Source organism: Malania oleifera, chromosome 7 (assembly GCF_029873635.1).
Source record: "Malania oleifera isolate guangnan ecotype guangnan chromosome 7, ASM2987363v1, whole genome shotgun sequence".
NCBI classification, from domain to species: domain Eukaryota; kingdom Viridiplantae; phylum Streptophyta; class Magnoliopsida; order Santalales; family Ximeniaceae; genus Malania; species Malania oleifera.
This window is the reverse complement of record NC_080423.1, coordinates 36,872,003-36,944,091: the sequence shown is the minus strand read 5'-3', so window position 1 is coordinate 36,944,091 and position 72,089 is coordinate 36,872,003. Positions and strand designations below refer to the sequence as shown.

Genomic DNA, 72,089 nt, shown 5'->3' with positions numbered 1-72,089 from the left:
ACATGATTTCTCATTTATAGTTTAATTAAAAGATTATGTTTTGTATTCATACTCATATGCCACACACTAGTAATAACATGTTTCTCCTTACTAAGAGGTATCTCACCGCAGCATTATGAACATTTCAGGTAACCTAGAGAGATGTGCAGGGCTGGCTCAGAGATAGAGGAGGTGGCTGAGTCGACATAGCTTTGGGGTAAGTCTTGGATTAAGTAGTAAAGCCCTTAGTATTTTGGGATTTTTAGGAAATGATTTACATGTGTATATAGTTATAGGTGGATCAGTAGTACTCTGGTATTGTGCATTTTGGGATATGGTTTGGATATTTATGTCTTCCGCTGCATAGGTAATATACATGGTATGCACATGTTACCACTGCATCCACTCTAGGCCGTGATGATGACAGATATTTTTATATACTGGGTATCAGAGTTATGATTTATAACTAGAAAAAAAAATGGTTAGAAAATTTGGGTCGTTACAATTTTGGTATCGAAGCCTAGGTTGCTAGGTTCTGTAGACTATAGAGTACAGCAGAAAACAATACCAAAGTATAGGAATAGATCAGGAGTTTAGTAAGTCAATGTTAAGGGAAATATGATGAGTATTTAAGGTTTTGTTCTGTGTTCGGGAAGCAGGATTTCCGTAGTGGTTTCTATGTCTTTCCTAGGGTGATGATTTCTGGAAAGTTATAGTAAACTACTGTCAGGTTGTGTTTCTCAATTACTGGACTGAATCTTAAGTTAAGAATAAGGACGATAGGTTGGTTGAGTATTTGATATATTTGTTAGATAAAGATGTTAGTTATATTATGCAGACAAGGTCCTTAGACTATGTTTAACTTCTTTTAAGGATGGACCCTTGGGGTAGCATTGCCCATGCCAGTGGTGATGATGGTCCAAGCCCCTTTGGTGCTGGTGGTGGTGATTTAGACGCTGTTTTACGTAGTGTGGCTTAGCAGGTTATGGTTGAGATTCTGCCGAGCTCTAGAGAGTAGGGAGGCCTATCAATATACCAGGGTTGTACCATTGAGAAGATTACCAAAATGAATCCTCTGGCGTTCTCAAGAGGAGCCGATCCTACAGTGGCCGAAAACTGGATGCAGGAGATTGAGAAAATACTAATGGTGCTCCACTATAAGAATGAACAAAGGGTTCTCTATGCTACCTACAAATTGATAGGTGAGGCTAAGAGATGGTGGACGGCTACAAGGTTAATGGAGGAACAGGGACGTGTACCAGTGGCTATGACTTGGTGTCAATTTAAAGAAATTTTCTTTGATCGTTATTTTCTTGCCACCATTAGAGAGGCTAAGGTAGCAAAATTTTTGAAATTGACTCATGGAAATCTCATGATCCAACAGTATGCAGCAAAGTTCATTGAGTTGTCACGCTTTGCCCCCTACATCGTCCCAGATGAGGTGAAAAAGGTGAGGATGTTTGAGAGGGGCTTGAGGCAAGATACCAACAAACAACTGGCAGTCCCAAAAATACAGGAAATTCACCAAATTGGTTGATAGGGCCACAGTGGCATAGGAGAGTAGTCAGAAGGATGCAAAGACCCCAAGTCAGTGAAAGAGGCCCACGCCTCTGGGTTTCTAGGCAGGGTCTAACCGAGGCCCATGGAGAGGAGATAGATATGGCAGAGCTCAGAGAAAGGAGAAAGGAGATCATGGGTACTAGGGCGGGCAAACATACCCTATTTGCCCTATATACGGTAGAAGACATACGGGAGCATGCCGGTCAGGAAACAATGTTTGCTACAGATGTGGTAGACCCGGACATATAGCACGGGAGTGTCATTGGCCACCAAACAGTGCATCAGTCCCTAGACAGATCCAAAGATATAATCAAGAACCCAAGGGTGGCAACTAGTAGAGGAATACAGCACCAGCGAGGGTTATGCATTGATGCCGGGAGACGCTGAGACTGTCGGAGATGTCGTGACAAGTATCCTTACTATTTTACCATATAAAGTTGTTGTTTTGTTTTACACAGGTGCCACCCATTCTTTTTTGTTGTCGGGGTATGCTAAATTATCTAAGGTCGAGGCACAGATGTTAGATGTTGAGTTGTCAGTAGCCACGCCTACCGGATCCATAGAGAAGTGTAGAAGGGTACTTAAAAACTATCCAATGGGTATTCAGGAAAAAGTATTACCAGCTGACCTCATAGTATTGGATATGCAGGGATTTGAGGTAATATTGGGTATGGACTGGTTGGCAGCAAATTATGCTAGCATTGATTGCCATTAAAAAGAAGTTATCTTCATACCCCCAAGTGAACAACAATTCAGATTCATGGGATCATATGTGCGCGCCTCACCACAGCTGGTATCGACTATTCAAGCGAGGAGGCTGCTTCAGGGTGGTTGCTAGGGGTATGCTACCCATATAAAGGAAATGCCAAAGGAAGAATTGAAACAAGTTGATATTCTGGTAGTTAGAGAATTTCCATATGTTTTTTTGGAAGAATTACCTGGGATACCACCAGATCGAGAGATAGAATTTTTCCATGGATTTACTACCAGGATCGGCACCGATATCTAAAGCACCCTACAGAATGGCTCTAGCTAAACTAAAAGAATTAAAATACTAGTTGCAGGAGTTGTTGGATAAAGGGTTTATTAGACCTAGTATGTCACCTTGGGGAGCACCAGTCCTATTTGTAAAGAAGAAAAACGGGATTATGAGGATGTGTATTTATTATAGAGAGATAAATAAAGTGAAAGTCAAGAATAAATATCCTCTTCCCAGAATCAATGATTTATTTGACAAGCTCCAAGCGACCCAGGTCTACTCCAAGATTGATCTTCGATCGAGATATCACCAGGTAAAAGTTAAAGCAAAGGACGTTTCAAAGACAGTTTTTCGAATCAGATATGGGCACTACGAGTTTTTGGTAATGCTGTTTGGATTGACTAATGCACCAGCAGTGTTTGTGGACCTAGAGAATTGGGTGTTTCATCAGTACTTAGGCCAGTTTGTTGTGGTATTCATTAATGATATACTGGTATATTTGAAGAGTATTAAGGAACACAAGAATCATCTGAGGTTGATATTACAGGTATTGATGGAAAAGAAGCTCTACACTAAATTCAAGCAATGTGAATTCTGGCTAAGGCAAGTTACTTTTCTCGGGCATGTAATCTCTAGGGATGGCATATTAGTAGACCCGAGCAAGATAGAAGCAGTGGTAAATTGGGTGAGACTGGGGAACGTACAGGAGATCAGGAGTTTTCTAGGTCTAACAAGGTACTACAGGCATTTTGTGGATGGTTTCTCCACTTATCGGGTCCACTAACCTGACTCAAGAGAAAAAATACAAAATTTGAATGGACCGACAAGTGTGAGCAGAGCTTCCAAGAGTTAAAGCAGCGGCTTGACTCTACACCGGTGTTATCTATTATATCATGAGAGGATGGATTTGTTATATACAGTGACGCATCATTGAGAGGACTTGGATGTGTGTTGATGCAGCACGAAAGGGTTATTGCTTATGCTTCCCGACAGCTTAAGGAGTATGAAAATAATTATCTAGTGTATGACTTAGAATTAGCTGCACTGGTGTATGCTTTAAAGATCTGGAGGCACTATCTTTATGGTGGAAGATATGGGATCTTCACTGACCATAAAAGTTTTAAGTATTTCTTCACCTAGAAAGAACTGAATATGAGGTAGAGAAGATGGCTAGAGCTCATTAAAGATTATGATTGTACTATCAGCTACCACCTAAGGAAAGCAAATGTGGTGGCTGATGCGCTGAGCCAAAAATCAGTAGGAGCTACATTGGCAGTAGTGGAGCTCTAGCATCCGATTCAGATGGACCTAAAGAGGCTCGGTGTGGAGCTAGTAAAGAATGACCACCAAGAATTTATTGCTAACTTAGTGTTATAGCCTACTTTGCAAAAGAAGATTAAAGCTGCTCAGAGGAATGATACAGAATTGGTATAGTTAATGGATAAAGTGTAGGATGGACAAGGAGAGGAGTTTACTATTTCAGATGATGGAGCCCTGAGGTTCCATACTAGACTGTGCATACCTACAGATGCTGAGATTAAAAAGGCTATTCTAGAGGAGGCTCAAATATCCCTTTACACAGTTCATCTTGGCAACACTAAGATGTATCGGGACCTCTGAGAATCTTTCTGGTGGAGTGGCATGAAGAGGGAAATAGCAAAATTTATGGAGCAATGTTTGACGTGCCAGTAGGTAAAAGTTGAGCACCAAAGACCGGCAAGATAGTTGCAGCCACTCTATATTCCTGAGTGGAAATGGGATCATATATCCATGGACTTCATCATAGGTTTACCGCTAGCACTACATGGACAAAATACTATTTGGGTGGTCATTGATTGATTGACTAAGACCGCTCATTTTCTCCCTATTAAAGTAAGCTATTCTATGAACATAATGGCAGAGTTATACATTTAGGAGATAGTTTGACCACATGGTGTAACGGTATCTATAGTTTCAGACCAAGACCCACATTTTACATCACGATTTTGAAGGAGTTTGCAGGAAGCTTTGGGGTCTCAGTTAGCATTCAACACGGCATTTTATCCACAAACTGATGGGAAGACAGAGAGAATGATCAAGATACGTGAGGATATGTTATGAGCATGTGTGTTGGATTTTGGGGGTAGTTGGATCCAGTATATGCCGCTGGTAGAATTCGCATATAATAACAGCTATCAGGCCAACATCGAGATGGCATCTTATGAGACGTTATATGGTAGGAGGTGACGTTCCCCACTATACTAGGATAAAATGGGTGAAAGGTGAGTTTTGGGACCAGAGTTAGTGCAGCAAGCGTACGATAAAGTCTGACTTATTAAAGACAGTTGCATTGTAGCTCAGAGTCGGCAGAAAAACTACACAGATACTCACCACCGGGAATTGTAATTTGAGGTAGGAAACCATGTGTTTCTAAAAGTAGCACCGCTAAAAGGAGCTATGAGGTTTGGGAAGAGAGGTAAGCTGATCGCTAGGTTTATTGGCCCATTTGAGATACTTGAGAGAGTGGGGTCAGTCGCCTACAGACTAGTTTTATCACCAGCTCTATATGGGATTCATGACGTATTTCATGTTTCCATGCTAAGGAAATATGTCCCAGATCCCTCCCATGTGATCAGCTATGAAGAGATAGAGCTTAGAGATACTTTAGTCTATGAGGAAACACTAGTGCAGATTCTAGATAGAAAAGAACAAGAATTGCGCATTAAGAAAATTCCACTAGTAAAAGTCCTATAGAGGAATCACGCAATGGAGGAGGCCTCATGGGAGTTAGAGGAGGAGATACGGCAGAAATACCCACATCTCTTCAGTGAGGATCAATATTAGACAAAGAAGGAACAACAATAGTTCAGATAAAGTAAGTTTTGTTTTGATATCGTTTATATAGTACAAGCAGTTGATGTATAAGTTGTATTTTAAGGATAGATAGTGTTTTTTTTTATAGGAGAATTTTATTTTATGTATGTGTATTTGTAATCTCTCATAATCCTAATTGTAACCACAATATTCCTCCGCCATAAGTGAGGGTAGTTAACAAAATAAGTAGTGAATTTTTCTTCAGAAGATGGTGTATAGCATAGATAGAAAATTTTGAGGATGAAATTTTATAAGAAGGAGAGAATGTAGAGACCCATAAATTATTTTATTAAATAATAGAGAGAATGGAAAAGTAAAAGGGGAGGAAGCAAAGTTAGTTGATGAATGCCCTGGTTTCGTCGATGAGCTCTCATGTAGTGTCCGTCGATGAGTTTTGGTGTTTCATCAACAAAGAGATACCAAGAGGGGAGTATTTCAGACCCATTGGTTCGTCAACAAGCTTTTCATCTTCGTCGACGAACTCCCTTCTTTAGTTTGTTGATGAGTCCACATGTCTCGTCAATGAAGCCACATGGTCAGCTGCCTATAAATATGGAAAAATCAGATTTTGGGTGAGAATTTTAGCTGGTTTCTCTTTCTCTCCCTAGACTTTCGGTTCTCCCACCTTCTCTCCAAGTTTTTGGCTCCGTTTTTCCTCAATTTGACGATCAAAAGCTACCATGATGATCCCAAGGTGATTCTCTACAACTTAACCGGAGCATAATTTTAGTTTGGGAAGTTTAGGCACCATCCCAAATCAAGGTAAATAAATTATTTTAGGGTTTCTATAGTTATCAAGTTTTCCTGAACTCAAATTTTGTATAAGATGGAAATATACTGGTATTGAGTTCATTAAACTAAGGTGTTATGATTTTAGAGTTTGGGTTTCCTAGCACCTTAAGCATGGGTCGAGGATCCTAGCGGGTGTTTCCTCAAGAACTCAGGTAATGTTGATAAATAATTAGTATTTTAGAATTTTATAGATAAAGATATATGTAAGTCCGGGGAAGGTGAGTATAGTGGTCATTCCGAGTGAGGTTGATTGATTTGGGGAAAATATAATTTCATGGATTTGAACTCCAAAAGTTGTAGGGGTGTAGATCTAGAATTTAGCAGGCTTCACAGGAGTCAGGTAAGGGAAATATATTATGCCTGTTAAATTAGGAATTTTATCAGTAAAGCATAGTATTTGATTATGAGTTACGGAGTATGATTTTGAACAGATCAAAGCATGAAAAATAATACAGTAATACAAATTATATTTAATATGTTTTAATTAACTATGTGGCATGAGTAGTACTGGTATATTACAGAATTTTATACAGATTTATAGAATTATGATTATATAGTTTTCACCGAATACGATATATAGATTATACAATTTTATTTACAAAGTTATGGCTATACAATATTTTATAGAATTATAACTTACACATTTATATAGAATTATGACATACAGTTTGTACAGTATCATGAAATTTAGATTACAAAACCATGATTATACATTATTTTACAGAATCATGCTTATATAGCATTATATAGAACCATGTTTATACAACATTTTATAGAACCATGATTATACGGTATTTTACAGAACCATGAGTATACAGATTTTTACATAACCATGATATATGTTGACTTTTTGAGTCCTATCTCATTTTTGATAATGACAAATACAAAGTATTTAATGTTTGTCGAGTTTGTGTACATGATCAAATTGGCAATATCATATGGTGCACGTAGACATTAAGTGATTTGAAGACAAAGTATTTAAATTGTTGTAATCTTTATTTTAAGTCTCTTGGGTCTGTAATATTTATTTATTCAGACAAGGTCTATAATAATATGCATATCATGCATGTAGTACCTACAAGCTTAAAGGCCTTAGAAAAGACCCTAGGTCCTTGCACTTACACTTAGGATAGTCCCCAAAATCACATATACTATCAGGGGAAACAATTGAATTGAAATAGGACTTAAAGGATTAAAGTAGTAAGGTTTTAGGCGACCGAACCTTGGTGTTCAAAACACCTCGGTCGACCGAACCGTTGAATGGTCAGCAAGTTGACCTGACTTCGGGCGGCCGAACCAAAAAAGGACTTCACCGTCCTCGGTCAACCGAACCTTGAGCGATCACTTTTCACCTTCCCCGGGCGCCTGAACTTTAACATTCAAATCACCCTCGGGCGACCAAAAGTGCAAGTTTGGTAAATCGAACTTGAGACCAGGGGACCGAACCTCAAGTGTTTGGAAAATCGCCTTAGTCCAACAAACCAACCCTTTCCACGGGCACTCGAATATGGAAAACAACTTTTTCACCTGTGTCTGTTTCGGCGACCAGAACTCTTGGGTTGCTCAATTTTTACCAAGGGTAATTGTGATTAATTAAGGGTAAATTGATTTTAAAATTCATTAAACAAATTTAAGAATACCCTTTGTGTCCTAACAGTCATATTTTTAGTGAAGGCTATATACATGCCTTCATTTGCAAAATTTAGTATGTGATTAAAGACTAGATTAAATTTGTTTTTCTCTCTAAAATTCCTTGAGCATTCAAGCCTATATACTCCAACCTTTTTATTCCTTTGAAAAATAAACCTTGGTGAGAGTATCTTGAGTTATTCCATATAGATCCTACGTGCTTATACTCTCATATAAGTGTATATATTTTTTATTAGTAAGAGTAAGCCTAGAGGTCTTCCCCAGTGATTTAATTCATAAATTCATTTTGGGGGAACCTTCTTAAGCTTGTGAGTCTTTGCACTCTCATTGTAAGACTCAAAAGCTTGTCTTGTATTGTGAAGAAAACTATTTTTGACAAGTTTGTTTTTACAAATATCTCTTATGCTTAATATTTTCGAAAATCATTTTTTAAATATTTGATCATTCTATTGGAAATCTTTGAAACCCGATTTTGTGATTGATATATTGTTTCAAAGATAGTTTGAGAATACACTCTTGGTCTTGATACATTAGATTGAGTGTTATCACACATATTGCACTGAACTTATAATTCTTATCTGTTTAATGTGCATTATTTATACTGTGTGTATCGGTACAAATCTGCCCGATCTTAGAAGCATTAAAATTGTAAGAAAATTTAAATTTTCGGTTGTATTCCATGCGTGGCCTGAGGGGGTTTGATCTAGTCCGTAAGGATCAGGTTGGGGTCAGCCCTGTGAACTTGACCTATGGCCTTCTCCGCCCCGCAAGGAGAGTTTGTAAAGGTTGAGGTCAGCCCTGGTGTAATTTGACCTGGTTGTAACCGGCACCGCTCCACCTGTTAAGTGAGCATTAGTGGAATCCTCAGGCTTGCAAGCTGAGGCAGGGAGATAGGCAGTATTGGCCGAACCCCAATAACATATCGCGCTTGTACTTTATATTTCTAGCACTTTATATTCCTGCACATGTATGTTATATACGATATATTGTGAATGCTATATATGATTTAATTTCTACATATTATCTACACAATTGGTATATGCTTAGAAAGACCCTAGGTTGTGAAATACTACTGTTCGATTAGCTAAACTTAGGAAGAATTTTTAAATACCCAATTCCCCCCCCCCCCTTCCCCTCTTGGGAATACACCAATTCCAATAATTGGTATCAGAGCCTCATTGCATTTGGCTTAACAGCTTATGTAAAATATCGTAATGGCTCTCATTGGTGTATCCCCATTTGGCGAGGGACAATCACCTTCCAGTCCTCCATTATTTTGTGGTGTAAATTACTCCCACTAGAAAATTAGAATAAGCGTTTTCATAATATCTATAAATTGGAGGTCCTGGCAGGTGATTGATAAGGGAATTTGTATGCCTGTTAATGAAAATGATACTAATATGCATGCAAATTCACATGTCATGGATTTACTGTACTGTGCTTTAGATACTAATATTCTTCATGAGATTATGGCATGTAGTAGTGCACAAGAGATTTGGGTTGAGTTTGAAAAGAAGTATGGAGAGACCCAGGAAAAGGAGACCACCACTTCGAAAGTGTTAAGCTTAAATGATCTGGAAGTGATAAATCATGGGGTTAGTGCATTAACAGAACAGGAGGTATTTGATTCTTACTCTAGCTCGATTGATGATTCTTATGTAGAATACGGGAATCTATTATGCATTGAATCATCTAGTGAATATTTTGATAGTCCTATTAATAATGCATGCGATGATTCTTATAAAATATTTTGTGATATATCTTATGATGAATCATCGATTGTTTCTGATGATGATATTGTATGCATTGATTCATATGATAGTTACAGGGATAAATCTTGTATTGAATCATGTAATGAGTTTTATGATGAAAGCATGTCATTGAATAGACAACTAGAAAAGGATTCATTTAAAATTCATAAGTCTCTAGTTAGAATGTATTATCATAAAACTTTTTTTGAAAAATCAAGACAAAAGGTTGGCTAAACAATCAAACAAATTAAAAAAGTATCATGTCATCCTTGAAAAGAAAAAGATTGAAAAGATATTGAAAATAATCTGCCAGGAGGGAGAAGTGGGAGATGATAAATCCTTAGGAATTAAAAGAAAATTTTTTTGTGAAAAGGATTCAAAGTCATCATATAAATCCCATAATCATGCCTTATCATGGAAACATAAGAATTGTAAGCATAATCTTTCATGTATTTACAAAACTTGCTTACATTGTAAAAGAAAAAGGTTACAAAACTTGCTTACATTAGATTTACTTGCTCTTCCAGAAGTGTCAAGGGCTTAGACAAAGAAATAATATGGGTTATCATGAATGCAAACCCCATAGGACCTAAGGAAAATGGATTTAAATTAATGTTACTTAATTATTTTAATCTTCCCTTAGTTCCTAGGTTTAGGGATTGTGATGACTATAGACTCAGGGAGTGGTTCGAGGTCAAAATATATAAACCTAGTATCTGCATCTACTTCTAATTGGACATGGCATCTTTGCCATGTAACTAATTTCAAATGCTTAACTCATGATTAAATATAATACCTTAAGTTAAGCCACTGTTGTCCACTATACAAGATTGAGTGTTAGGGATCCATCTTATATCATATATCACCATACCCTAAACTCATTTTTGAATATGAAAAGCCTTAATCAAAATCAAGTCATCACTCTAGGCTTGAAGCACTATTGATCATAAATGACTAATATATATTGACTGCTCATCATAAGATATCCCTTCTACTCACTAGTTGTATCCTTGCTTCATAATTATAATTATATCTAAAGGATACATACCACTATCCAAAGAGTTGTATTCAAAAAATCATACTCTCCTAGACGCTCTTTCCTCATACCTGAACATGATTACTAAGCACGAAAATATTTTGGAGAATTTCCATTCATTCTAAATACTCTTCTGAACTAAATGATAATTAATTGTTAAGAGTATTAGTTGACCCTATGGGTTATTCCCAGTTTTGATAATGACAAATACTCTTGGTATTTAATGTTTTCCAAGTTTGTGTGCAGGTTCATATTGGCAAAATTAGTGGATGACACATGAAGACTTGAAGAAAACAAAGACCCTGAAGTTTTCTCACTATTGTACTTTATATTATTGCCTTATTCGGGTCTGTAATAGTAACATAGGGCAAAGGTCTGTAATAATCTGCATTGCATGCATGTAGGAACTTATTAGCTCAAGACCTTAGAGAGACCTTAGGGAACATCCTTCAGTCGACCGATGCTGAATTTTTCCGGTAGGATAGAAAGACCTTAGGTCCCTAATCAAATGCACAAACAGTCCCCAATATTACTTATAATATTAGGGAAATTAATTGAAGCAAAAATTGGACTTAATTGAAAATCTTGAGAGAGTTTGGGCGACCGAACCTGTGGCATTCAAAATGCCTTAGGCGCCCGAACCGTGTACAAGTCAACATGTTGACTTGGATTCGGGCGGCCGAACATCTTTGACTGCATCATCCACGGGTGACCAAATCCCTGACCTAACACCTTTTCACCAACCCGGGCGCCTGAATGTTACGTTCAAATATGCCTCGGGCAACCGAATTGGCAAGTTCGGGCTACCAAACTTAGCTTCGGGCACCCAAACCGCGGACAAAAACATTTTGTCTTTTGGTCAGCCAACCAATCCCAAACTTAGGCACCCAAACTTCGAAAAATCATTTTTTTGGTTGAGTCTGTTTGGGCAATCAAACCTTGGGTCGAGCACTCGAATCTCTCGGGTTAAATTAATTTTTACCGGGGTTAAAATTAAGTAAACAGGGTTAATTTTCTTAATGATTTTTAAAACAAATTTAATAATACCCTTGGTGTCCCCAATGGTTATAAGTTTGCCTATGCCTATATATATATATATATATATATATATATATATATATATATATATATATATCTTCATTTGCAAAATTAAGGTAAGATTAGCAAATAGGATTAAGCCAAAATTCTCTAAAAAATTCTAAATCCTATTTTCTCCTACTAAGTCCATAACACTCAAATACCTTCATTCCTCTGAGAAATCTTACCTTGTGAGTGTTTATTGCTTGTTATATTGTGCTAGAAACCCTCACTTGTATATTACACATTTGATTTTCATATTAAGGGTTGAGCTAGATTTTTCCCCCGATTTCCTTTGATAAATCTTTGGTTGGGAAAAATCATATAGCTAAGTGAGTTTGCATTATCATTGCAATACTCATTTGGGCTTATTCTTTTGTGAGCAAAAATATTTCACAAAGCTAGATTTCAAACAACTCTTGTGCTAGATATATTTGAGAAAATATTTTTGAGGTTGTTTGAATACTTTGATTGGCATCTTTGAAACCCTAAACTTGCCTTGAGATATTTTATATTGTGTTTCAAAGAAAACCTTGTTTATACACTCTTGTGCATAATTGAGATTATCCATAATATTGAGTGTTGATTGCACACGTAGAGCACCGAGCTTATAGTTCATACATCATTGAGGTGCATTGGTTATATTGTGCGTAGTGGTACATATCAGCTTATGTAAGAAGCATTTGTTTGTACATAAAATTTTAAATCTGTTGTATTCCAAGCGCAGGCCTGAAGAGGGAGACTAGTCCTGTTGAATAGTCCCAAACTAGCTTAGACCTGGTTAGGAAAGCTAGGTGCGCCATCCTGGTAAGGCGTGTTGGTTGAAGTCAGCCCCATTAATTGACCTAGTTGTAAACGGTGTTATTCCACTCGTTAAATGGGCACTAGTGGAATCCTTGGGCTTGCGAGCTAGAGGCGGGGACATATGCACAGTTGGCCGAACCCCAATAACATTTCTTGTGCATGTTTTTAATTTTCGCATTTTAAATTCCAGCACATGAATGTTTATATTTTACTATTGTGAATGATTGGGTTTATAATTGCATAGACAGACCCTAGGTTGACTAATACTATTGTTAAACCGATTGACCTAGGCGATAATTTTTAAATACCCAATTCACCCCCCTCTTGGGAATACACCAAAGCTAATAGTATTTACTCTTTTTTGCTTCATAAGCTCTCAAACTTTAAATCAAATCCATTTGAGCTTCATTTCCTTCGTGATAAGTTGGATGGCTAAATTGATTGCCTAGGTCTCAATCTATATGAATGCATAAAATTCAAGTAGACCTATGCACATACAGTTTAAATTAAAAGTCGTTCCATCTTGTGTCTTTCACGCATTGAAATTCATAAAAGAAAAGAGGCACGTGTTGTGATAAGTATTCTTTGTGACTTTTTGGTCCTATAAGCCTAAGAACTCAAAGCCAAGCTAAAATCACTAAAAATATTTTAACTCTTGGTTATTGAACTTGAAGATGAAAGAAAGGCATAAAATGAGTCGAGTGCATAACTCAAGGGGAGCATATATTCTTTCATGGTTATATAAATTAAAATGCTCTCATATTTTTTTATTTTTTTTTTTGGCCTAAATGTTCATGTGAATACTGCAATGAATTTATAACTATCCTCTATTATCTACTATTTATATTCTTTGTTGGATAGATTATATATTTTGATTTGTTGATTACTACCTGATTGCATGCTTGCATTGAAAGTCTCCTGCATGGCGGATGCAGTGATGTGTATTGCATGCTGGTAGTGAATATAGGTTCTTATGTGCCTTAAACTGAATTATAAATTGCTTATTTGAACCTATCAGACACGGGTTTTATGGAAAAATGTCTTATTTACAAACGGCATATTGCCGAAATTTCGACAGGAGTTTTTCCAAAGTAAAACCTTGTCCAAATATGATTATAATAAAATGAAAGTTAAAATATTTTTTAAAGGATGAGTGAAAATCAATTGAATATATTAAACTTCATCCTACCATAATCATCAAACGTTTAGAGAGGCTCAAATCCATCCCTATAGGAAGTGCATAAATGACCCATATGCATCACTTTCGTCTACTGAAATATTGAGGCTCTTTTGAAATCTCTAAACATTATATCCTATGCTTAAAGCTTTATGTTTTGATATGGAATATTCTTAGGTCATGAACTCTATAGCATGTCTTAATATACACTTTTTCTGATGCATCTATGGTCTATAGGGACAACTATACTAATAGGGATAAATATAGTCTATTAATATTCAATATAGTTAATTTTAAAGATTTAAATTGATGGCTTATACTACTTAACATAATGATATTAGTCTTTAATTGGTATAAGCAATTTATTGCATCTAAGCTAGAATTCAAATCTATAGGGGTAGCATCCAAAAATTAAAATGCCTATCATATTGTGCTCACAAATGTTTGCTTAGATCAGTTCTTGAATTCATTGTAGTTTATGTGTAAAAGTGATGTTTTTATTGAAAAATGAAATTAGATACATATTGCTTAGCCACAATAGTTCTTCTTTGCCATATGATCTTGCATGTGATTGTTAAATATTTAGGATCATTATGGTTGTGGTTTTCTGGTTATATTTTAAGTATGTACTTAAGTGATAAATCAGAATATTGTTGCTTGCTTGTTTTAAATTAAAGTTTCTCTTTCAGCAAGCACCCCCAGTATCTCTTGACAAACATCCTAAGGGGGATATCAATTTATTATTATTATTATTATTTTAAATTACATAACTGGTTCAATAACTACACATGAAAACACATACGAACTAGTTAGACTGTTTTAAGCTCAAACCTTCTACCTATTATCATATGTCGTATGTTTTAAAATCAAAACTTTTACGGGTTTTATGATATGATTTAAATTGCTATGGTTTGTGAAAAACTCTTGTCTAATCATGTTTGTTATGTCTTTTTAAATTTGAATAACCAGTTATATTGTTTGTGTGCTCAATTGCTATATTTTTCAAAAACCAGTTATATTCTACATGCCCTTTTTGCTAATACCAAAAGGGGGAGAAATATACTTACAAAAACTGGTATGCATATTTTTAAGGGGAGCGTTATTTGGCTTTACCCATTTTTGCATTTGTATTTGTCATCATTAAAAAAAGGGAGATTGTTGACTTTTTGAGTCCTATCTCGTTTTTTATAATGACAAATACAAGGTATTTAATGTTTGCCGACTTTGTGTGCAAGATCAAATTAGAAATATCATATGGTGCACATGGACTTGAAGTGATTTGAGGACAAAGTATTTAAATTGTTGTAATCTTTATTTTAAGTCTTTTGGGTCTATAATATTTATTTATTCAGACAAGGTCTGTAATAATCTGCATATCATGCATATAGGAACTACAAGCTCAAAAGCCTTAGAAAAGACCCTAGGTCCTTACACTTACACTTAGGATAGTCCACAAAATCACATATACTATCACGGGAAATAATTGAATTGAAATAGGACTTAAAGGAGTAAAGTAGTAAGGTTTTGGGCGACCGAACCTTGGTGTTCAAAACACCTCGGTTGACTAAACCATTGAATGGTTAGCAAGTTGACCTGACTTCAGGCGACCGAATCAAAAAGGACTTCACCATCCTCGGTCAACCAAACCTTGAGCGGTCACTTTTCACCTTCCTCGGGCGCCCGAACTTTAACTTTCAAATCACCCTCGAGCGACCAAAAGTGCCAGTTTGGCATACCGAACTTGAGACCTGGGGACCAAACCTTGAGTGTTTGGAAAATCGCCTTGGTCCAGCAAACCGACCCTTTCTTCTAACACCCGAACGTGGAAAATAACTTTATCACCTATGTCTATTAGGGCAACCAAACCTAAGGTCCAAGAGACTGAAACTCTCAAGTTGCTTAATTTTTACCGCGGGTAATTGGGATTAATTAAGGGTAAATTGATTTTAAAATTCATTAAACAAATTTAAGAATGCCCTTTGTGTCCTAACAGTCATATTTTTAGTGAAGGCTTATAAATGTAGTGATCTCAAAAAATAATTAATTAATTAAAATTAAATAATCAATTAATTAAATTACTATTAATTAAATAATATAATATAATATAATATAATATAATTAATATATATATATATATATATACACACCTTCCTGAAGGATCTGAATCCTTCGAGGCTCAATTGTCGGTCGTAGTTGTTCCAAGTCAGGAAGGAAATTAATCTTTCCTTTGAAGGCTCACGCCTCCCCCCCCCCCCTAGTTGCCTCTCCCACTCCTTGTCTCTCCCTTCATCTCCCTCTCTCTCTCTCTTTCTTAATTTCTTAACGGATTTACGGCTGATTGGGAAACATAAGGTGTTATTGGATTTCTAACTCCGCCACCGACATTTCTACTGGAGCGGATTTGTTGTGGGAGGCATAGGCATCATTCCTGGGGTAAGGTGACTTTTCCCTAATTTCTCAATTTTTCTATAAATTTGCCGCTAAATCGACGATCGGGCCCCACCACGTGATCCTAGTCGCGATTGTCGTCATTTTGGCGTGAGTAAATTTTAAATTGGGGTTTTCTAGACCCCACTCCAAAGCAAGAGTGGGATTTGGAAAATTAAGTAAATTGGTTATATTTGAGGGTATAATTATTTATTATTTGAGGGAACAATTATTTATTTAGAATTTATGTACCTAGGAAATGTTAAAATAGTATTTTATTTAGGGTTGATTTAATGGAATTAGGATTTTTGATTCAACGTCCGGGTGAGCACTGCAAGTATTTTTCGGGGTTCCTGTTGGCGTAGTTCAAGGATTCAGGTAAGGGGGAATATATATATTAAACCAGATTTTTATAAATTAATTGGGAAATAAAATATGTTGTAAATATATGTGTATATGTTTTTGTATGGATTTAAAATGCCAACCGTTTAAATTATGTTTTCTAAGCCTAGGGTTGTTTTATTAGATACGTATATGTGAAATTGAACTGTTGAAAGTGAAATATTTTTCAGAATAATTATGTAAGAAATTAAAGGTATTTTTTTTTAGTATGTGAATGTAAAATGTGGGTTGGCTTATTTTATAGGAAATATATATATATATATATATATATATGAATTTTACTGCTAAATAGTGTGGCATGAGTAAATAGGAATGTTGTGTGGAAATATGTTATATGTATGAGATGCATGATATACAGGAAATGAACTGAGTATGAAAATGTTATATGAAATATGCTGCATGTAAGTGTTAATGCAACCATGTAAAACGGCTGAAAGATGTTGGGTAAAACAGTTGAAAGATGTTAGGTAAAATAGCTGAAAGATGTTGGGTAAAATAGCTGAAAAATGTTAGGTAAAACAGCTGAAAGATGCTGGGTAAAATAGCTGAAAGATGTTGGGCATAAAATGAAATGAAATAAAAATGGAAATGAATGAAATGGAAATGAAATGTGAAATGTGAACAATGTAAAATGGGAAAGAGCCACTTAAAGTGAAATGAAATGAAAAGTAAAAGATGAAAACATGAATAGCTGAGAAATGCAAAATAATGGCAAACAAAATAATGTATTATGGTATTATCAGTATTTATGCTAGTAGAACATGTTACATTTGGGCAAGGCAAACTCTTCGCCCCAGGGCTTGCTGAGAAAGGCGAATGCCCTGGTTATATCAGATGTAGCAGTAGGTTGTATAACCTGTTAGGGCAGAGGGAAACTACTTGTATGGGCGGGTAGATTTCCCTATTCTTAGGAGCCTTCGCCGATAAACTTTTGTTATGAACTGTGTGAGTACGAGATTAATCTATCACTTAAAGGCTTACTGAGTAAGGTGAGTGCCTTGGTATGCTTCTATTATGACCTTTGGGTTGTCTAATGTATCAGAGTAGAGAGGTGCTACTTGTATGGGTGGGTATCACCCCTATCCTTAGGTAATCTCATGGGTAAAATACCTTACATGTGTTTGAATAGGATCAGAAAATGATTTCATAAATTATATTAATGATTTGCAAATGATGAATAATTTGTTATATACAAACCTCATGTTGGCCACATACTGTTTTAATATATTGTTTCTTCCCTTACTAAGATGTGTCTCACCCAAATATGAACTTATATTTTTCAAGACCTCCACGAGATCGATCTTAGAAGGCTCAAGGTTGTTATATCATTTTGGAATATAGTCATAAAAAGGGTATAATTTCTAATGATTCTTTTGGGAATGTATAAATTTTATGTTTTAAGTCTTCTGAGATATGGATGGTTGTGAAATATACTGGTGTTTGTGAATACTGGAAGTGTAACTTATGTTTTGGAGATATATGTATATATGAGAATACCGGTGATGAATAGTTATTTTGGATTATAAATAGAAATAATAAACTCTGGTATTATATTTGTGGAGATTATATTTATGTTTTCCGCTGCATACATGATATTATAATTTGAATTATTAGGTAAATGAATGGATTAGTAGCACTCCGGATCCACTTAGGGGGTCGCAGCATTACAATATATATGTGATTAGAGATTAGGTTAAATTTGTTTTCTCTCTAAAATTCCTTGAGCATACAAGCCAACATACTCCAACCTTTTTATTCCTTTGAAAAACAAACCTTGGTAAGAGTATCTTGAGTAATTCCATACAGTTCCTACGTGCTTATACTCTCATTTATGTGATGACCCAAAAATATATATATATATATAATTAAAGTACAATAATAATAAAATAATAAAAATGGTCATTAAGTTAATATCAATACAGAAGTTTTTTTCTGTAGGATCCTTGATTCCATGTTTGATGCCTAAGAAAGATCTTGTCTTAGCGAGTGCTCAGAGACCATTGCGGCTCAGTCGCTCCCTAGAGGTCGGCCTGGTCAAAATGGAATTTCATAAGATAAACAGGATAGACACTGTTTGTACACATAAATAAGTATATATACATAAAATAGTGTTTTAACAGACATAATTTGTAAAAATACATAATAAGATGATAATAATATAGGTATCATATGTGGGGCCCACAAGACTATGTGGGGTCCACATGAGTCCCGGAGTCACAAGACACTGTTTATATACGTAAATAAGTACATAAAATAATATTTTGACTGATATAATTTGTAGAAATATATGATAAAATAATAATAATATAGGTATCTTATGCGGGGCCCACAAGACTGTGTGGGGCCCACATGAGTCCCGAAGCAGTATGGAGGTTTACACGAGTCTCAAAGTTATGTAGGATGCATAAAATCGTATAAGTGTTATTCAAGTTACGTAGGATCCATTCGGGTCTCGAAGTTGTGTGGGGCCCACAAGACCATGTGGGCCCACATGAGTTTTCAAAATTCAAATTTAATTTTAGTTCAAAAATAAATAATAAAATAAATAAATACTAAAAATAGTTTAAAAGTAAAAACAATGATAATAATAATGATAATAATAATTAAGAAAAATAATAAAATAATTAATTAACTAATTGACTAATTAATTAGGTAAGTGATTAATTAAAAATTTATTTAATGGGAATGGTGGCAAGCACTCCCACATGGCCTCCATCCCCATCCCATACTCAACCCATACCTTACCCATCCCTTGTCCATTCTTTAATTTTTAAAAAATTATAATTTCACCCATCTCCCTACACTTTTATAAATTTCATTTCTTCCCCAAAATGTTCTTATAAATAAGGAGCTCTCAACCTTCATTTTTCACAACAATTTTTCAAGGAAGAGAATGATTAGTGGGTGAAAGAATTTGTAGTGGAGAGAATTTTTGAATAAGTTCTCAATCACCCACTCTTTCCGATCTCATTTCTTAGAGATAGTTATAGTGTTCGTAAGGAAGAAGGTAAATAAATTTTGATTATGTTAGTTTTTTTTAAAAATTTATACCCGAATTTATTTTATAAGTAAATTTCAATTATGTTAATTAGTTCCACAAAATTTCCATGAGTTTATTTTTACACATATTTAATTATACTAGTTCTATTTTTAATATACTTGCATCTATTTTTGGGTTAAGAAATGTTCTAATCCCCTCGAGTAAATTTTCAGCATTTCTTTCTATTCAAAAATAAAATTATATATATTTTTAACACAAAAATTGTGTGGCATAAGTTTATTTCTACTTTGCATTTTTTATGAAAATATGAGTAAAGATGAGATTTTTATGATATTATTTTAAATTGCGTAAATTATAATAAGATGATTTTAAAACCTCTTATGGCAACGAAAGTTCAAAGTTACAGATGCTTGGTACCGCAGCTTAAAGTTTATACGGATCAGAGTGCACCCACATTGTTTATAGAGTGGTTATTTATGTTAGTGGATTTCTCCTGAGTACACACCTGGTTCCAGACCAAGACTTAATAAGGAAAATCTCACTTAAAGTTTACATACGTTGATTTAGTTTGGTCAGCCAGCCAACTAAGTCCAGTCTTTAGACCGCACAACCCAGTCATGGAGGTAAACATGACTTACGACAAACAAGCCTAAGGGTGGTTTTTATAATATATGTTTATACATATTTAATTACGTATACAAAGTTACTAATGATTTGAAGGAAAAGTGTAAGTTTACGTGAAAAGGATCATTTTGGTGCTTAAATGACGATCTAAGGAAAACGTATAAGGAAAAGTATATGTATGTTTATCATTAAATGTTTATACAGTTTTAAAGTTAAAAGTTTAATTTAACAGTTATAGTATATAATTATAAAATTTTACTGTTGTAATTGATGACAAAAGTTTTATGCAGAAATTTTTAAATTTATATTTATTCTAAAAGAAATTTTGAAGTTATAGTATTAAATATTGTTTTACGAAATTTTTAAAATGCTTATTTTGGCCACACACTAATAATAATCTTATTTACTTACTGAGCGTCGTCTCACTCCAATCATATTTTTATTTTAGATAACTCTGAAGAACATGTTGGAAATCAGGCTTAACAAGCATGCGAGTGGGGATAGAAAAATAAAGATTTGTTTAGAAATATTAGTATGATGTCAGATATTTACCCTTGTGTAATTTTTCTTCTTTTGAAATAAATGATTGTAATATGGATAATTAGCGCTCTAGTATAATAATAATTGAGTTTATTTTGCTTCCGCTATAAATTAGTAGTAAAAAGTTAATATCTCAGACCCCTCGGGGTTGGGGTGTTACAATATAAGTGTATTGATTTTTTATTTTAGTGAGAGTAAGCTTAGAGGTCTTCCCCCGTGATTTAATTCATAAATTCATTTTGGGGGAACCTTCTTAAGTTTGTGAGTCTTTGCACTTTCATTGCAAGACTCAAAAGCTTGTCTTGTATTGTGAAGAAAAATATTTTTGACAAGTTTGTTTTTACAAATATCTCTTATGCTTAATATTTTCAAAAATATATTTGATCATTCTATTGGAAATCTTTGAAACCCGATTTTGTGATTGATATATTGTTTCAAAGATAGTTTGAGAATACACTCTTGGTATTGATTGACTATAAACATTAGATTGAGTGTTATCACACATATTGCACTGAGCTTATAATTCTTATCTGTTTAATGTGCATTGATTATACTATGTTGTATCGGTACAAATCTGCCTGTGTTTAGAAGCATTAAAAATGTACTCAAATTTAAATTGTCTATTGTATTCCAGGTGTGGTCTGAGGGGGTTTGATCTAGCCCGCAAGGATCAGGTTGGGGTCAGCCCTATAAGTTTGACCTAGGGCCTTCTACACCCCGCAAGGAGAGTTTGTAAAGGTTGAGGTCAGCCCTAGTGTAATTTGACCTAGTTGTAACTGGTACTGCTCCACCCATTAAGTTAGCATTAGTGGAATCCTCGGGCTTTCGGGCTGAGGCGAGGACGTAGGTAGTATTGGTTGAAGCCCAATAACATATCATTCGTGTACTTTATATTTCTAACACTTTATATTCCTTGTATGTTATATACGATATATTGTGAATGTTGTGTATGATTTAATTTCCACATATTATCTGCGCAATTAGTATATGCTTAGAAAGACCTTAGGTTGTGAGATACTGCTGTTGGATTAGCTAAAACTAGGAATAATTTTTAAATGCCCAATTCACCCCTTGAGAATACACCAATTCCAACAATATACAGAGTATAGAACCATGACATACAAAAATACAGATTATACAGATTTTCAGTTATATTATAGCGTCATGGTTAATACAGAGAATTACAACATCATGGTAAATAAAGTTTATATAGAATCATGGTAAAATAGTTAGATGTTATATAGAATAGTATTATATAGTATTAGACCTTGACGGAACAGATTAGTTTACAGAACACGGTACTGTAACTATACAGTATAGACAATGCAACCATACGTCTCAAATAGAGTATGGTATTGCCGATTGTGCCATAGGTAGAGTAGAGGGCTCCCTAGTGTCCGGACCAGGTGGAGCGGGTCTTTCGTGCTATAGGCATAGACAAACATATGCATAGAGTTAGACTAGCACTGGTGGGCCAATCAGTGTTTAGTCCCACCTACGGGCCGCACAATCCTGTCATGAGGGGTTAAATCATGACATACAACCATCCAGAGAAGTTTTCAGAATAATGTTCATATATATATATATATATATAGAAGTATAATTGAATAGATAATTTAGAAATTCTGTATTTTAAATGACATAGGTGTGGGTTATTATACAGATACTTTTTTTACATGATTTCTCATTTATAGTTTAATTAAAAGATTATGTTTTGTATTCAGACTCATATGCCACACATTGGTAATAACATGTTTCTCCTTATTGAGAGGTGTCTCACCCCAACATTATGAACATTTCAGGTAACCCAGAGAGATGTGCAGGGTCGGCTCAAAGATAGAGGAGGCGGTTGAGTCAACATAGCTTTTGGGTGAGTCTCGGGCTGAATAGTAGAGCCCTTAGTATTTTGGGATTTTTGGGAAATGATGTACATATGTGTACATAGTTATAGGTGGATCAGTAGTACTCTGGTATTATGTATTTTGGGAAATGGTTTGGATATTTATATATATATATATATATGTATATATTTATATATATAGAAGTATGATTGAATAGATAACTCAGAAATTCTGTATTTTAAATGACATAGGTGTGGGTTATTATACAGATACTTTTTTTTACATGATTTCTCATTTATAGTTTAATTAAAAGATTATGTTTTATATTCAGACTCATATGCCACACACTGGTAATAACATGTTTCTCCTTGCTAAGAGGTGTCTCACCCCAGCATTATGAACATTTCAGGTAACCTAAAGAGACATACAGGGCTGGCTTAGAGATAGAGGAGGCGGCTGAGTCGGCATAGCCTTGGGGTGAGTCTCGGGCTGAGTAGTAGAGCCCTTAGTATTTTGGGATTTTTGGGAAATGATTTACATATGTGTATATAGTTATAAATGGATCAGTAGTACTCGGGTATTGTGTATTTAGGGATATGGTTTGGATATTTATGTTTTCCGCTACATAGGTAATATACATGGTATGCACAGGTTACCGCGGCATCCACTCTGGGTCGTGATGATGACAGATATTTTTATATACTGGGTAATAGAGTTATGATTTATAGCTAGAAAAAAAATGGTTAGAAAATTTGGGTCGTTACACAGACCCTCCTTTAATTTAGTATTTATGGGTGCATTATTATATTTATGAGGGGAGGGAGTTATGGATAATTTGAGGGCTTTTATGTAAGGGTTTTAATAGTGGTTTTATAATTGTTTTCTCTCTTGACTGTCTATTAATTTTAGTATATTGGTCACGCAGTGGTCTTAATGGTGATTTTATAATCGTATTCCCTCATCAATGTGCCTATTAATTTTGAGTATATTAGGTTTAAATATTTATTAACTAATTGAATTAGGTGAAGATGTGATGCCCCGATTTTTGTACAATTTTTTTTTTTTACAATAATAAATAAATATTCACTCGTCATCCATAACATTCATAAATCAGCCACGTCAACCACCCTATTACCATTCAAATGACCCGACCCGCATTGGGTACTGGGTTAAAAGTTATTTCATTATACAACCTAATAGAGGAAGACAGTATATTCATATCAGTCATAATACAATACCCAGAGTATCAACATACATATATATATACATCACCATCGCATACCCAAAACAACACAATCCTAGGGAAATTACACCTCCCTAGTCCAATAACTCACCCTGTGTGTCAGGATCCTAGGTCCCTATGGTCTCGGAGCTCTATCACCTGGCCTATCCCTGTTCGCTGAAAAATTTAGATAATTTGGGTGAAATACATCTCAGTAAGAAGGAATAAATTATTTATAGTGTGTGGTCATATGAGTTCAATTATAACATGCTTTACTTTTCAAAACAACATTTCATCTGAGAAAAATACACTGATAAATATATTCTCATAATCATATAGATATACAACACAAACTTTTATAAGCTTTAAAATCATCTCTCAAATTCAATCATTACAACACATTTTTACCTACAAAGTTCCTGAGAATAGGGAAGATTACCCGCCCATACAGGTAGCTTCCCTCTACCTTAACATGTTATACAGCCAGGTATGACCACATCTGATACCTATCAGGGCACTCACCTTACTTGATAAGCCCTCAGGCGGAGAATTTCACTTCACCTCAGTTATTTATATTATTAACTTAGATGGTTCCATTTCTCAATTTTATCATTCTTTATTTCTCAGTTTCCATTCTTTCTTTCATTTCTCATTTTAGCCAATTTTATCATTCTTTCACTTTCCGTTTCCATTTTACCATCCAACTCATGAGTATCCTTGGTACCTAGTACCAGCATCGCATCTATAACTCATGGCTACCCTGAGGATCTTTCTTTTTAAGTCATGCTTCCCCCTATGGTCAAGGTTGTACGGCCCGAAGGCTAGATCTAATCGCAGTTGACCAACCCAGTTAGATCAAATATCATATCACATATCGCGTCTGTAGTACGACTAGTTAGCCTATAGCCCTGATCCAGACTCAGGGAGCCCAACAACCCTACAAAATGGCATAGTCGACTGTCACACCACACGCTCCAAGAGTCCGTGTGGTTGCACTACAGCACTAGCAACGGTACCGTGCTCAATATCATAACCATCCATCAGGGTTCACTACCACATACTCGCAATCATTATGCAGTATTGGCATTTCATCGATCACATTTCAATTTCATATTGCAGTATTCATCATTTCCATTTTCATATTTCAATATATATGTTTCAAAATTCACGTTCTCATTTTCACATTTCAATATTTTCATATCAAATATTTCCATATCAATAAACATCATTAATCTCATACAAGTATATCTCAATTCATCTCAATATAAATGTTCTCATCATTTTTTTGTGCAAATTTCATCATCTCATAATAATATATATCGTGTTTCACGTATTTCAATATTTCCCAAAATACTCATATCAGTAATTCACAAAATCTCATTTTTCATGCAAAACATTTCTACTCACATATAAATACCATATTTCATTACTTTCCACTATTCACATCAATAACTCTCATTTCAATATTTTCTCAGAAATTACTCATTATTATATTTCACATTTTTCATCTAATATTCAAAATATATTAATTTCACACTCTAAAATATCACAATTTAATATTATTCAAATGCCACACAATTTATCTAATATTTATATCACAATAATTTTCAAACAAAATACCATACGCTCATTTTCACATATTAATTCAATCAAAATTTCTAAAAATATTGTTATAATTTATTCCCCTTACCTGGCTTACTGAGAGTCTCGTTAACACCCAGATCATACGCCCTTGGCTCCCGAAACTCAAATCCTGAAATTTGCATTTTCTCAAATTAATTAACTCATTTTCCAAAAATAATACCCATCTAACCTTCCCTAGGCTCCATACACCCCAAATTAACATTTAAACTAATATTTAACACCCGAACTTAATTTTCTGAATTACGCCTTACACTCGCAGCACTCATCCGGGCCCTAAATTTCAAAAATTCTACTTCAACTTCAGATGCTTAATATTCTAACATTTCTAAATCAACCCTAATGAATTAAAAATAAGCCCCTTATTAACCCCCATATCCCAAATTTGGGGTTATGCCTACGACAACCCCACAAGAATTCCGTTCTGCTAGACTTGTAGAAAATTACCCCTAGATTCTCGTGGTGGTGTCTGATCGTCGATTAGGCTTATAATTTGAAATAAATTGATATAAAAGCATAAATTAGCTTACCCCAGGAGATATGCCTATGCCGCTCCTACCACCAACCCGCTCCGGTAGAAATAACGGCAGCGGAGAATGAAGTCTAGCTGTATCTTCCGATTTCTGATCGGGCGAGAATCCGTCACGGAATTGAGGAAAGAGAGAGAGAGAGAGAGAGAGAGAGAGAGAGAGAACGAGGAGTGAGAGAGATAGAATTTCAGAGAGAGAGATAGAGGGGGCTAGATCTCTGTTCTACGCAGGCCTCTGAAGGAGAAATGACATCCTGAAGCTTAAAGAAGCTTCAGGATAAGTAATAATAATAATAATAATAATAATAATAATAATAATAATAATAATAATAATAATAATATATTAATAAAAGTAAAAATAAATTTTAATTAGTATTATTTTTTTTTTTTGGAAATTACTCCACTAATCTTGTATAGTCTTTTTTCCAATTTTTTTTTTTTTTTGGGCTATTACAGAAAAACTCTTTACAATTGATGCAAAATTCTTAGAAATGTCAATACTTAAGTGTTCTCCCCAAGCTTTGATTAAAAATATGTAAGGAATAATTTGTGGTCCATGACACTTAGCATAAAGAATTCCTTCTAGGTTTCTTCAAGAAAACCTGGGGCTCAGTGAAAGAGGAATTATGTCTAGCTACTAAAGAGTTCTTTGTCAAGGGCATTTTGCTGAAACAAATGAACCACACTACATTAGCTATCACTACCAAGTTCAATCATGCCTCTTCTGATCAACATTTCAGACCTATTGCTTGCTATAATGTAACCTACAAGGTGATTGCTAAAATTCTAGCCAATAGAATTTAGCCTTGCCATGACACTCTTATAAATCCTGCTCAATCTGCTTTTATTCATCAGAGAAGCATGGTAGAAAACATCTATTTTGTAACGACCCAAAGATTATGTCATTTTCATAAATTTTTTTTTATATCAATATATATTACTTAAATATCCCTACTATAGACTCTAGGCCTCAGATAGGCACTGCAGTATTTCTGTAGATAGTGGGCATACCTATGCAGGGGAAAAACATTAATCACATAACTACATATATACATACCATACCAGAATCCAGTAATCTTCCATATTATATTTACATATACTAGTATCACCTCCCCAAAACTCAAACCTACCTCTATCAACTTACCCTAAGTACAGAGCAACCAAGGGACTCTCCATCCGCGAGCCTGATCTACTCACCTAACTAGCTCACCTGAAAAATGTTAAAATAATGGGATGAGTCGACACTCAGTAAGCGAAAATATGTTATTACTAGTGTGTGGCGACCAAGTTGCATGTCAATAATAATAACATTGAAACTGTAAAGAAATCAGTAAAAATATCTTTTACGTTTATCGTAGGTTAAAATATCACTGTATCATTTGATCTTTCTATTCTTCATACTGCTATTATCACATTATATACATCAAATGCTGTAAAAATTGTATACATATATATATGTGCTTTTCCCTGGAAATCTGTATGTCATGATTTGACCCCTCATAACAGGGTTGTGTGGCCCGTAGGCAGGACTTAACGTTGGTTGGACCTCCAGGTAAGTCACTATACTCTACACTACCTCAGTCCGACCAAACTACATCCACTTCTAAGCACGGAACTGGAACTGCTACCTCGTTAAACTAGCCCCCTCAACCCAACTGGGGAGCTCCATCCTCTCCGAGCATGTTTTGACGGTACCCACACACTATCTGAGATATGTGGTTGCACTCTATTTTGTATATAGCAATGGTACTGTGCTCTGTAGACTGTATCTGTCTATAATATCTCATCAGGGATCTGATACTATATAAATATATATACTATAATTATCTTTGTTGTTTTTATCATGTTTCCAAAAGAACCATAACATTATAATTTTGTACTGTAAATATTGTCATATTTGAACAACATATATGTAGCATCTTGATGCTATAACTATATATTTTGTTTGTATAAACTGCCTGTATAAACTGAGTGTTATGGCATTAGGAAAACATGACATTCTATAAACACTGTATATACTGATCTAAATAAACATCTGTGTACATGTATATATATTTGTTTGTGTAAATATCTGAATATATACTTATATGAATAAAACTATAGATGTACATATGCTCGTATATATTATATAACATGATATTCTGAGAAAAACTGCATAAGATTCTATATCAGATAATATCTACTCAGGCCACACATTCTTTAATACTCTTATTCTATAAAACTACATAATAACTGGTATACATGCATATAAAATCTCTAATAATATAAGTAAAATCTCCTAACATAGCATATTTCCCTTACCTAGTTTCTGAAAAGCTCTCACTGAACTCTGACCCTACACCCGCAGAGTTCTCTACTTAACACCCTAAAAGCGACATCCCCCATAACAAAATATCAGTATTTTCTTACATACAACATTTCCTATAACTATAGGGAAAGCAGATTCTGAATAAAACACTTCACCCTGAATTTAGGATGAATTCCAAACCAATTATACCAATGATCAGCTCCAACAGTCTTGCAAAGAACTTCACTAGGAGCGTCGTGGTGGCCTCGGATTTTCGATCTGGTGAGAAATGAGGCCGAAATTGAAGAGAGAAGGAGGGAGAGGCATTTAGAGAGAGAGGGAGATTTACGCCACTTTTTGCAAATTAACTTGGGTTTTCACTATTTACAGGCACGAATTTGTCGATAAGACACGTCATCTCGTTGACGAGTTCTTAAGGGATTTTGTCAACGAATTTCAGACTGCCCAAAACCCCTCTCGGTATCTTCTCGTCGACGAGACATGGTTTTGTCAACGAGGTCTCCTTATGTGCTCGTCGACGAGGCTCTATGTAATAACCCCCAAAAAGGGATATAGAAGATTAGTGGAGTGATTCCAAAAAAAATAATAATTAATTAATTAATCGGATTTATAAAATAAATAAAAATAAAAATAATATTAATAATAATAATTAAAATTTATTTTTATTTTTATTAATAAAATATATTATTATGAATATTAATTAAATATATTATTATTATTATTCTCTCTCCTAAAGCTTCCTTGAAGCTTCAGGAGGTTTTTTGTTGTTGTTTTGTTGTTTTTGTTTTTTCTTTTCTTTCTTTTTCTTCTTCTTCTTCTTCTTCTTTTCTTCTTCTATCTTCCTACGCGCAATGTACTCTCTCTCTCCTCTCATTCTCTCTCCCTCTCTCCTCGATTTTGTGGCGGATTTTTGCTCGATCAAAAATCAGAAGATACTGCCAGAATCCATTCTCCGTTTCCATCAATTCAATTGAAGCAGATCGGTGGTAGGAGCGGTGTGGACGTATCTTCTAGGGTAAGCCAATTTTCCTTTTTTCTTTAATTTCTTGCAAAATACAAGTTCAATCGACGAACGAACACCACCACAAGAATCTAGGGATGATTCTCTACAAGTCTAGTGAGACGGAATTCTCATGGGGTCGTCGTAGGCAAAACCTCAAATTTGGGGTATGGGGATTATTAAGGGGCTTATTTTTAATTAATTAGGATTAATTTATAAATGTAAAAATATGGAGCATCTGGAGTTAAAGTAGGATTTCTAAAATTTAGGACCCAGGTGAGCGCCGCGGGTGTAATTTTGAGACCCGCAGCAAAACTAAGAAAATTAAGTGGCGCTATTAAATGTTAGTTTAAATATTAATTTGAGGTATATGGGTATTATTTTGGAGAAATAGATTAATTAATCTGGGGAAAATGTAAATTTCAGGAGTTGAATATCGGGCGCCAAGGGCGTAGGATTTGGTGTTCTAGCGAGACTCTCAGTAAGTCAGGTAAGGGGAATAAATTATAGTAGTATTTTCAGAATTACTGTTTAAATTAATATATGAAAATGTGCTTATGGTATTTTGTCTGGAAATTATTATGATATAAATATCAGATAAATTGTGTGGCATTTGAGTGATTTTAAATTGTGATGTTTTGGAGTGTGAAAATGATATGTTATGAATATTAGATGAAAACGGTGTGACACATGACATATGCTGAAAAATGTGAAATATAATAATGAGTATTTTCTGAGAAAATATAAAATGAGAATGATTGATGTAATTAGTGGAAAATAATGAAATGTGAAATTTATTTGTGAGTGAAAATTATTTGCATAAGAAATGAGTTTGTACAAATTATTGATATAAGTATTTTGGGAAAATGTGAAAAAAACGTGAAATATGATATATGTTATTACAAGATGATGAAATGTGCACAGAAAATGATGAGAATATTTATATTGAACTGAATTGTGATATACTGGAATATGATTGATGAAATGCCAATACCGCATAATGATTGCAGGTATGTGGTAGTAAACCCTGTTGGATGGTTATGATATTGAGCATGGTACCATTGCTAGTGGTGTTAGTGCAACCACACGGACTCTTGGAGCGTGTGGCATGACAGTCGATTGTGCCATTTTTTAGGGTTGTTGGGCCCCCTGAGTCTGGATCAGGGTTATAGGCTAGTCAGTCGTACAACAGACACAATATGTGATATAATATTTGATCTAACCGAGTAGGCCAACTGTGGTTAGATCCAACTTTCGGGCCGCACAACCTTGACCATGGGGGGAAGCATGGCGTGGATAGAAAGATCCTCAGGATGGCCATGAGTTACGGACGCGATGTTGGTATTTGATACTAAGGATACTCATGAGTTAGAAAGTAAAATGAAAATGGAAAGTGAAAGAATGATAAAATTGGCTAAAATGAGAAATGAAAGAAAGAATGGAAATTGAGAAAGAAAGAATGATAAAATTGAGAAATGGAATCATGTGAGTTGATAATATACATATTTTTGGCGAAGTGAAAATCTCTGCCTGAGGGCTTGCTGAGTAAGGTGAGTGCCTTGATAGGTATTAAATGTGGCCATACATGGTTGCATAACGTGTTAAGGTAGAGGGAAGCTACCTGTATGGGCGCGTAATCTTCCCTATTCTCAGGAACTTTGCGATAAATATGTGTTGGAAATTATTGAATTTGAGAAAGGATTTTAAAGCTTATAAAAGCTTGTGTTGTATATCTATATGATTATGAGAATGTGTATATTAGTGTATTTTCTCATATGAAACGATGATTTGAAAAGTAAAGTGCATATAATTGAACTCATACGGCCACACACTGTAAATAATTTATTCCTTCTTACTGAGATGTGTCTCGCCCAATTTATCTAAATTTTTCAGGGAATAGAAACCGACTGGGTGATAGAGCTTTGTGATAGTAGGGAGCTGGAACCCTGATATACAGGGTGAGTTTGGAGTAGGGAGTTGTGATTCCCTAGGGTTGTATTATTTTTGGGTATGAGATAGTATTATGTATTTATGTATGTTGATACTCTAGGTATTGTATTCTAACTAATATGTATATATTGTCTTTCGCTGTTAAGTTATATGATAAAAGAACTTTTTACCTGATACTCAATGCGGGTCGGGTCGTATGAATGGTAGTACGATTGTTGATGTGACCGATTTGGGGATGTTGTGGATGACGAGTGATTATCTATTTATTATTGAGAAAATAAAATTTTGTATGAAAATCGGGGCATCACAATTTAGTATCAGAGCATAGGTTGCTAGGTTCTGTAGACTTTAGTTGACAGTGGAATACAATACTAGAGTATAGGAGTGGATTTTGAAGAAAATAGGTGATGGGTAGATTGAAATGTGAGTTAGTGATTGTTTGAGGAAGAGGTGAGAATTTAGGGTTCGATCTTGTGGCCTAGAGACAGGGGTATCGAGGTTGTTTTTGTGTTTTTCCTTGGGTGACGATTTTAGGAAAACCATGGATACTATCGCTAGGTCTTGTTTCTGAGTGGTAGGACCGAGTCTTAAATGGGGATTAATGATGTGACTAGAAGAGTAATTTATGAGTTATTGTAGTGTATGGGTTGTGTGATAGTGATTGTATGCTGAGATTAGTTGTTTCCTTTGCAGGATGGATCCAAGGAACAGTAACACGAATGCGGGAGGTGATGGAGTAGGACCTTCCAATATGGGTGGTGCAGACCCTGACGCAGTGTTGCGTAACGTCACTCAGCAGGTGATAGCTGAGATGGCTAGGAGCTCAGGGGAGCAGAGCTGCACGATCGAGCAGTTCGTGCGTATGCGACCCCGTCTTTCGCTGGAGGAGCGGACCCACTGGTAGCAGAGAACTGGGTTTAGGACATAGAGGACATACTAGCAGTCCTCTCATGTATAGAAGAGCAGAGGGTGTTATTTGCCACATTTAAATTGACCGGGGAGGCAAAACGCTGGTGGAGGTCAGTGAGAGTACTGGAGGAGCAGAGACCGGATCCTATAGCGATGACATAGAGTCGCTTTAGGGAGATTTTCTTCGAGCAATACTCTCCCGCTATGGTTAGGAGTGCGAAGGTGTCAGAGTTTTTGTATCTGACACAGGGTTCTATGACGGTGCAGCAGTATGTAGCAAGGTTTGTTGAACTGTCCAGTTCACCCCGTATACGGTGCCAGATGATGAGAGGAAGACGAGGAAGTTTGAGGAGGGCCTGAGATAGAACTTGTATGAGCAGGTGGTAGGTTTTCGAGCTCAGACCTTCTCGAAGATAGTGTACAAGGCTACGGTGATTGAGAGTAGCATACAGAAAGGTGCAGCAGCCCAGAGCCAAAGGAAGAGGCCCGCGCCTTTTGATTTTCAGGCAAGGCCCAGTCGAGGGCCATGGAGGAGACGACGACAGGGAGGAGGAGATCGAGTAGTACAGGGCAGACAGATGCCCCCTCCTTGTCCTAGATGTTTGGGGAGGCACCCAGGAAAGTGTCGAGCGAGAGAGGTTGTTTGCTATTAGTGCCATCAGCCTGGGCATATTACATGGAACTACCAGGCACCGCCAGTGGTAGCGGCTGCTCCTCGACCGTATAGAGGAGGCTACCAGGCACCTCGAGGTGGACAGCAGAGGAATACTGCGCCGGCACAAGTTTATGCACTGATGCCAGGAGATGCTGAGGCGGCGGGAGATGTGGTGACAGGTACGGTTTCAATACTATCATATAAAAAGGTACTGTTTTTTTTATGCTGGGGCGACGCATTCGTTTATCGCCCGGGATTATGTTAAATTGTGTGGGTTTAAGCCTCAGCAATTAGAAATTAGTTTGTCTGTTGCTATGCCGACTGGGGCTGTAGGGGTATGTAGAAAGGTACTCAGGGACTGTCCAGTGGATATTCAGGGGAGGTATTTGTTGGCTAATCTGGTGGTTTTAGACATGCATGGGTTTGAGGTAATCTTGGGAATGGATTGGCTAGCTGCCCACTATGCTAGCATTGATTGCCATCAGAGAGAGGTAGTATTCAGACCTCTAGGGGGACACGAGTACAGATTCGTGAGATCACGTGTGCGCACCCCACCTCAGTTACTATCCACTATTCAGGCACGTGGATTGCTATTAGAAGGTTGTCAGGGATATTTAGTTTATGTGAAGGCAATATCAGAAGAGGAGCTGAGGGTGGAGGATATACCAGTGGTGAGGGATTTTCCTAATGTATTCCCCGAGGATTTGCCGGGACTACCTTCTGATCGTGAGGTAGAGTTTGTTATTGATCAGATTTCGGGGATAGGGCCGATTTCGAAGGCACCGTATAGAATGGCACCGGCAGAGCTGAAAGAATTGAAAAAGTAGTTACAGGAACTATTAGATAAGGGGTTCATTCGGCCCAGTGTGTCGCCCTAGGGAGCACTAGTTTTATTTATGAGGAAGAAAGATGGGTCGATAAGGTTGTGCATCGACTATTGGGAAATAAACAAAGTGACTATTAAGAATAAATACCCACTCCCGCGTATCAATGATTTGTTTGACCTGTTACAGGGGACACAGATCTTTTCAAAGATAGACTTACGCTTTGGGTACCATCAAGTGAAAGTCAGAGCGGAAGATGTTCTAAAGACGGCATTTAGAACACGGTATGGCCACTATGAATTTCTAGTTATGCCGTTTGGGTTGACGAATGCTCTTGCAGTATTTATGGATTTGATGAACAAGGTCTTTCACTAGTACTTGGATCAGTTTGTGGCAGTATTTATTGATGATATACTGGTGTATTCGAAGAGCCCATAGGAGCATGAGGAGCATCTGAGTATAGTGCTTCAGGTATTACGAGAGAAGAAGTTATACGCGAAGCTCAAGAAGTGTGAGTTCTGGCTGGAACAAGTTACCTTCCTTGGACACATTATATCCAGGAGTGGCATTTCTATTGATCCGAGTAAGATTTAGGCGGTAGTAGACTGGGCGCGACCAAAGAATGTGCACGAGATCAGGAGTTCCCTGGGATTGGCTGGGTACTACCACAGGTTTGTTGAGGGCTTTTTTAGACTGTCAGGCCCATTGACCAGATTAACTAGGAAGGGAGTGAAATTTGAGTGGTCTAATGAATGTGAATAGAGTTTCCAGGAATTAAAGCAGCGGCTCATCACTGCACCTATGTTGACGATTCCTTCAGGAGGAGAGGGGTTCATAATTTATAGTGATGCATCTCATAAAGGGCTCGGATGCGTGTTGATGTAGCGAGGGAGAGTGATAGCCTATGCCTCACGACAGTTGAAAGAATATAAGAAAAACTACCCTACCCATGATCTAGAGTTGGCAGCGGTTGTTTACGCATTGAAGATTTGGAGGCACTATCTATATGGGGGTAGGTGTGAGATATTTACTAACCATAAGAGTTTAAAGTATTTCTTCACGCAGAAGGAATTGAATATGAGGCAAAGGAGATAGCTGGAGCTATTAAAGGATTACGACTGCACTATCAGCTATCACCCGGGAAAGGCTAATGCGGTTGCTGATGCTTTGAGTTGGAAATTAGTGGATTCATCTGTATCTGCAGTGGAGATTCAGCATCCGATCCAGATGGATCTAGAGAGACTCGGTGTGAAGATGGTAGAGGGCGATTACCAGGCATTCATTGCTGACTTGGTTTTGCAGCTGACTCTACAAGAGAGGATTAAAGCAGCCTAGAGGAATGACGTATAACTAGTAGAGCTTATGGGAAAGGTACAGGATGGTCAGGAACCAGAGTTCAGCATTTCAGATAATGGAGCCTTGAGGTTCCGTACCAGGTTATGCATTCTTGCCGATCTAGAGATCAAGAGGGTCATTCTGGAGGAAGCACATCGGTCCCTATATACTGTACATCCAGGTAGCACTAAAATGTATAGGGATCTTCGAGAGTCCTTCTGGTGGAGCAACATGAAGAGGGAGATAGCTCAGTTTGTGGATCAATGTTTGACATTCCAGCAAGTGAAGGCTGAGCATCAAAGATTGTCAAGATCATCGCAACTACTCCACATTCCTGAGTGTAAGTGGGAGCATATAGCGATGGATTTCGCTCAAGATTACCGCCGGCATTGCATGGACAAGACGCTATTTGGGTAGTGGTGGATCGACTGACGAAGACTACCTACTTTTTTCTAATCAGAGTTAGCTACTCCATGGGCAGATTGGCTGAGTTATACATCCAAGAGATAGTTAGGCTCCACGGCATCCCGGTGTCCATAGTTTCAGATAGAGACCCACGGTTCACATCTCGTTTTTGGAAGAGTCTGCAAGGGGCCATGGGTTCTCAGTTGTCGTTCAGCACAACTTTTCATCCTCAGACAAATAGGTAGACAAAGAGGATGATACAAATTCTAGAGGATATGCTGCGAGCATGTGTGCTAGACTTTGGAGGTCGTTGGATGCAGTATCTGCCACTGATTGAGTTTGCGTATAACAACAGCTACAAGGCCAACATTGGGATGGCACTGTATAAGGCACTTTATGGAAAGAGGTGTCGATCCTCATTGTACTAGGGTGAGGTTGGAGAGAGACAGGTATTGGGGCCAGAGCTGATGCAGCAGACTTAGGATAAAGTCAGACTCATCAAAGACAGGATCAGGATAGCGCAGAGCTGGCAGAAGAGTTATGTTGATACTCGTTGGCGAGAATTGGAGTTTGATGCAGGAGATCACATGTTCCTGAAGGTGGCGCCGATGAAGGGAGTTATGAGGTTTGGGAGGAAGGGTAAGCTAAGCCCTAGGTATATTGGACCATTCGAGATTCTTGAAAAAGTGGGTCTAGTTGCCTATCGTTTAGCATTACCATCAGTCCTATCTAGGATCTATGACGTATTCCACGTTCTATGCTGAGAAAATACATTCTAGGCCCCTCTCATGTGATCAGATATGAAGCACTGGAGTTGAGAGACACTTTAGCTTACGAGGAAGTGTCAGTGCAGATTCTTGACTGGAAGGAACAAGAGCTACGCACGAAGAAGATTCCACTAGTGAAAGTTTTGTGGCGCAATCATGCTGTTGAGGAGGCTTCCTGGGAACTAGAGGATCAGATGCACCAGAGATATCAACACTTATTCAGTGGAGCTTAAAGTTGACCCAGTCAAGTGAAAGGAATAATATTGTATATTTTTATTTGTATAGAGTAACGTAGGATAGATAGGGTTTTTAGTTTTGAAATACGAATGACTTTGGGAGAATTTTGGAATAGTTGTAATCTCCCAAAACCCTCTTTGTAACCACAGTGTTCCTCCGCCATAAGTGAGGGTAATTAATAAAATTGAAAATATTTTCGCTAAGGATGGGAAGCAAGGAAATGGCAAATTTCGAGGACAAAATTTTTATAAGGAGGGGAGAATGTAATAACCACAAAAAGGGATATAGAAGATTAGTAGAGTGATTCCAAAATAATAATAATAATAATAATAATAATAATAATAATAATAATAATAATTAATCGGATTTATAAGAAAAATAATAATAATTAAAATTTTTTTATTTTTATTAATAAAATATATTATTATTAATATTAAATAAATATATTATTATTATTATTATTCTTATTCTTATTATTCTCTCTCCTCAAGCTTTAAAGAAGCTTGAGGAGGTTTTTTTTTTGTTTTTTTTTGTTTATTCTTTTCTTTCTTTTTCTTTTTCTTCTTCTTCTTCTTTTCTTCTTTTGTCTTCCTATGCGCAGTGGACTCTCTCTCTCCTCTCATTCTCTCTCCCTCTCTCCTCAATTTTGTGGCAGATTTTCGCCTGATCGAAAATCAGAAGATATCGCCGAACTCCATTCTCCGCTGCCGTCAATTATATCAGAGCGGATCAGTGGTAGGAGCAGCGCAGACGTATCTCTTGGGATAAGCCAATTTCTCATTTTTATTTAATTTCTTACAAAATATAAGCCCATTCGACGAACGGATACCACCACGAGAATCTAGGGATGATTCTCTACAAGTATAGAGGGATGGAATTCTCATGAGGTCGTCGTGAGCAAAACCCCAAATTTGGGGTACGAGTATTATAAGGGGCTTATTTTTAATTAATTAGGATTAATTTAGAAATTCTAAAATATTGAGCATCTGGAGTTAAAGTAGGATTTCTAAAATTTAGGGCCGAGGTGAGCTCCACGAGTGTAATTTTGAGACCCACAAGCAAAACTCAAAAAATTAAGTGGGGCTGTTAAATGTTAGTTTAAATATTAATTTGAGATATATGGAGCCTAGAGAAGGTTAGATGGGTATTATTTTGGAGAAATAGATTAATTAATATGGGGAAAATGTAAATTTCAGGAGTTGAATTTCAGGCGCCAAGGGCATAAGATTTGGGGTTCTAGCGAGACTCTTGATAAGTCAGGTAAGGAAAATAAATTATAGCAATATTTTTAGAATTACTATTTAAATTAATATGTGAAAATGTGCTTCTGGTATTTTTTCTGGAAATTATTACGATATAAATATAAGATAAATTGTGTGGCATTTGAGTGATTTTAAATTGTGATGTTTTGGAGTATGAAAATAATATGTTATGAATATTAGATGGAAACTGTGTGGCACATGACATGTGTTGAAAAATATGAAATATAATGATGAGTATTTTCTGAGAAAATAATGAAATGAGAATGATTGATGAGATTAGTGGCAAATAATGAAATGTGGTATTTATTTGTGAGTGAAAATTATTTGCATGAGAAATGAGTTTGTACAAATTATTGATATAAGTATTTTGGGAAAATGTGAAAAATACGTGAAATATGATATATGTTATTACGAGATGATGAAATGTGCACAAAAAATTATGAAAATATTTATATTGAACTGAATTGTGATATACTGGAATATGATTGATGAAATGTCAATACCACATAATGATTGCGGGTATGTGGTAGTAAACCCTATTGGATGGTTATGATATTAAGCACGGTACCGTTGCTAGTGGTGTTAGTGCAACCACACGGACTCTTGGAGCGTGTGGCGTGACAGTCAATTGTGCCATTTTATAGGGTTGTTGGGCCCCCTGAGTCCAAATCAGGGTTATAGGCCAGTCAGTTGTACTACAGACATGATATGTGATATGATATTTGATCTAACTGGATCAGCCAATCGCGGTTAGATCTAGCCCTCGGGCCGCACAACCTTGACCATGGGGGGAAGCATGGCGTGGATAGAAAGATCCTCAGGGTGGCCATGAGTTACAGACGCGATGTTTGTATTTGATACCAAGGATACTCATGAGCTGGAAAGTAAAATGAAAATGGAAAGTGAAAGAATGATAAAATTGGCTAAAATGAGAAATGAAAGAAAGAACGGAAATTGAGAAATAAAGAATAATAAAATTAAGAAATGGAACCGTGTGAGTTGATAATATACATATTTAAGGCAAAGTGAAACTCTCCGCCTAAGGCCTTGCTGAGTAAGGTGAGTGCCCTGATAGGTATCAGATGTCGCCATACGTGGTTGCATAACGTGTTAGGGCAGAGGGAAGATACCTTTATGGGCGAGTAATCTTCCCTATTCTCAGGAACTTCATGGTAAATATGTGTTGGAAATTATTGAATTTGAGAAATGATTTTAAAGTTTATAAAAGCTTGTGTTGTATATCTATATGATTATGAGAATGTGTATGTCAGTGTATTTTCTCAGATGAAACGATGATTTGAAAAGTAAAGTGTATTATAATTGAACTCATATGGGCACACACTATAAATAATTTATTCCTTCTTACTGAGATGTGTCTCACCCAATTTATCTAAATTTTTCAGAGAACAGAGATTGACTGTGTGATAGAGCTCCGTGATAGTAGGGAGCTGGAACCCTGATATACAGGGTGAGTTTGGACTAGGGAGGTGTGATTCCCTAGGGTTGTATTATTTTTGGGTATGAGATAGTATTATGTATTTACGTACGTTGATACTCTGGGTATTGTATTCTAACTAATATGTATATACTGTCTTCTGTTGTTAGGTTGTATGATAAAATAACTTTTTACTCGATACCCAATGCGGGTCGGGTCGTATGAATGGCACTAGGATTGTTGACGTGACCGATTTGGGGATGTTGTGGATGATGAGTGATTATCTATTTATTATTGAGAAAAGAAAATTTTGTACGAAAATCGGGGCGTCACACCCTGTGTAAATCTTCTAAGTTATTACATCCAAAGTGCAACGTCATCGACGAACGCTTCGTGCTCGTCGATGAAGTCTGCTGCCTCCTCCTATTTCTGTTTCCATTTCCCTCCCTCTTTATTATTTAAATACCATTATTCTTCGGGTCATTACATATTTGGTGCAGGAGTTAATAAGAAAATATGCTAGAAAATGGATCTCCCCTAGGGGAGTGCTTAAAATTGATCTCAAGAATGCCTACGATCTATTTCTTGGGCTTTTCATTGGCAGATGCTCACTCACCTTAACTTCTCTAGCTAGATGGTGGAAATGTTAATGTAGTGTGTTGAAACCACTTCCTTCTCAGTTGCTTTGAATGGAGAATACCATGGTTACTTCACTGGGAAGAAGGGTCTGAGACAAGGAGACCCCCTATCCCCTCTACTGTTTTTATTGTGCCTAGAGTACCTGTCAAGACTTTTGATAGGCCTTGAAACCAATAAGGATTTCAACTTTCATCCTAAATGTGGAGACCTTAAGATTACTCATCTTGCCTTTGTAGATGATTTGATTTTATTTGCTAAGGGTGATGTGCCTTCTATTAAGTTGATTATGGACTGTATTAACAAGTTCTCTGGGTGCTCTAGTCTGAAAGCAAACAATCATAAATCAAATTTGTTTGCAGCAGGGATAAATCCACATGACTTGGAGGAGATCAAAGAGATCACTAATTTTTCCCAAGGTGAGTTTCCTTTCAGATATCTTGGCATTCCTTTTGCCTCCACCAGATTAAATGTTATGCATTATGCTCCATTAACTAATAAAATTGGCAGTTTGTTCAGCTCCTGACCTAGAAATACACTCTTATATGCAAGCAGGCTAGAACTTGTCACCTCTGTCATTCAAGGGGTGGGGTGTTTCTGGCCGGCCATTCTCCCCATTCCTAAGGCTATGGTGAATCATATTATCATGCTGTGTAGAGCTTTCATCTGAGGAGGCAGGAGAAAGCCACTCACTGCATGGAAGATTGTCTACCTTCTCAAAGATAAGGGTGGTTTGGGTGTGATGGATCTCAGCACCTGGAACAGAGCTCTTATAGCCAACGCTTTGTGGAATATTCAAGCTAAAGAAGACTCCTTGTGGTCTAAATGGGTTAATCAGAATTACTTAAAAGGGAAAAGCATTTGGGAAGCTGTAAGAAAGCATGAAGATTCTCCACTTCTCAAAAAGTTGGTGGAAACCAAAAATATGATTATGAAAGATACTAATGATCCAGTACCACCTGAAAATTAATTCAGAGAATGGCAATAAGAGGACAAAATATGTTGTAAGAATATTTATCACCACTGGAGAGACAAAGGTAGAAGGGTCAACTGGAAGTCTGAAGTTTGGAAATCAAGCTACTACCCGAAGTATGCATTTATCCTTTGTGTTGGAATTTGTGCATTCCCAAGAAGGGGGTGAATTAGAAATTTAAACTTTCTCCTTGGTCAATTCAAATTCCTCAAATAGTATTGCGCAAACCTAAGGTCTTTTTATATAATCATAAACCTAACCAAATATTTAAACAATTAGACGCAAACATTCAAGTGTTGAAATTTAAAATACAGAAATCAAAAGCACGCACAAGAAATGTTATCGGGGGTCAGACAATACTGTCTACGCCCCCGCCTCAGCTCGCAAGCCCGAGGATTCCACTATGGCTTGCTTAACGAGTGGAGCGGCACCTAATAAAACAACTTACCAGGATGGTGCACCTAGTTCTCTTAATCGAGTCTAAACTAGTCTGGGGCTTTTCATAGGGCAAGTCTCCCTCTTCCGACCACACGTCGGGAATACAAAAAATATTCAATTTCTCGTACAAACAAGTATGCTTCTTACACTATGCAGATATGTACCACTATACGCACAATGTAATTAATGCACTCATGAATGATAAGATATTAAGCTCATGTGAGATTTCGTAAATCTATTTGTCAACTCTCAATAATGTGTGTATATACATATGTGAGAGTGAGACCCTTAAAATCAAGATAGTATTTTCAAAGGGACTTTAAAACCCTAAGCAAATATCCAACAAAAATCTTTTATCAAAGATCAAGCACAATGGAGGTTTAAGCTTGCAAATGTTTTATCAAAAAAATAATATGCAAGCTTTTGAATCTTGCATTATGTATGCAAAGATTCACAAGCAAAGATTAGTTTTTCCCAAACAAGATTTATCAAAATAAAACAATATGGGAAAATCACAAAACTATCTCTCAAGAATGATTTTCTAAATAATATGGATGTGTGAGAGTATAAGCTTAATAAAATGATATATGAATTTGGCCCACAAATATGAAGATCAAACACACTTCACAGTTGCAATTGATTTGCAAAGTGAAGAGTATATGAAATAATGATGCTCTCTACTAAAAAGTTTTTTGCAAGAAAGGATTAAAAAGAGAGTGTATAATATGCTTGAAAAATGAAGTGTAAGCAAATGAGAGTATAAAAAATTTAGAGATAATTTTTCTTAATCAAAATGCTAAACTCCTTTAATTATGACAAATGAGGTGATATATATAGAGTTATGAGAAATTTTGACTATTAGGGACATATTAGGGATTTTGGAAAATGTTAAATGATGTTTAATGCAAATTAATCCTGATTTATTACAGTAAAAATTTCACCAACTCGAGAGGTTCGGTTGACCATATTCAAGGTTCAGTCGACCATATTACTAAGTTTGGTCGCCTGTGACCATTTTGAACTAGAGCTATAGTCAACCGTCTCAAGGCGATTTCGAACCCTTAGAGGTTGGTCGACCAAGGTAATTTTGAACTAATGGTTCAGTCGACTAAGTTGTTGGGGGTCAGACACGTGTGAGTTCAGTCGACTGTGGAAGATACATTCAAAAATTGAACGATTGACCGAGACATTTATATTGCCAATGGTTCGGTCGACCGAAACTTTGACTTTGGTCAACTTTCTCAATTCGGTCGACCAAAGTCAAACGACCTTGCGATGGTCGGTCGACCGAGACATTTAATTAAGCCCAAAAACTTGGAGTTTTTGTAAACTTCGTTTTATCCCTAATCTTTAATCCTAACCAGTTAATTATTTAAGAAATGAGTTTTTCTGTAAAGTGCTGGTCCCTAAGGTCAATCTGTAGTCATTTTGAGCTTATATCCACATTATGCATGCCATGCAATTATTACATACCAAATTAAAACAAAATGCAATACAATTGAAAGTAGATGTCTTCTTCTTCTGTCTTACTCTTCAAACCTTATGGAATACACCAGGATGTATGATCTTGAGATCCTTCTGGCTTGCATTTTCCTTTTACCTCATGTGCATGTTAAAATATAGACATATTCACACACTGAATGTACACATGAGATACAAACGCTTTGTCAGCATCAAAACAGGGATCAGACTCAAAATGTCAACACTTTGGCTTGCTGTCAAGGGTAAGCTGCTAACCAATGACAGGATTGCTAAAGAAGGTTCAGATCTGAAGTGGAATCCATTGACCATCTATTCTTTAATTGCTGCTTTACAAAATCTGTTTGGAGTTGTTTAAGGAATTAGATGGGTAATAAAAGGGAAATGACAACCATTAAAGCTTCTCTTAAATGGCTGCACAAAGAGGTAAGAGGGACTGGTATTCAAGCAATCTCAAAGAAGACATGTTTTGCTGCTACAGTCTACTTTATTTGGTTCTTCAGAAATAAGTCTATATTTGAAGGGAAAAGTTGGAAATTTGTGAGTTGTTTTGCTTGATTATTTGTTTTTGGTTATTGCTAGTTTGTAATGAAAGCTCGATTGGTTTAGCTATTGGTTAGGCTAATTGTCCCTTCAAGTCTTGTTGTTAGGTTTTATAGTCATTGCATTCTAAAGCCTTATGGTCATGGGTATGCAGGATTTTGTGTATTTATTTATTTATTTTTTAAATATCGTTAGGGGTCTATGCGTTCATTTTACGGTTCGCATGACTAATCTTACGCCCTATGACAGCCGATCCAACAGCCCACAGAGATGGTAAATTCAGAGCAGCCGCAGGATTTTGTGTATTTATTGATTTTACTTGTGGAATCTTGGTCTCCCTTCTCTGGACAAGCTCTCTCTCGATTTTTTAGGCTCACATGGCTTTCACTAGACAACCAGGTCGTGCATCAATCTTTCCATTCACCCGTTTCCACCCTTCTCCAACGTAACCGTTCTCCCCGAGCTTTAATCACACGGATATGTCTCTTGGCAGAACTCTCTCTGCGAGCTTGTGAATGGGCGAAGATGAGGATTTGGGAAAGATTTGGATACGGCTGTGTGCGTAGCAGAAATGGTTCTTCGCCCCCTACGTCCAACCCGCCAAATTCAGCGTTTTCTTTTGGCCCGTTCAACTCTTCCACACAGAAGAGATGGAAAAAGCCAGTAGATTCTGCGCAGACGCGCTTAGAGAACAGAACCAGAGACCTCAAACTGGACAAACTACAGACCCATCTCAACATGCTCAACATTGTCCTAAGACTCCAAGAACTGATGTCCAAGCGAAGGGGTCCCTTCGTTTCGGTTCAACTGATGTCTCGGTGGAAGAACATCGCCGGTCTCAATGTCGGTGTCGGCGTGTTTCTCCGGAAACGCCCGCACATCTTTGACGTATTCGTTCACCCGGTGAAGAAGAATCTATGTTGTAGAATTACACGGAAAATGGCGGAGTTAATTAAGGAGGAAGAGGACGCCATTAGGAATTTGGAATTGGAAAACATTCAGCGTATAAAGAAGCTTCTGATGATGTCCATGAATGGTACCCTTCATGTTCATGCCTTGGGGTTGGTCAGGAGGGAATTGGGTTTGCCTGAGGATTTTAGATACTCGATTCTTCGAAAGTATTCAGATAAATTTAAGTTGGTTGATTTGGAGATAGTGAGTTTGGTTGATAGAGATGAAGTGTTGGGTGTTGCGGGAGTGGAGAAATGGAGAGAGAGGGAGTACAAGGAGAAGTGGTTGAGCGAATTTGAGACTAAGTATGCATTCCCAATTAATTTACCAACAGGGTATAGGATAGAGAGTGGGTTTAGACAGGGACTTAAGAATTGGCAAAGGTTGCCTTATGTGAAACCTCATGAGGCAAAGCAGGTTGTTCGGGCTCGTAATTGTGGAGGGATTGAGCGGCTGGAGAAGCGGGTTGTTGGAATTCTTCACGAGTTCCTAAGCTTGACGGTTGAGAAAATGGTTGAGGTTGATCGATTAGTGCATTTTAGGAGGGATTTGGGTATGGAAGTTAATTTGCGGGAGCTTCTTTTGAAGCATCCTGGAATTTTCTACATTTCTACCAAAGGGAACACACAAACTGTTTTTCTAAGGGAAGCATATAATAAAGGGTGTATGGTTGAGCCAAACCCAATCTATGTTGTTCGGAGGAAAATGCTTGATCTTATCTTGCAGGGGTCTCGAAATACCAGAGGATTGCAATCCTCTCATGACAAAATCCTAGAGGGGTACAGTGAGAATGTGGAATCGAATGAAGATAGGGATGGAAGAGCAGTTGGAGACTGGGCTATTCCAATTTTGGAGAGTTTTGATGATTGAAATCCTAATAGTAATCTAAGTGAGATTGTTGATTCATCTGAGGAAGAGCTTAGTTGATGCTGCACAGATGAAAATGGTCAAAGTAACCTATGCACGGGAGGATATTTGCATGACCAACAATCTGGCGGTGCATATATATATATATATGTGTGTGTGTGTGTGTGTGTGTGTGTGTGTGTGTGTACATTAGTAACATGGTTCTCTTAAGAGTTGGACTGCACTTGCATGGGCATTTACAAGGTTGTCCATACGCCAAGCTAGACAATCAAATAGTACACTTTTACTAGTAAGTGGCATGTTTTCTTCATTAAATGAATGATTTGAGAGTAAATCTATTTGGTTATTCATGAAGACATTCATATTTCACATTGCTTGTTCTATTGCATCGTCTTAACTTTTCCAAATCCCAGTCCTGTGGTTTTAATGGAAGCCTTATCATGACAAGAATTCATTTTGTTTGCACTGTAAGCTGTGATCCTGTCTTTTGAATACCACTTTGTGAATTTGATTTGGAAAAGGAACTGCAAGATATTTTTAATGTTATCACCTGTTGAAATATTTCTGTAGGGACATCTTTGTGGCATTTGATATAGTGGTTACAATTCAACTTGGAACTAAAATGGGGCTTTTGCAGTGATTCGTAATATTAGTGCTGTAAGAGCTGGTGTCACGTCATCTTATATATGCTTTTACATGAAATGTTATGTTCATTCTATTCCCTTGATCCATTTTTAATCAGCTGCACAAATATTTATTTCCGTGCTAAGTCTGGCTGAATGAGGGTTAATGTTAATATGTAAGTATTTTAGTTGCCGGAAGCTGATAGCTTGTGAAATTAGCCAGACAATCTCCCTCTTGGATATTCCCTTTCAAACTCATCTAGGATTTCTAGGCAACACTTTTTTAACTTTCTGGATAGGTGAAGTTTCAATAGAGGTTAATAGTTTGAGCTTATGGATGTGTCTAGTTATATTTTGTATGCTTTGAAGTTTAGTAGTTGATATGTATGTAGTTGAAGCAGACATTTACAATGCTATTTCAATAGGGTGTTGGAAGATCTCTTGCCTTATAAAATATTTCTTGTTCCTTTGTCAATGGGAGTTATCTTGCTGGAACCACATGCAAGGATGGCTACTTAAGGAATTGTGAATGCAAACTAAGAACCCTAAGAATTGTCTGCAGGATGAGAAATTAGAATGCTGTTTATGAAAAGTCATCTCCTGCCTTTTGAATTTGATGGTAGGATAACCTTGCAATATTGCATAACCAAGAGGAGGTAGCAATGAGTTTATAGCTAGTTGGAGTTCAGATGGATGCTATTGTTGCCTCTTAGACTAAGGCTGGGGATTTGATAATTTGAACGGGCTGTTTTACAGAAACAGCACAAATGCTCTCTATGAATTCCTATTTGAAGTCATAGAGTTGGCATCTGGTGATAAGACATATGGATGCGGAGCTTTCCACTTGGATTAAGGCCAAGAAGCGAGTTTTAGGAATCAGGATTTGATAATTTTAAGGAGCTGGAGGTTTATTTCACTGGTTTAACCTTTTTTTCTTTAACAAAGTTTCAATTGGGTTGAGGTAATTGTATTAGGTTCTGGGAAGATGTATGAGTGTGTGGGGGTGGGGGTGGAATTCATTATGTTTCTTTGCTTGCTTGTATGATCTTTCTTCTTATCACAATAATGTGATTTCCTCTTTTCATATTCTTGAGAGGGATTCCTTTCCTTGGAACGTGAATTTTAGAAGGGATTTAAATGATAAAGAGGTACATGCATTGTTTTCTTTCCTTAAATTGTACTGGAGGGTTGCCAAATCTCCGGTGGATTTATTGGGTGATTACTTGTGTGAATCTTTCTTCTGTCACCTTATTAAGGTTGTTGTTGTCTTTCCTCTCTATTGGGGTATGTAGGAGGCTAAAGTTCCTTCTAAGATTAAGGCGCTTGTATGGCTGGTGGCACCTAAATAGCTTGCCTCCTGATATATGTCTTATGGTTGGAATAGTTTTGAGGAGGCGTCTCTTTTGTTCCTACGTTGTTCTTTTGCTTGGGGCTTGTGCGGTACTGTTTTTTGGAGTTCTTGGTGAAGTGTGGGTTTGCCCAAAGTCAGTGGAGGAGCTCTTTACCATTTCTTTTATTGGTTTTGGAAAGGTAAGGATGTAAAGAGGTTATGTCGTGTTATAAGGAATTTGGCTGGAAGTAAATGCTATAAATTTTTTTTTCTAGAAAGAGATTATATGTGGAGCTTCTTTGGGGATAGGTGAGGTGTGAGGTTCTCTTTGGGCTTATGGAACAGTCTGTTTAAGGATGCTGTTTTCAAGATGTCAACCGAGACTAGGTGGCCGTATTAAATTGATGTTGTTTTTCTATTCTTTGTTTCCACAAGGGAGAACTTAATTCTCCTTTGTTGTATCTGTTTCTCCTTTCTAATTTCAATAAAGATTCTTTTTCTATCCAAAAAAATAAAATACATTTAAGGAACTGTTTCACTGAAACATCTCTACTGCTCTCTATGATACCTAATCAAGCCTTCTTTTGGCACCATGAAAGCTACTGGATATATGTTTCATCTTGATTTTTGTTGGGTAACTGAAAATGATGTTTTTGGATCTTGTGCTAGTTGCTAATGAGAGGTTTTTGGTGACATGAAAAGTAATTGTAGTATGAGGTATTAGATTCAAGCTAGATTTTGAGAGAGCATGTTCTTGTAAAGTTGGATATGGAGAAGGGAAGGAGAGAATAAGAGAAGAAAAGAAAAGGAAAAGGGGAGGAAAAAGTTAGGCAGCAATTTCCTGGATCATACATAGAGCTCCAGGCCTCTTGTATATTAATAATAAAAAATACATGAAAGGGAAAAGTGCTCCCACTCACTAAATAGCATATCCTCTTCTATAGTAGCATTATAGAAAACAAATTTAGAAACCACCAAACTAAATTTGTCAAACTAAGCTCAAGAAGATTTCTCAAGACCGTAAATGGCCTTATGCGACCTACATCATTTACCATCCTCTCCTTGAGGAGGTTATTAGGAGGTTCCTCCATGTATACCTGTATCTGCATACCTCCATACAAGAAGGCATTCTTCACATCCAATATAAGAGCCAACATTATTTACCAACCTCCATTGCATGCTTCTTCTTAAACGTAGCGGGTGCGTCAACATGTGAGGAAGAGATAGAAATAGAGGAAAGAGACAGGATAAAAGAATGCATAGGATGAGGAAGGTGATGAACTGTAACATACTGAGCAATAGATTTAGAACCTAAGGGCTGTTGGGCACATGTTTGGGTACCCAACAAAGACACTTTAACAACATGGAAGGGAGACCTTGTCTTGATTAGTATGTGGAACATGAACAAAACAAGTGCACCTGAAGACATGAGGCTCAACAAGAACATGGATGTTTTTGGGTACATGATAAGAAGGGAAATTGTACTTTTAGACCACCGGAAAGCATCTTGCTACACAGAAAACAAGGGCACGAGTCCAAAGGGTTCTAGAAACATGCATATAAAAAAGGTTAGTGACTGTGCTATCTCAAGCAAATGTTTGTTTTTCCATTCGGCTACTCTATTCTGCTGAGGGGTATGCTGTGTGTAACATGATGTTTGACAAATAGTCCATTGGCCAAGCAAAAGGACTGAATAAATTCAAGTGCATATCACAGTGAAAAATTTGAATATTAATGCCTAACCGAGTTTAATTTCTTGGCATAATTGATAAATACATTAAGAAATTAAGCTCTACTTTTAATAGATAGGTCCAGGTCTTCCACAAAAATTCATCCACAAAAGACAAAATATTGATGACCAATCCAATTCTTGACTCTACACGAACCCAAATAGCCAAGAAAACAATAATTTACTATGAGGCTCAACTCTAGATGGAAAAGATGTCCTAATATACTTTTCTAATTGATATTCTGGAGAGTCAAAAGAAGAAGTAGACTTCAGCATGAGAAAAACTTATTGCAATTTTTGATAGGATGGGTGACTCAAGCGAGCATTCCTTTGATTCAGAGAAACACCAGGGTTGGAAATTGAAAAAATCATATGACAAGAACTGGATCTACAACCACCATTGAAATAGTACAGGCCATCCTTCTCAAGTTCTCCACCAATCTTCTTTCTTCAAGACCCTAAATAACACAATGAGAAGGCCTTTGTTAAGGAGATGATTGTACATTCTTATTCTACCCAATAAATTTATTTTTCTATAAAAAAACATGAGAAGGAATCGCAGAACAGTTATGAGATTTAGTTAATTGACTAACTAGTAAGAGTTTCAAAGGAAATTTAGGCACATATAACATGGAGGAAAGAGGAACAGAAGTTAGCGTAAGAACCATCAGCAAGAGTAACCTTAAGAGTGTAAACTAGTGGGTTTCAAGGACTGAAATAAATTCTGTTCTTGATACACTAACTCTTTCACGACTGCTATCCAAACCTCCTACTCATCCTCCAAGCCCAACTGCTCCTCATCCATGATTAAAGACATTGCTAACCATGGTTAAAGTAGTATGGGAAAAATCTTGAGCAGAAGATTGGGATCCATCTTTAGTGATTTGTTGGATTATAGCATATGCTTCGTTCAAATTTTATGGATTCATGGGCAAGAATATGATCATGGATGGGTTGAAGTTCAAGACTCAAGAAAAAATACTTGGTAGCCAAGAACTTTGCTTCTTGTCTCTTAATCATCTCAATGTCGGAACTAAGGTAGATGTTGAGTTCCTTCTGAGCGTCCTTTAGAGTGCTATAACACTCACTAATAGACCTACCTTTCCTGGTCATATTTGAAGAACTTCTCATATAAGTCATAAACATGAGTTTAGTTTTTATCTCATAAGAAGCTTTCACTAAGATCATCCAATGCGGCCTTGATTGTTCTATGAAACATCATGTTCACAAAAGTTTGTGGCTGCATGCTACCCCACAACCATACAAGCAGTATGCCATTCTCTTTCATCCAATCTTCATAATCCTTGTTGTCTAAGAGAGGAGAATGCAGCAGACACTTAGACTTCACTTCTGTGTTAATAGACATGAGCACTGGGTAAGAGCACAAGATGTAGTTGGAAGATCCAACCAATTGATGGTTATGATCTCTATGTTAACAGTATTAGCTGAAGCACTCTGTGTAGAGGCCATCAAAACCGTCCCCAATATACTACAATCAGCACACACCAGTATTGGGAATAAATAAAACAGCAACAATGCAGAATCAGACAGCACACACTAGCACAAAACAGCATTTGAGGACTTCCAAGATCCAGACCTTCAACAGGCAGCTATTGTTATCTCAATGGCAACCCAAGACAGGGGGAGTGAGTTGGATCTAATTAAAATTAAATACTTGATTAGGAATTTAAAGCAAACCCAAAAAAAACAAGCACTTGCACAAATATGAAAGCTATTAAAGAGGTCGGGACAAGAGATGCGAACTCTTTTATAGTTGTTCGGCTATCCCAAGCCTATTGCCACTCTCTCAAGGCCTCAACCACTTGTTTCACCATCACCAAATGAACTTACAATCCCCTTGCTTTTCTGCAGAGGCATGGCCCTCAATTACATTCCTTTGCTTCTGTGGAGACAAGGGCACCAACTGCTTTGAATACACAAGAAAAGATCCTTGATTGATATATAACTTGAAGGATCAAAGATGAATACAAAAATGCTCAAGAGACAAATCAAGTTATGGCATGAGATTTTGGGTTTTTCTCTTTTTGAAGGAAAATGATCAAATTAAGAGATTTGAGAGATATTGAGAGTAATAAGATTGGCAAATATATGCTTCTTTGGGCTTAGAGGGCATATATATATATATAGATTTTGGGGTCAAATAAGTATATTTTCTCCTACTAGAATGCATTGGGTGCTCTGGGTCGACCCATCCCCTGGGCTGGTGGACCTATTACTAGTTGCTGTACCTTGGGCTATTTGATCTATTACTGTTCATTTTATAGTCATTGACATAGTCTGCCCACATTGGTCACCCTATCAATTGGACCAACCCTTCAACCATTATCCCAGGATTGGTCGGCCTATCTCCAAGATCAGTCGTCCTATCCTTAGCACTTTGGACGGGGCAGCCTTGCTTGTCTTGTTTTTGAATTCCTTTTAAACCTAAACAATATTCCAATATATTTGAGATTTAATACAAGGTTCCTTTCTGTCATAAGATGATAAGAAGCATGGAATTTAAACACACCAAATTAAAAGTTGAAAGAACAATAAGTACATAAACAGTAACAGCCTTCTTCTACTAGCTGTATCACATTCCCACCTTAGTGAGTTAGAAACCTGTTGAACACAACTTAAATTCAAGTCATTAGTCCAAGGAATTTGTTATTGTCAAAACTTAGTTAATGAAACCTTAGACTAACAGTTATGAGCAGAAAACTGAAGTTGCAATATCCTTGGAGGTATGTTTGACCACGCAGAACAGGGAAGACCACAAAAGAAGCACCGGAGGAGCTTAATGAGCAAAGCAGCAGCAGTTTCAGGCACTGTATTGGCAGAAACTAGAAGCCTCTGCTGGAAAGAACAGGAAATAGTAATTCAATACCAACTGTAACCAACCAGCAACCAATGCATGATTACAAGCAATCAATCACGAACAAACACACTATCAGAACAACATCATCATGCCACAACCAGCCAGTGGAATGTCAGAACAGCAACAGCAGTAAACCAGAAACTAAGTGCAACTTACTTCACATCTGCAAACCACCACGAACACACGCAGCATCCAACCAAGGATGCTGTACAGCCTAACCGAGAGGAAGAGTGTCTCTAAATGACCTGCAAGACAAACAGAAATCAGATTTGAGAACCAATAGCAGATTGTTCTATTTTTGGATTGATCATTTGATGTTCCATTATAGGGTAATCCTGAAAAAATTAATAAAGAAATAAATAAAGTAATGAGCGAATTCAAAATAAACCCCTGCAGAGGAAGCCACGTTTACCTCCCCTGCTCAGCTTGTTTTAGGAGTTCACACCATTACCCTTATAAGCTCCCATTTTGCTTTCTTTATATGACAAATGGATTTTCTCCATGGATGCTACAGTCGAGATAGATAGAAAATTTTTTCCCTTCAAGTGGCTTGCTATTTCGTGCATTCAGGATAGTGGGGAAAGCTGGGAGGAAAGAAATCCCCATGCTTTAACTAGCAAAGTTAAATGGATACATCTCCAACTATGTGAGTCTTGGTTACAGAAATCCACTTATCCTTGGGCAAAAATGATGAGAAATCCATATTGGTCTCTGATCACATGATTTGCATTGAATGACTTCACATGAATGATTGTGATCAAGAAACTTTTGTGCACTGAATTGAGATTTTTGTTAAGAATACCAAAGGGAAAGGAGGCCTCAGGATGGTGGGCTTTCTGAAAATGGGCTTCCTCATGAGCCTAGTACGCAGAGATAGTGAAGAATTCCAGTCAGATGTGCAGATTTTCTGCTGAAACCAGTCTGGAGACCCAGCAAGCAAAGCCTTAAGAGTTTGGAAATTGCCAATTCACGAGTGAATGATCCTTGTTGAAGTTTTAACAAAAGCCTGCCAATGCCAATGTCTTGCTAAATCGACTTAAAAAGGGGCTGAGATTGGTTGGGAATTGAGATTGAAGATCAATTCTACATCACACATTTTGGGCCTGGGGGCTTGCTCTGAAGCCTGCCTGTCTGATGGGTCATGGGTCTAAGGTCGGAGAAGTGGGCTGGGCAAGTATAGGTGGAAAAAGCAAGGCGCAATAAAAATATAACTCAGAAAGTCTAGATGGTGTTCATTCTAGTGTTGGGTGTTTGGGTCGACAGTCTTCATTGAAGCAGTAAGCAGCCATATCTGGGTCGTCAGGGATGCAAGAGTCATCAGACAGTGAGGACAGCTTCAAAAGGTGATGGATCCTCCTATTGGTATGACTCAGGTGGTCAATTTGAAATCTAATTTGGAATCATAGAGGGTGCACCCAAGAAGCAGTTGATTTTGATTGATTGTAAAGTCTCATTAGTGGGATGGCAAAACTTGCTGGCTCAAAATGGAGAAGATAACACTACTTTGATTTTCCAAACTGTTAAGTGATGGACAAAGACATGTAGAGAGAGCAAGGACTGCTGCCCCAACAAGGCAGCAATGTTGCAGAAAAAGGGAGGAACCAAAGACCTAGCAAAAACTCTCCCTTTCGAACCATAAAATTGAATTGAAAGAATGGCATGAAGAGGAAAATAATCTGCTTGAACAGATTCAGGAATTTGAGGACGAGTTTTTGTTTTCTTTTTCAATCAGAGGATATGGAAGAATCAGAGGCTGTAGTGGAACATAGAGATTATTTGAATGCTAATGGAAATGATGCTTCAAAGAAAGAGACACTTCTTTGGGGATGTGGGGACATGTAACAGCTCTTGTTTTCTGATCAATGTGGTGAGGTTTTTCAGGTTTTTTTATAGGTTCAAAATATCTTTTTGAGGGAGCTTTAGCTGCTGATAACCTCCTGGATAGTTCCTTTTATTTTCATTGTACGATTCCTATTTTGATCAACTATTGTGCCTCTAAATCTGTGCTTGAAATTTCTGATTCTCGTAATGAGTTTTTTTTTTTTTAATTCTGGTAAAGATATCTTGCCTATGCCTGTGCTTGACTTTAATGAAAATATTTACCTTTCTTGCTGATGAGAAATATGTTTGGTAGGAAGGACCTTAATCCCTGATCCATTGAGGAGTGAGGGGGAAGCCGGACTTGCAGGAGCTTGTGGTAGGATGGGCTACTTTGTAGTAAATCCTTTAGGTCAGGTTGTACAGATTGCTGTTTTTCCTAGAACCTATGAGCGAGCGCGGGGGGAGAGAGTGGAGAAAGAATTTGAAAGATTGGCTTCCAATATAAACTATGGAGGGGGAAGGACAAGAGGGTTAGGTGCAGTAAGGTGGCAGAATGAGAGGCTCTTTAGCTGGAATATTAGGGGTTTGGATTGCTTTGCAAAACTTCGTCAGATTAAGGAAATTATAGCTATGGTCATGGTCCTAAATTTCCTAGAAATTGTCAAAACTTCTGGTTTCTGTTACCCTCGAAATTGAAATGGCAATTGATTTCCATCTTGCATAATTTCTGTCGAAATCTCAATGAATCATCCGAAACGTATCAAAGTCTTGAAATTTTAGCAGAACTTGTCAAAATAACTGTAGAATGAAATTTCTCCGGAATTCAAATGAAAGATTTAGGAGTGAAGTGAAATTTCTCTCTTAATTTATTTTATTTATTTTGATTGAAACAAAAGATTATTATGAGATCGTTTGAAATTATATGAGAAAATAAACTTAACCATTCATCTCTAAATTATCATTATTGGTATAATAAATAATATTTAAATGATTTATAAATTTTATTTGTATTAACTTAATATGTTTACTTACAAATATGTTTGGTAGACATTATATTACAACTTCGGCACCTCATTCACAACATTAGATGTATTTAACTTGTAATATATTAGTCCTAAAACTTACATTATTATGTTTGTTAACCATTTCTAAAATTTCACAAAAGGATTCCATGCTTTTTTTTTTCTTCAAATTGAAACTGAAATTGACATTGAAATTGAAATTTCTGTCTAAATTTTTTTACTTTTGGAGCTTCAAAATTTGAGTCAAAATCGAAATTTGAGACCTTGGGTAAGGTTGCCTTAGATGTTGTTATGCTTCAAGAGTCTAAATTGGAGTTGGTGGATGGGTTTCTTGTTAGGAGCATCTAGGGTTCTAGGTCTAAAGATTGGTTTTGGTTAGTGTCTACTAGTTCCTAGGGGGCTGGGGGTATTGAAATCATTTGGGTAACTAGATTTGCTAGAAAATTGGATGTTTTAACTGGTTCCTTTTGTGTGCCTGATCATTTAGATTTTATAGTAAAGGTGCAGTGGTGGTTTGCCTTTGTCTATGGACCTAATGCCCCTTGGTTGAGGAGTATATTGTGGTTTTTTTTTTTTTTTTTTGATAAAGAATTTTATTAGGAGAGAGAAGAATGTACAACATAGAAGGAAGAAAAGAAAAGAAAAGAAGAAAGAAAAAACAGGAAGAATAAGAAATCTTCCTTTTACATCAATAGAAACTTAGTTACAAAGATCATAGCATAAATCGAGAAACAACTCAATATAGCAGAGCCACTCAATCCTGCTGCAGGTCTTCCAGAGAAACATGACAAAACTATCCATGTTCCAGCACCCACATTGGCACAAGATAAACCACTCCACTCCAAAGGAAATTGTTAGCAGTGCCACACCTTTGAACATTCTAGTTTTCCTCTCCAACCAAATACACCAAATAATAGCCATAACAGTGCATCGCCATAAATCTTTCCTATCCTGTCCTTTGCAAAACCCCTAAACCTAAAGGTACAAAAGGCCTTCAATGTGGATGGACACACCCCAATTATCACCAAATACCAAATATTTTATTCTAAATAGCCAACATGAGAGGACAATGAAGAAGCATATGTGCGCAAGTGTCTCCACTCCTTAAACAAAAGACACCAAATGTCAGGTGACAGGGCCTTATTGGGTCTTATCTTCTAAAGCTAATCAGTGATATTAATTCTTTTAAGTATTGCTGTCGAAATAAAATCTTTTATTGAGGGGACTTTAGCTTTCCAAATCAAAGGATGCAAAGCAAAAGGATCTGTGATAGACTCACAAGTCAAGTAGGAGAGGAAAGATTTACAAGAGAAAACTCCGAACCCTTTTATCAGTCCCCAGTTGAACACTAAAAAATTCAGGCAACCTGGTCAAAAAAATCCAACTCATTAACCTCTCTCATTAAGATTTCTCCCAAAGTGGAAGTTCTGAGAATGCCTATCTTTTTGCAAAAGAAGAAAAGCATAAATAAAGGTATCATGAAAATTAGAAAACCGAAAATACGAGGGCATATACTAGCCGAAGGCATATCCCCCACCCAATGATTCTCCCAAAAGTAAATTTTCACTCCCCTTTACCCACTGTATACTGTAGTTTAGGAAGGAAATAATCATAGATTTAAAATCCAAACTTCCAAGGACTTGTATAAGTAATGTTAATTCCCACATTAGTATCCCACCAGTTTTAATTCCGACTTTAGCATCCTAGCCTTTTTGTGGTATTCCAAATTTACTGTGAATTACCTCACGCCAAAGAAAAATAGATTCTAAAGGGAAGCACCATGACCATTTCCCCACCAAAGAGATGTTTTTGGACACCAAGGTACCAAGATCCAAGCCTTCCTCCCTTGGAGACCTCCTCTCCTGACCTATAGGATGATCTCTACTACCCTTTCCCCTCCTCGAACATAAGATATACCTCACTAATTTCTCAAGCCTCCCCACTAATCTCACAGGGATTCTGAAAAAAGAAAGGCAATACAAAGGGATGGAAGATAGAAAGCATGGATAAGGGTAATATGACCCCCTAAAGTGAAAAACTCTCCTTTCCACCCATCCAACCTCCTAGCGCTCTCTCAAAAACAGGTCCCAGAAAGAGTTAGCATTGGAATTACCACCTAGGGAAATGCCTAAATTTAATAATAGGCTAAGTCAAAATGGCACAATCAGCTTGCCTAGCAAAAGGATCTATAGTATTCCAAGCTCACTCATAGAGAAATTAATTTTTAGCCTAGATGCTTTCTCAAACACCTGTAACTTAATCAACAAATTGGAGAAGCAGCCCATGTTGTCTGAGAGGAAAAGAATAGTATCATGTGCAAATTGTCATAACCTAGGCTACTAGCCTCCATCTACACGTCTCTCAAATCATCCTACTCAATATATCAACCACAATAGTAAAGAGAAAGGGAGAATGGACGCACAAAACAGGAGTTTGCATCGCCATTTACTAAGATAGAAAAGACCACAGAAAATGACACTCTCTAATCCATTTTGCCAACTGCAGGCCAAAGCCTTTTCTAGCCATAACCTTGTCCAAGAACTCCAACACACCCTATCATAAGCTTTCTCAAAATCCAATTTCAACGCAAAACCCGTCTTATTCCTTTGAACAACATCTTCAACCACCTCATTAGCTATCAAGTTAGCATCTAGGATCTGTTTGTCACCTATAAAACACTCTAGCTAAGAGATAGTGTCCTCTAGAAATGTGGCCAATCTCTTGGATAACACCTTAGTCATTGTTATAAAAGGAAAAACACCTTAGTCAAAGCCTTATAGCCCCTAGTTTCCAAGCTAGTTGGTCTAAAGTCCTTGACCTTAATCACACAATCTATTTTAGGAACCAGGGTAATAGAAGTAGAATTCATACTCCTCCCCACCACTCCGTATTCAAAGAATTCTAGAAAAACTTTGATAAGGTCTCCCTTCAAGGTCTCTCAAATGCCTTAAAAGGAGGTCATAGTAAAGGCATATGGCCCTGGAGCCTTTTCTCCATCCATCTTAAAAACCAAGCTCTTAATCTCCTCTTCCTCAAAAGCTCTCCCTAAGCAAGTGGCTTTATCAGCTGATGTAGGATACCATCCATCCCTTCAACCATAAATCTTTCCTTGTCCTCCTCTAAAAATATGTTTCCATTAAATTCAGTAATCAAACCAACAATACGATGAGAATTCCTAATAACCTCTCCCCTTCGTTCTCAAGTTCTTTAACAAGAAATCTTCTCCTACCAGTCACCACCCAATGGAAAAGTCTGGAGTTACAATCCCCGTTCCTGACTCAATTCATTTTAGATTTTTGCCTCCCAACTCTTCCCTTTCCTTAACAACTTGTTCAAACTCATTGGACAATTGGACTCGTCTACCGACAATGTCCTTAGGAAGAGGTCCCGCAGCTAATCTATCAGTCCACCCAGTTACTCCTGAATATCTTTTTTTCTTTTTCCTTTTTTCTTTTTTCTTTTTTTCATCTAGATCGAACTTCACCAAAAGTCTCCATGCTCCAAATTTTTAACTTCTCTTTCATATACTTCAGTCTTTTCATAAAACAAAAACCTTCCTAGCTTTCTATAGTGCACTCCCCCGCCAAATCCTTACTGAACTCTGAAAATCCGGATGACGTAGCCACATGTTTTCAAACCTAGACGGAGAAGGGCCCCATTTGACAAGATTAGATTCAAGAACCAGAGGGTAATTGTTAGAAATCACTCTTGGGAGTGCTTATTGAATGAGGGTGGGGAATTTATCTTCCTAGTTGGTGGTAAACAGAAACCTATCAATCCTAGTAGCCACTGTCATAGTGCCACCTGCGAACCATGTAAATTGGGCATACGAGAGTGGAATACCCCTCAAATCACATTCCTTAATAAAGGTATCAAAACCTCTCATGCTTGAGGTAATTCTAGAGTCTCCCAATTTCTCTTTAGTAGATCTAATGACATTAAAATCGTCACCCAAACACCAAGAGGAGTGAACATATCCCACAAACTGCAGTTGAATTCATCCCACAAAATACGCCTGAGGGTTATTCGGTCCATAAACAAAGGTAAACCACCATTAGCCCTTACCTTTGACATCTTAACAAATAGACATAGAAATTGAAACCAATATGAACATCCATTTTGCTTGCATCTGGTGTTCCCAATGATCACAATACCCCATGAGGAACCCATGGATGCTAATCAAACATAATCTTTGAATCTAAATTCCCAAATGCTCCTAAGAAGAAAACTATCCACCACCTCCAATTTAGACTCTTGAAGCATAACGTCGTCTTGTGCAGTCTTAACAATGATATCCTTAATTTGATGATGTTTACTAGAGCAGCCTAGACCCCTAATGTTCCAGCTCAAGATCTTCATTCTACCACCTTATTTCCCCTAACCCTTTTACTCCTCCCCCTTCCATAATTTATGTTAGAGGCTAATATTCACAATTCTTTTTCCACCATCTTTTTCCTTCCATAGGTTCTTGGGGAGAAAGCAGCCTTAACAACCTGGCTAAAGGATTAACTACAGAGCATCCCATTCTATCCATAAGCTCCTGTGGGTATGAGCTGTCCTTCTGATCTCCCAAACCTTATTCCTTTTGGCAAGAAAGGTCATTTGTTTCAAGGTCAACCACAGGTGTAGGCACGATACCTTTGCTAGAATTAATTAAGTCATTGCAAGTATCAGAAGTTGTAGGCCCAAAATTAGGATGAGTCATAGAATGAAGTAGAGACTTGAAACAAAAGGAATTATCCTTGAGCTCATCAGCTGCCAGAGCTTCCTCATCAAAGAAGATTCCTTGAACCTATAGAAAGCCTTGAAAAAATTTTACATTAGAAAATGTACACTTATTATAAGTGCCTGCCTTCTTCAGAGGTGCCCCTTTCTTTGGATTTTCAATTCAATTTTCATTTGGACAGTTTTTAAGTTCCTTAGCAACCTTTGAATTTTCCACATCTTTCAACTAAGAAGAGATCAGGCAAACATCTTCGTATTCCCGAATATGCTTCAGAAACAAATTGTTATTTTCTTCATACCAATCTTCCAATTCATTATCAAAGTTGGAAAGATTGTAGCTTTGGTTATTTGACTCTAAATTCTTCACACCAGCTTCCATCCCCATATCCTTACTTGATGTTGCTAGCTTGCCCAATTTTCTCCGACCCCAGCCTTCTTTGTAATATGCATTATCTGCACATTTGTCTGTTATATTCTTATTGTCCTAGGAAGCTCTGGTTATCAAAATATTTTCAATTAGCTTCTCTCATTTCATGAAATTTCACTAATTTTCTAGATTATAATGAAATAACAAAATCAGGAGCAACCGAGCAAGAACCAGTGGGGTTTGGATTAGGTCTGTCTGTGTGAGTGGTTACTATTTGCAATATTCAACTAAAGAGGGGTTTTCGAAGGTCTATTTTATTGATTGAGTCATTCTCTCTCCATAGAGTTGACAATTCCTTTAATGTGACTAAATTATTTTTTGTATCCACCACCTGACCTGTTCTTGTTGGCTGAGGTAGGAGCTTTCACAATTTACTCATTGACGCCACCACCATCCCAGTCTCACTAGTCTCTCCACTTGCTTCCTTGTAGTATCCTGCTTCCCCACATTTTCGTAATTGTGGCAACGGCTGTGTCATGTCCTCCTCAAAACATTTAAATTGTCAATAAAGAAAATGATTCAATCTATTTGAGAAAACTTGTACATATTCCATGTTTCAACCCCTTTCCCTTGCACTTTAAGTCTTTAAGACTCTGGTGCTCCTCCCAACTCCCTCACTTGATGAATGGCTCTAGGCTGAGATATAGTCACTATCCAGAGGCTTTTCCCTGGGTTACTTTATGCATCAAATAATCAATCTGCTCTCCCCTCACCTGTCCAATTTTCATCATTTCTTTTTTTCCAATTAATCTTTACTTGCTTCTATTGCATTTCGCAATTGCCCTTGCACTTGCAGAGCCAACATTACATTCTTTTTCTCACCATATTCAGGAGTTCTTTCCCACCATATCCTAGTTACCTACTTATATATCTTTTGATTTTTTTACTAGGAAATTGTATTTTTCATTTTGAAGTGACGGGAAAAAGAATACGCATCACTGTGAGCATGGAGAGATCTTCAAGATCTCTGTTCGCAGCTGCAGACCTTCTCAGGGAAGCTTCAGAGTCTGTAAATTGTGATTCTCAATACTCTTTTGTCCCAATTTATGTGCAATTTCTGTTTTGTTTATACAGTGAGTTTGTGCTCTTTAAGAGCTGAAGAAGTGAGAGTAGCTTTCTGCAGCTTAGGGTTTCAGTGTATTTTGAAAAATAATCCCTCCTTTTAGAAGCTCTTATTCATTTTGCATTGTTTTCTAAATTTCTCTTTGAAATTGCATTTTTCATTTTATTTTGTGCCTATCTGTGAGACCATTTGAGCTTATTTGGATAGTGTCAGCATTTGTGGAATGTTTAGCTATGTTTATAGTTACCTTTTTCTTTCTTATTCCAGTTTTAGTTAGTTTTGGAGATTTGGATTGTTGCTTCTGAATGTAGATATTGCTGGAGTTAAATATGCTTGGGTATAGCGCATTTCTCTTTTATGACCTTCCATTTCAAGTTTGTCTTGAATTTAATTAATTTTTTGAGATGTTCATTTTTGCTTTTGAATGTTGGTATTGGTAGAGTTGAGTATGCTTTGGGTCTAGCTCATTTATCATTTTTGGTCTTCCATTTTTTTCTCGTCTCCAATTTAAATAATTTTGGAGATTTGTTATTGTTGTTTCTGAATGTTGGTTTTGGTGAGTTAAATATTCTTGGGTGTAGAGCGTTTCTCATTTACTACCTTCCATTTCAAACATTCTAATTTATGTCATTCCCTCTTTTGCTTGCAAATTTTAGATCTGCATTTGTAATGTTTTCTTATTATCCTTATTCTTATTTTTTTGAGGTTGATTATGCCAGGAAGAAGTGCACACTGTTGGTGAAGCACTGACAAAAGATGCAGAGACTCTGTCAAATGAAGCTGGCCTGCTGGCCCACCCGAGAAAATGGGTAAAACTGCATGCCTGCAAATAAGAAAAGAGGGAGGGGCAGAGTGGTGGTAAAGCAAAGAATGAAAAGGGATTACAAAGCAGAGGAAGATGGATAACAAAGACGATGAAATGAGGGAAAGCAATAGAGAGGAAGCAGGTAGAAGACAAATGCAATGAAAAAGGAAACTAGACTGAAAGAAGAGGAGAGCAAGGAAAAAAAAAAAAGAAGGAAAATGATGAAACGGTGGAGAAGGTTGGTGGGGAAAATGATGAAAAGGTGGAGAAGGTTGATGGGACTAGGGAGGAAAAGAGAGATTCAAAGAAGTGTGGGAGAAGGAGGGGTTTTCTGCAGTGAATGTCCAAATGAGATGGAGCAGGACCCCTTTAACCTCGGGAACTGAAAGCCCATTATGTGACCCCAAATCTGTAAGGCTTGTGGCGTCAATTGAGAGGAGGGCCTCTTGAGGACTCCCACGCGAGCACATATATAAAGGTGGCTGCAGATTTTAACAAGGCTTGGTTCGGTGAGAAAACAAGGGATGAAGTCCTAGGCGTCCAGCATTAAGTACATACATCAGGATGTAACGAAATTAAAAGAAATAGAATTGAATTTATCACTCTATTTTTTCATCATATCAATTAAAATTTGCATTCAATCTTTTTTTTATATAATTTAATGCACAAATCAAATACAGCATGAATATCGTTGGAAATGCCTTGCGAATTTTACTCATGTTAGATTCCTCTACTTATAATTTTATTTAAGTTAATCGTCTCTCATGACCGACCTTCTTTCTTTAACCCCCACTGGTTTGTCTACATGTATGATCCCCATTGGAATTTTTTAAAAAATATTAATAAAAAAAATTAGGAAAATATGAAGAAATTTACCTATTGTATTTGGTTATCTTAGAAAAAAGAGAAAATTATCTAGTAAATTAATGGATCAAACAATTCGTTTGATACATCATTAACCCTGATATTTTTTAATTTTCAATTATATTTGAACAAATTTTTTGTCTTAATAGTATTTAATACAAAATAAAATAGAACAAAAATTAAATTTTTTCTTCTTTCATAAACAAAATCCTTACCTGAAAGGTTGAAGAGAAGGTTTGATCCAAATTTTGTCACATTTCATTGTTAAAGGAGTATTTATATGTTATGAGTAAAGATAAAAATAGTTGAGTTTTAGCCTAGTTTCCTTTCATTTATTATGTTCTAACTCATGCCAACATTTTGTCTTATGACTAAAAGACCACCTTGAGGCCACAATCCCAATCATGATGCTTGACGGGGTTTGGCAATGGGCTTTGTATTGAAGTGACAATCTTTATAATTGAGAACAAGACTCTTGTTGGGTGTAAAACTTGCAAAAGCAATCTAGATGAAAGTTGCAACTCAATAAATAAATAATAAAATAAATATGTATCCATGAGAATTGAAGCTCTTGTATATTCGAGTTACAAAGTGGAGCCTATTGTCAAAGCTAGAAACATGCTTCCCAGATTCAATGAGGATAATCAATGTTAATGATCCTTAACCTTTACTAACATTTACATTTGTATTATTTTGAGCCTATAATGCCCTATTTTTTCGCCAACGTAAGCCTAGCCTATATTATATGCTTTAAAAGTCTATTATCATTGGTGATTGGCTACTTATAACATGAAGTCTAAATCTTAGTGTGTCCAAGCACACCTTTCAACATGGCAGTATCCCCAAAAAAAAGTAAATATTCTCTAATGTTGACCAGATATATTGCATGTTATGCGATCTTTCTTGAGCTCACAATTGGGATTAGATGACCCTAAAGCAATTAGAATACAGTGCCTTATATATCTCTTGAACCATTGTCTCAAACCACCATTGTAATTACCTATATTCAAAGCCAGTGCTATCCATCTAGACATCATTCCTTCAATCGACATATCCAAATGCCATTATAGGCCAGCTAGCCCTAGATTTGTGATACTAATAAATCAATTCTAGAGTAAAAATTGAGAATCAATGAAGCAAGATAGTTATTGACAAGGTTCCAGATGTCAACTCAACATATTGGGTATATTAAAGGCACGGGCACAATGATCTACCAAGGAAGAAATCTCTATGATCTAAGATAAGTTGATATTATCTTTCCTTTAGTTACTCCAGAATTTCAAGTTTACCAACTATTCTAGCAAGTTATAAGAAATCTCTCTAACCTACTCTTATTCTAGTTTATCGATTACTCACGATGATATCATTCTTAATCCAAGCATCCATAGGAATTATAAAGAAATCACTATTTAGTTGAAATTCCCTTCTACCATACTGATTTTTCTTTTGGCCAATTACAAAGAAGGTGGATTATATCCTCCATACAATTATCACATTTGGTATGAAAATTAGAGTTCATTAGTCCCCATTTAAAGCACATCACTATAAAAATAATTTTTTTATGATAATGTGTGGGGAAGAAAGCTACCAAATCCATAGCCAATCCAACACTAGTTAACATCATTAGAGTAAATATTCTTCAATCCCTCTTAAGTTGAATTAACTAAGTAGCAACCATCTATGCTAAGCTACTAATACCATTTATCCTAAATATTAAGAAACTGAGGCAAATGGACATGCATATATTTTTTTGTTGTAAAATTAAGAGGAAAAAATATTAGCAACATTTCTCCAATCACGTTGCCCTTCCATTCTGAAAGCGCTCATTAATAAATATTCATCCATAGTAATAATGCCAATGTATAAGTTCATGATAGGCTTATTAATAACCCAATAATCATACCAAATAGAATTTTCCCATTCCCAGTTTTAAAACTGTATAGACTTTCCGCTAAGTCAAAACTTTTTATAATAGACTTCCAAGCATAGGAACATGAGTAGGAAGATTATGATGGAACATATTATTGTTTCCAATATATACATAATTGCCTGAATATGCCCTATAAGGAATGACTTCTTCAAATTGCAAATCTGGAATAGTTGGCCTAGGATAAAATGGTTTAGTTTATGCTATTGGCGTTGTCATATTATCATTCAACCTATTTGTATAGGCTATTGGATTTATTTCCATTTTTTTCGAAGTTTTCTTCAAATTATGTGATATTTGTTAGCCTTGGGGGTTACATAATTTTGGTTTATATGTTTTGATAATATTAACCTATTTTTTGTTCCTAATATATTCCATATTTACAGATCATGTTTAGTACAGGTTCAAGTGACAAATACATGGAGTACTAGATCAAAGGCAAAGATCAGACCGAGTAGATGTCGAAAAGGAAAGATCAAAAGGACACTCACTCGGAAGGACCCAAGCACACCAGAAGAAGCTTAATGTTGTAGTTTATGTAATGGGTGTATGTTTGAGGTAGTCTATTTGGTAACTCTTACTGGTTTTGTTTCTTACATGATTTCTGAGTAAGAATAGAGCAAATGCATGCATACTAGGACACAAGAGTAAAATAGGATTTCAACTAAAGTCACAAACTCAACTTTAATAGTTTTCAAAGTTAAAATCAAAGAGTTTGTCAAAAGAATCCTAAACTCAAAATATGTTTTCAAAGGGACAAGTTTTTAACATCCTAGTTTTAAGAACATTTTTATACTTAGTCCTGGTCTTGTCAAAACGAGTTTTATGTCCTAAAGCCTCAAGAAAGTCAAGCATATTTTTTATAAAGGACATACTAAGCATATACAAATATCGAAACAAGCTTTCAAATGTGTTTTCATAAATAAGATATCTTATATTCATGGGGAAACTCTTTTGGACAAGTATCAAACTTAATTGGACTTAATATCTTTCAAGTACTTTTGTCCAAGAATGTTTTAAGTCATTAAAAGGTTTTTTGACAAGGAAAATTAAAGCAATCGTCAACTAATATAGTGCATCCTTGAGTCCTAAACACCCTTCGGTATTTGGGGTATAACTTTTGTTAGAAAAGTTCAAAAAAGGAAGATCTTGGTGTCCCTGGAAAGCTAAGAAAAAATTCCACAACTTTCATGTTGATGACTTTTTCTTATTTAAGGCACTCGTCGACAAGTGGGGGCCACTAGTTGACGAGTGCAGGCACTAGTCAATGAGCCCAATGGGCAGAATGACGCTAACGGGCGAAAGTGGCTAGTTCTCAAGCAAATCACAAGGGATTTACTCCCAACGGCTAGTTAACATTCATATTGGCTCTTTGGCTATAAATACAAGCTATTAGGCTTGTTTAGACATGATTTTGGTGATTTATATAAGTTCATAGTGAAAAATATCATTTTATACAAAACCTAGCACCTTGCATCTTAGTTCATATTCAAGTGCTCAATTCTTTCTTACTCTTTAATTGTGTTTGATTCAATTCTTAAGAGAGAAGTGTGAGGTTTGGATTGTATTTCATATTAGCTCATTTAAGGTACATTGATTTGTAAACTTCCATTTCTTGTAAGGTTCTTTGTGAACCGTTGTTGGGAAGGTTCTTTGTGAACCGAAGGCTCTTTGTGAGTGGGTAGGCATTTGTTCCCGAGTTTAGGGATTGGTTCCCGAGTTGTAAGGCTTGCTCCGCTGGTGAAGGAGTACTTATAGTGGATTGTGGAATCCTTGACTTGGTGCTAAGGCGTGGACGTAGGTTTGGTGTCAAACCACGTAAAAATACCGGTGTTGAATTTTCTCTGCCCTTCTCTTTATTATTTATCTTGTGCATGATTTATTTTGTGTATATTGTGATATAATTACTTGAATCTTGCTAAGAGTTTTTATTTTGTAGAGAAATTCTTAAATATGCGAAAAGAGTCCATTCACCCCCCCCCCCCCTCTAACTCTATATACTCTGGGTGGGATGATTAACATGATATTGTCTGGAATAGCTTCACTCTCTAAATATTTATCAAGAGTTGCTCTACTAGTTTGTGAATAATTTGATCATCTAAAGCTTGAACTCCTTTGGAAGAATTTGGAACATTTGTAAGTTTTTCATCAATTTCTATTAAAATTTCATCTTTATCAGAATCTTTGTCAAAACATGCTTTGATATAAGATGGATTAGGGAATTTGAATCCACTTAAGTCAGTATTCTTTATTGGATTAAATTTTGCATTAACTTTATCCTTTCCTTCTTTAAGATAAAATATTGGGAAAATATATAATTTTGGAGTTTCTTTTAACTCTATTTTCGAAACATATTGTCATTCAAAATTTATTTCAATTCTATTTAATTGTTCTCTTAATGTTGTTAAATATTCACTTGTGTAATTATTTTGCTTTACTAAAACTTCAATTTGTTGATGAGGTATCGAATATTTCAGATTTTCAAAACTAGTCATAGCAAATGGTAAGACTTAAATTTGTTTTCTTAGATTTTCATTTTCTTTTTGAGAAAAATTCTTTATTTAATTTTCTCTTATTTATTTGGAAAGGTTTTTTTGTCAATAATAATAATAATAAGGAAATACTTAGAATAAAGCTAGGATTTTGGTTCTCACATATACATTTTGTTAGACTAATGCATACAGGAATAGAAGAGAACTACTATGAACATGGGTGGTCCTACTACCCATACACGAATAGACTCAATCATCAGTCTTTAAGCCTCTTCCTCAAAATAAAAATTTTCAAAGAACCAAATATCACAAAGATAGTCCTACTAAAATCATTTATTATACTCCCTCCCACCACCTCTAACTCCCTAATCATATTTTTTCTCATCCTACCATTACCTAGTCTATGGAAAAACCCATAATTACAATCACATTCTCTAACCCATTTGAACTTAGTTTTTTGCCTCAAACTTTTTATTTCCTTAATAATCAACTCTTCTAATTCATTTAAAGAGAGGTACTCTTAACCTCTTTATTCTCCAGGAGATTAGTTTCCTCTTTCTTGCTATCCAAAAGTTCCAACTTACTCAAGATGTCGGATTTCATGACTAACATCACCAAACACCTATTTATTTTAAGGTTTCAACTTCTTCTTCAAATGTTTAAGATTTCTCATAAACCTAAAACCTTCCCAACCTCTCCCTATGTCCTCTTCCCAAAAGCTTCTTACTAATGGCTTAAAGGATGTACGGCCCAACCACATACTCTCAAACCTAAAAGGAGTGGGACCCTAGGATACCTTACCACATCTTAGCATGATAGGGAAGTGATCAAACTAGGTCTCTCTAGCATAATTTGGGAGAGATTAAAGAATTTGTCTCCCAATCACAAAAAAAGGGGAATCTATCCAATCTATTAGCCACTGCTCCAGCCCCCCTCCCCCCCAATGACCAATTAAAGATAGCATTACTTAGAGGAAGATCCTCCAGTCCACACTCCTTAATAAAAAAGTCTTTTCATACAAGTAGTAACTTTATCCCCCCTTTTATTCTCCCCCATAGACCTCATCGCATTAAAATCATCGCCCACTACCCATATAGAGGAGCAAAACCCAAAAACATTATAAAGCTTATCATAGAAAGCAATCCTAAGAGTTAGTCTAGGAGGACCATAAATCAAGAAAACCCAATACTGACCCCTTCCCTTCACTTCAACATGAATAAAAATGGAAAAGAAACCCACTAGATTATCCAATTTAGAGATAGTCTAAGAGTCCCATATAATTAAAACCCCACCAAATGCTCCTCAAGAGGGTAAGAAGTCCCAATCCCTACACCGACCACCCAAATGTTCCTAATGATCCCTCGGTCGATCATCTACATTTTGGTTTCTTGGATCATGACAATACTCAAGGAGTATTTAGACAAAAATTCCATAATTAGGCTCATTTTCCTTATATCCAATAGTCCTTGCACATTCTAATTAATAATATTCATATCTTGATACACTTACCACTCCTTCTTGAGTACCTTACCACCCTCATAGTTAAAAGAAAAGACTAGGTTTATTAACTCTTTTCAGACTTTCTTTTTCTTTCTTTTATAGGTCCTAAAGCTCATACCCAACCTCACCTCCTTACCAATGGTACACAAGTTTCATGCCTAAATCTTTTAAGAGTTTATGTGAGTCTTCGCAGTCTCTCTTATCATCCTTATAGCAAAAACCACAAGCCTCTCCTCTAAAAGAATCATCCCTTTGGAAAATAGCAATAAGAAAAGATTGACTTAAATGGGAAGGATACCATTGCTAGTTTTCAAGGAACACATATCCCTTGAAGAAACATCTACCTTTACATCATTATTCCCCCTAACACCCAAGGAGAAAGCATTTGAATTATCAACATGAAGGAAATCAATCTTAGGGTTAGAAGTCAAACATCCATTAACTTTTAAGGCAAGAAATTGGTCTAAATAATGATTAGTAAAATCTTTACTTGCCTGTATACACATAGGATCCCAATGTTGACATTTTGCCTCCATTTGCCACAAGTTGTTGCCAAAGCATTCAATCTGACTAGAATAAATTAAATCAACATCTCTCTCTACTTCAAATAATTGAACTAGACCACTTTGCTATTCAAACTCCAATACAAAAAATAAGGTTATTAGTGACGAATCAAAACCATCACTAATAATCAAAAAACCGTCACTAATACTATTAGTGACATTTTGACAAACACTAGTGATGGTTTGATGTTAGTTGCCATATTTGCAATTACTAATACTTATTAGTGACGACTTTAGAAACTATCACTAAAAGTCAAGTATTAGTGACAACATAGAACCGTTACTAAAAGACTAACACCGTCACTATAGAATCAACATTTTTCTCGCATCGAAACCGTCACTAAAGCCCAAGTATTGGTGACGGTTTTATAACCGTTACTAATATGTCGCTATTAGTGATGATCTACAAAACCGTCACTAATGTTACTCTTTTAGTGACTGTCATCAAAACTGTCACTAATAATATCCTTTTAGTGACGGTTACAAAACCGTTATTAATGATTGGTTGAGAAAATTTTGACTTTATAGTAACGATGTTAGTCTTTTAGTGATGGTTTAAAAACCGTCGCCAATACCCCATCCTACGATTATTAGCGATGATTTTTCAAACCGTCACTAATACTACGAAATAATTAATTTTTTTTTTTTTTTTGAAATTCCTGTTAAAACTTGTAATTACATTTTAACATACATAAAATTAAACCATAATTACTAAAACATTCATAAATTATTCAAAATTCAAATACAAATTATTCAAAATTCAAATGCATATAAACAAATAAAATTGGAAATAAAAAAAATAAAAATTATATTTAGATAACGAAGAAAGCAGGAAAAGTAAAGAGTTGCGTGCATCCGACTATGACTGTAGTGCCTGTCATCGTCGTAATGTTGTGACAACCGCAACCCCTACAAAATAATAATTATACAAGAAATTAGTACACAATATTTGAACATATATGTATATACTATAATTAAAAATGATTTGATAGCAAAATGATCAGACATTCAAACATAGCATAAAAAGATGATACAATTGTAAATAACTTAGTTTGATCAGTTGAAATCTACCCCACTCGGTTTGGACCTCGTATGGCTGACTTGGACACATGAGTGTTTAAAATGAACTAAGTTTTAAGTTTCTTTGTATTCTAACTTTGCTTCTAAGTGGGGAAAAAGCTCTCGGGGAGGAGTTTTTGGGTACTGTCATATCTGGCACGTCCAGTTTGATGTGACGGATGTGTCGGGACTAACCACACTCGGTTAGGACCTCGTATGCCCAAATTGGACACCTGGTTGCTTAAACTGAACTAAGTTTTAATTACTAAATTTGTTTGTATTCTAACTTCAATTCTAAGTGGGAAAAAGCTCCCGGAGAGTAATTTTTTGGCATCGTCGGATCCGGCACGTCTAGGTCAATGTGATGGACGTGTCAAGACTGACCACACTTGGTTTGAACCTCGCATGGCCGACTTGGACACCTGAGTGCTTAAAATTAACTAAGCTTTAAGTTTGTTTGTATTCTAACTTTGCTTCTAAGTGGGGAAAAAGCTCTCGGGGAGGAGTTTTTGAGAACTGTCAGATCCAGCACTTCCAGTTCGATGTGATAGATGTGTCAGGACTGACCACACTCAGTTTGGACCTCATATGCCCGAATTAGACACTTGGGTGGTTAAATTCAGTTAAGTGTACTAAGTTTGTGATGTAGGATGAGGTAGGGTAACCTAGTCCTATGGGTTTCAACCCTCAACCAACACATACATAAGAAACACTTTATAACAAGAATTGAATCAACCAAACTTACACAAAATAAACCATGTTTTATCACACATGTCCAAGGATTTTGAAAAGGTATATAGTTTGATTCGAAAATCCAATCTCAGAAGGTTCTTAGGCATGGGTAGGGGTAGAGGCAAAGGCAATTTCAGATTTTTAGGTTCAAAAGGAGTGGGAAATGGAGTGGGGTCACCTATAAGGTTAGAATTTGAAGGTTCTACAAAAGAAGATGCTACAGGAAATAAGATTAGATTTTCAACATTGAAAAAATTGCTTATGCTAAAATCAACAAGAATAATAAGCATGTAAGCATTAGAACCAGTTTTCTTTAAAATTTTGAAATGCTCCATCTTGTTAGCATGTAACTTCCTCACCTTTCCTATAGAAAGCTACTCAGGACGAATACCATCTATAACCATATCACCCTTTGAAAATTTGGTCAACATGCAATATATACCAGCACAAGATTTATGATGTTCAAAATTCAAATTAACGTTCATTCTTATTTCATAGTGTAGATTGTGTATATGCTTTGTAAGAGCATCAGTCAGCTCGCCCACTCTAGACTTAAGTGGTAGTCAAATAAGATCTACAGGCTTCCTAGGACTATATCCTGTAACAACTTGAAATGGGCTAAGTATTGCGGTCCTATCCACTGAACTATTGAATGCAAATTGACCACGGGAGGAATAAATCCCAATCTATGATGTTTTTAACTACTAAACATCTCTATAGGTCCTTAAGGCTCCTATTCACTACTGCAACTTGCCAATTAGTTTGGGAGTAGTAAGCACTAAAATTCTAATTGGCACTAAAATATGAGCCTAGCATAGCCCACAAGACTTTCAAGAAGTAACCTATAAGTTGTACATCTCTATTGGAAACAATGGTTTTGAGAAAGCTATTATCAATGACAATCTTGTTGGTTGCTTTATTATCGATACATGTGCTCAAAGTGTTATCATCCTTGGGATTAGGGAAAGTAGGGTAGACAAGTGGACCTAAACTCTTCTAAATAAAGTCATGTTCTTTCAATTCATTCACTTGTTTCAGCTCCTCATGTTCTATTGAGTTCACTCTATGGTGTGATAAATGAGGCAAAGATGAACTAGGAACAAGATCCGTGACATGTGGAATCTTTCTCACAGGAGGTAATTTACGAGGTGGTTCAGGAATGACATTCTAAAACTTGGAAAGTATAGGTGATACTTCTAGTGTTGTGTCATGCTCAAGAAGAGATGTTTCAATCTCCTTAGTAACAACCTCTAACACTACCTTTGTATCTTGACTTTCTTGCTCACATAGCTTTCTACTCATGGTGTTCAAGGATTCACCACTAGTTTCTTTCCTTTTCTTCTTCTCACCATCTTCCCTATCAAAAGCCAAGTTCCTGGTGGGACATTGTTCAAAAAAGTGTCCTTGTTTATGGCTCCTGAAGTACACTACACTGCCAGAACTCTAGTGAGAGGATCTAGTCATGGGTGCTTTTCCTTTGTCCATCGATTGTTGGACTGTAGAATTGCTCCCTCAGGAGATAACTTGACCTGATTACGCAGGTTGGGACTTGTCATAACTCTGCTTCTTTCGAGAGTATGACTCATTTAAAGAGGTAGCAAACCATTTTCCCATAGGCCCTTTAGTCATTTGCTCAAAGTTATGAGCTAAATTATAGGCCTATCCAAGGG

At 36.5% G+C, this 72,089-nt stretch overlaps 1 protein-coding gene across 2 annotated transcripts; it reads left to right on the top strand.

Annotated features, from left to right (window-relative positions):
* Positions 1-43,377: 43,377 nt before the first annotated feature.
* On the top strand, positions 43,378-61,932 carry LOC131160459 (protein ROOT PRIMORDIUM DEFECTIVE 1). 2 transcript variants are annotated; one of them, XM_058116161.1, is made up of 2 exons: positions 43,378-45,148; positions 61,197-61,932. In XM_058116161.1, the coding sequence occupies exon 1, from the start codon at positions 43,567-43,569 to the stop codon at positions 44,860-44,862; it is 1,296 nt and encodes a 431-aa protein (XP_057972144.1). In that variant the 5' UTR covers positions 43,378-43,566; the 3' UTR covers positions 44,863-45,148; positions 61,197-61,932. The 2 variants fall into 2 exon arrangements, with proteins under 2 accessions (XP_057972144.1, XP_057972145.1); XM_058116162.1 differs by having other exon boundaries at positions 43,391-45,148; positions 61,183-61,932.
* Positions 61,933-72,089: the final 10,157 nt, after the last annotated feature.

What these genes read in the sequence shown, in the direction of transcription:
- LOC131160459 (XM_058116161.1), top strand. Translation starts at nt 43,567, where the DNA reads ATGAGGATTTGGGAAAGATTTGGATACGGCTGTGTGCGTAGCAGAAAT.